The sequence below is a fragment of the Carassius gibelio genome, chromosome A4 (genome assembly GCF_023724105.1).
Source record: "Carassius gibelio isolate Cgi1373 ecotype wild population from Czech Republic chromosome A4, carGib1.2-hapl.c, whole genome shotgun sequence".
Classification (NCBI taxonomy): Eukaryota; Metazoa; Chordata; class Actinopteri; order Cypriniformes; family Cyprinidae; genus Carassius; species Carassius gibelio.
In genome coordinates, this window is record NC_068374.1 from 1,833,093 (window position 1) to 1,905,181 (window position 72,089).

At 38.5% G+C, this 72,089-nt stretch overlaps 2 protein-coding genes across 2 annotated transcripts in view; one reads left to right on the forward strand and one right to left on the reverse strand.

Moving 5' to 3' along the window:
- Positions 1–14,228: 14,228 nt before the first annotated feature.
- Positions 14,229–38,644, forward strand: LOC127967866 (uncharacterized). The gene is made up of 2 exons (XM_052568628.1): positions 14,229–14,318; positions 37,057–38,644. The coding sequence occupies exon 2, from the start codon at positions 37,059–37,061 to the stop codon at positions 38,640–38,642; it is 1,584 nt and encodes a 527-aa protein (XP_052424588.1). The 5' UTR covers positions 14,229–14,318; positions 37,057–37,058; the 3' UTR covers positions 38,643–38,644.
- Positions 38,645–63,252: 24,608 nt separating this feature from the next.
- Positions 63,253–72,089, reverse strand: part of LOC127967856 (gastrula zinc finger protein XlCGF57.1) — a 14,284-nt gene continuing 5,447 nt past the window's right edge. Inside the window, exons 2-3 of the mRNA XM_052568604.1 lie at positions 71,763–72,089; positions 63,253–64,435 (exon numbers count right to left, since the gene is read on the reverse strand). The exon at positions 71,763–72,089 is cut by the window's right edge and continues 327 nt beyond it. Of these exons, the coding sequence (XP_052424564.1) occupies positions 63,435–64,435; positions 71,763–72,089 (1,328 nt within the window). The 3' untranslated portion in view covers positions 63,253–63,434. The remainder of the gene's footprint in view (positions 64,436–71,762) is intronic.

Here is a 72,089-nt window from a genome sequence, read left to right on the forward strand (position 1 = left end):
GAAGGTGGAGTATGTTTCTGGTATCATTGAGTGTGGAGCTGATGCTCCGAGCGTGGAGAAGTTGTTGCTGCTCACAGACTCTGCTGCTGAGTGAGAGAGATGTTTCACCAGATGAAATGAAGACGACGGCGGCAGCACAAACATTGCATATCCGCCAAAAAACAACCTGCAGCAATGCTCAACAAAAATACAAAATACAGCAGAACACAGTGATGTTCAATACTCTGGACATGATCCCCATCAGTGAACTGATGCTCGTTCTGTTTATGATGACACTGTGTTCAGATGATTTGACACTAGTGTGATGTCATCAAGTTTAGACACACTTTTAGCGCAGCGGGGCACGCAGACAACCCTTGGGTTCGGTGTAGACACAGAAAGTGACTGCTCTATTTACAAATAAATTATACAGGGGAAAAAAACCTAATCCAGCGGCATAACGAGATGGAAATATAGAGTAGAAAATATATTTCCACTTGCTCTGTCCTCCGTCCATGACACTGACTCACTACTGAGCTGCCAGTTTTAATCTGAACAGCTCTTAACGCCGAGTGGATGGTTAGATGCAAAAAAATTGTACAAATAATAATAAAATAAAGGTCTTTCCAGCATTATAAGGTAATAACATTACTTTTTTTTATCATCTTGTCTCAGTTATACATTTGACTGGTAAATAATTGGTAAAGAACTATATTAAAACTTGATTTGAAAAATTTATTTGTCATTTGAATATTGATTTTAAAATAAATTTTTCAGAAAAAAATCGGGGATTATTTGTTTAGGCCATATGCTATCGCCCAGCACTAAAAGCAAGTAAAGAAGGCTCCCTTTAAAATTACTTTAGTTGTCAGTTAATAAAGCTCTTTTTTTTTTTTTTACATTGTGTGCATTTTGTTAATTATAATGAGAGAACTTGAGTTTAATCATGAGGAAGGTTTATTAATGCATCCATTCTTTAGAGTTTCAAAGATTTAGCTTAATAGTGCAGATTTAATTTATTCGTTTCTTGTTTTGGGCTAATTAGGCATAAATAATGGGAACGAAATTATACAGTGCCTCACATTTTATTAACATGCAACAATTTCAGTGTACAGACAAATGTCTTTTTATCTGTTATCTGTCAAAAAAAAGAAGACAAAAATGCATGTTGTTTTATTAAAGGAATTTTAAATTCTAAATTAAAATATACCATCACCTTCAGCTCAACCTTACAAAGACTGAACTACTGGTGATTCCAGCTAACCCATTGATTCATCACAACTTCTCTATACAGCTGGGCTCGTCAACCATAACTCCTTCCAGGACAGCCAGAAACCTAGGAGTTGTGATGGATCATCAGTTAAGCTTCACTGACCACATTGCTACAACGACCCGGTCCTGCAGGTTTGCCTTATACAACATTAGGAAGATTAGACCCTTCCTGTCAGAGCAAGCCACACAACTTCTTGTCCAAGCTCTTGTTCTCTCCAGACTGGACTATTGTAATGCTCTCCTGGCTCTTCCTACATGTACTGTCAAGCCTCTGCAAATGATCCAGAATGCAGCAGCGAGGGTTGTCTTCAATGAGCCAAAAAAAGCTCACGTTACTCCTCTCCTCATCAGGTTACACTGGCTACCAGTAGCTGCTCGCATCAAATTCAAGGTACTGATGCTTGCCTACAAGACGACCACTGGCACGGCACCAACTTACCTAAACTCACTGGTTAAATCTTATGTGCCCTCCAGAAGTTTGCGCTCTGCAAGTGAACAACGCCTTGTGGTGCCATCCCAAAGAAATTCAAAATCACTCTCACGGACCTTTTCCTGGACTGTGCCCAGCTGGTGGAATGACCTCCCAATCTCTTTACTCATTTTCAAGAAACATCTAAAGACTCATCTTTTTCGCCTGCACTTAACCAACTAATACTAGCACTATTCCTTTTCTTGTTTTTTCAAAAAAAAAAAAAAAACCTGGCTATGCGTTCTGTACTAGACTAACTGAGACTTGTCATGGCACTTGTATACTGTTGTTGTTCTCTTGTTGACCTGACTGCTTCTGTTGTTCTCAATTGTGAGTCGCTTTGGATAAAAGCATCTGCTAAATGATTAAATGTAAATGTAAAATATAGGCCTAATATATGAAAATATTGACATTGCATATTAATCCATGTAGCCTACCCTCGTAAAATAGGCTACCAATTTTAATACCCCGATGAAAAGTAAACCACAATTTCTTTTGAATAATATAGCACATAATTCATATAATATAAATAATACTGCACAAATATTAAATGTGTCAAATCTAAAATATGGTTTAATACCATCTAGCTTAGAAAATATAAGCACAGGCTCAGGGACAGCTTGACATTTATCCTGCTTGAATTCGTTCTAAGAAATGCACATAAAGTACCAAACTTTCATCTGTGAATATAAAATATTGAATATTTTAACTATAGTTTTTTTCTTTAATTTTCCCTGATGGAAGCGGTCAAATTAACACATCGGGAGGCAAAACTGACATCTAGTTGCGAAAATGTGCTTTGATGCGCTTGTTTGATAACTTGTTGTTAAAGCGCCACTCAGCGGTCAGAAGCTGCAAATGCACTTTACAGATGCCGCGGCGGTAGAAAGGGAGATTTGGATGTCTACTTACTGTACAATACTATACCAAAAGCTTGATGTAAATAATATAAATGTAACAAATAAATGTAACTGTAACAAATGTAAAACAATACTGTTCTTTCAATTTACCCCCCCCCCCCAAATAAAAATATATTAAGTTACATTGTGGGATAATTAAATTATATAGATTTATTTTGTTCTCACATTCTTTCTTTTAACTCCTCCCTCTCAGTGACACAGCTGACTGAAAGGCTCATTATGCAGCTCATTATGCAGCTCATTATGCAGGCTTTTGTCTTCTCAGGTGTAAATCACAGTGATATTCATGATAGTTGAAGCCTACTTGCGAATGACTTTTACCAACAAAAAGTGTCTTAGAAAATTTAAATCAATATATTCTTTTCTGTGAGTGAGTAAACAAGATGATTTTCATTTAATTTAGAAAGAAAGATTCTAGGCTACAAGCTCCAGTTCTCAAAAATCCTAGGAACCAATGTTCTGTATTTGTTTTATTGCCTTATTCAAGTGATTTAACATCTTTTGTTTTTCACTAACCACGCATAACATTTTTTCCCCTCAAAAACACAATCATGTACTGTACATGCTACTCACATATTATTATAGCCCAGTTTGTGCTGATAACAGTGATACTAGACTTTAGCCATTTAGATGTGTATTAGAAACTGAAAAAACCATAAATGTCAATGCATGACAATAGGGGTAAGAAGTAGCAGGAGGAAAGTCTGAGATGTGAGGGTCTGTGTTGCAAGCAGCTTCGCACGTGCTTCACATGCTGTAGGCCACAGGAAGGGAATCCTGAAGACCCTGTGTGCAGCCTGCACTGCTAGTGGAGGCAGCCTCACGCTAGCATTTACTACAGGAGCTGGAGGCCGCTGAAAAATGGTTATTAGTAGCATGAGGGAACGCAAGAGTTGTGGGCAAGTTTACAAATGTTTACTTCAGCTGCTGTAGCTGTAGTCAGTGGGAAGGGGCTGAGGTGTGTGATGTCTTGAAGAACCAGTGTAGCTTGCACTGCTAGCAGAGGCAGCCTTATGCTAATTTCTGCCATGTGAGTTGGAGGACACTGAAAGAAAAAAGGGGGTTAGAAGTAAAAGGATGGAAATACTGGGATATGCGGGCCGGTGTTGCAAGTAGAACCAGCTTAAAAGGGTTAGTAACCTTAAAAGGGTTAGTAACATTTGACAGGACAAGCTAAATTCTTGGGTAACCTACTGTGTTTCCGGCTTAGCAATTGGTTGCCTGATTTGGCAATTCCTCAAGCCTTGTCCACATTAATACGTTCCTGTTGAAAATCATATTTTCCCCCTTTTTTGGCCTTACAGACTTTTTAAACGCTTTCCAGAGTAGATAAATTTGAAAATGCTTTTTTCACATTGTAGTAAGGACTGTGGAAACAAAGGCTTTTGAAAATTATGTGCTATTCACTTTCACGTGGTTTCTAAAGATAATCACTTTGCATGCTTTTCATATTACAATCCTAAAAAGACAACAGAAAATGTACTCACATGCTGTAGTTCAGCCTCTTCTCATAAAGCCAAATTTAGATCACAAGGTTTTGTCTAATTTCCATCCACTTTCTAAGTTGCCATTCTTAGCCAAGGTTCTTGAAAAGTCTGTTTTTAACCCAATACAGAGTTTTTTTGGGCCAAAATGTAACTCTTGAAGTGTTTCAGTCAGGTTTGAAAGCCAATCATAGTACAGAATCTGCACTTTTGAGAGTTTCAAATGATATTTTTTTTTATTTAGTGATACTGGTCATTCTGTTGTCATTTTGTTATTATATCTCACTGCAGCCTTTGACACTATAGATCATGAAGTTTTAATTACACGCCTTGGGAATGTGGTAGGCATCCATGGGAATGCTCCAAACTGTTTTAGATAATTTTTGGCAAAAAAAGTTTTTCTGTTAACCTAGGCCAGACCTTCTCTTCATCTGCTCCATTGACTTGTGGAGTTCCACAGGGATCTATACTCGTTCCAATGTTATTTGCCCTATAAATACTAATATTAGGGTCTATCTTTCGCAAGTATGGGATTTATTTTCATTTCTTTGCAGATGACATGGATATTTATCTGCCTGTGAAAATTATTATTATTTTTTTTTATATGAATTCCCTTAGAGTCTGCTTATGGGAGGTTAAAGCCTGGTTATCAAATAACTTTTAAAACTTAAATTAAAACAAAACTGAATTTGTGTGGTTTGGAGAACCTGATACAAGTGATCTCTCTAGTCTAGGAGAGTTGTCCTCCTTCTATAAAACGGTGATTAGAGATCTTGGGGTAATGTTGGATTCCTCCTTAAAGTTTGATAAACAGACAAACTCTGTGGTGAGATGTGCATTTTTTTATTTAAGACTTCTGGCTAAGGTGAAATCATTTGTATCTTGTAATAGGGCTGGACGATTATGGTCTAAAATCAAAACCTTGATTAATTGAACATTTGACCTCGATTACAATGAATGAACTATTATTTTGTGTCTGTTTTTCTTTTCTTTTTTTTGCCCTCATAGTTCACTGACAAGGTTTGTACTGTAAATATGATTGACTATTAAAGGTGAGACATTTATTCCTTTGAAAGCGCGATCTGACATCATAGCTTTCTATCAACAGTTATCTTATCTATGTTCGTAACATTTCTTACAGATTATTGCTCGGCGTAAGAGATTAATAAAGATCAGATAAAGATAAATTAGCACAGTACCAGTATGAGTGATGTGTGTGTGTATTACTCATACCCTCTATATAATTGTGAAGCTGTGGGTTGTAAATAGCCTAGTTTCTTCAAAAGTAGAAAAATATGCTAAAATAAGTTTTGAGATTCTAAGCTACTTTAGTGATAAATCACAGGACAGCGCTGACAACTAGTTTCTGCGTTCTGTGCCCGCGATCTTCACAGCTACTGTTTATATGAGTGTTCGTGCCACAATGCAGCTGTGCGAACTAGGGCTGTCAAAATGGGTTGAAAACTAAATTCGAATTTGCAATTACTTATTATCCAAATTCAAATTATATTCGAATTTAAAATGCATAATAATTTTAAATTTAGTTAGAATGAAGAAAAGCTTTTGGCTTCTCTTCTGATGCCACAAAAGGGTACATTGCAAAATATTACTAATGCACGTTTATTCAAAGCATAAGAAAATATGACTGTGGAAAAAAAGTGCATTATATTTAAAATAATGTTTATAAACCAAATGTAATTAAGTAGCTTAAAGAACCATAAACAAAACAGCACCATGTGTGCATGCATAGTTTAAATCAAAGGGGTGAAAGCCAATAACACAGAGTACATTTTTCATTTAAACATGAGATGCAGTAGGATGGGGAAAACCCACCGTAAAGTCTCAAGAAATGTTTTTGAAAAACAACGGACGGGGTGTGTGGCTGTCAACAGCGCATGCACGAGGTGAATGATGACAGAAGTGGTACTGCTCATCGAGCCTGTCCGCCTTCTGAAAGCTGTGCGGATTAAGCTGTGTGAGATGGAACAGAACCAAGTATAGGTCTCTGCAGGAAAGTAATGGGAGTTACAAGATCAAGGTGTTTTTACACCATGATACCTGATTAGTTGATGTAATAGTGACGTTAGGTTTAGGGGTGGGGTTGGGTAAGGGGGATCATTTAGATTGCATGATTCAGAAACACCCAGCAGTTTGAAAACACCCACATGGTGATAAACACCCACTTTTGCTCTGCAGAGACCTAAGTCTCAACAGAACGCGGAGTGTGAAATATACCAGAGGCGGGCCTTAAAGCTGCCTTCTTAAAGGACACCTACAATTCGAATGTAACATTTTTGCATTCGAATGTGGATTTTTTTTAATTCTAGAAATATTCTTAATTCTATTCTTTTTTTTGACAGCCCTAGCGTGACCATGGTAACCCGATATAATAATACACATCCGATCATCTAATCGCTTGAATCTCCAAACCATAAAACAAATACAACTGACAAAGTTTAGTCAAGACGCAAGGCCATCATTATGTGTTGAACCGGCGTTCACCTCCTGTTTTGCTTTTATGCCACTGACTGGACGGGGCAGAGTCATGTGGCTACACACTCGGTAGTATGCTTTTAAGGGGGAAGTATTAACAGAATTTAAAAAACGAAATAACCGATATGGGAAAATTACGTCGGTTAGAGGTTCTGAATTTTGGTTTCGATTACTTTTTGATTAATCGTCCAGCCCTATCTTGTAAATATCTGGAGATGTTAATCCATGCTTTTGTGTTCTCAAGACTCAACTAATGTAACTCGCTCTATATTGGCGTCTCCCAAACATTTAGGTTTGAGGCCCCATTTTGACCTCTTTGGGTTGGTTACCCATTCAAGCCAGAGTTGATTTTAATAAGTTTTAATTTAAATTTTTGCTTAAAAGAGCCTAAATGGACTAGTTCCATCATATTTATCTGAGCTCCTTCAGGTCTATAAACCACTTAGTCAGGTCTGCATACAAAGGTGCTTTTCTTGTTCTGAGGACGAAATTAAAGAGAAGGGGTGAAAGGGCCTTTGCTGTAGCTGCCCCTAAATTGCTGTAGCTACCCATGGAACAACCAAACACTTCATATCTGCATTTTAGAAGGTTGAGTTTTATGATTTTATGGTTTTGTGTTGTTGTTTTATCATGTGATTTTTCCCTTACTTAAATGCTTTACTAATGTCTGAATAGCACTTTGGTGCAACTCATGTTTTTTGCATAGTGGTTTAGAAATAAATGAACTGAACTGACTGAACTGAACTTGTTTTAGTAGAAATATATAAAATTCAACTGATTAAACTTAAATTATTAATTGCACTTGTATTATCAAGTCCGGTCAACTTTATTCTTAAGACAATTTCACAATTTAAATTAACATAACTTAAAAAAGTAAGTGTTCATGCAGCCTTAAACTTTTAAATTGAAACAACAATTAAAAAAAAAAAAATGACAGTGTAAACCAGCTGCACTGTGCATTATGGGATGAGGAAGTGTTTGTTGATAGTTTGCACTTTAGCATGGCAGTTCGCGGAAAAACTTGGAGTAGTGAGGAGGTGGAGAGCCTCATAGAAACTTGGTCTGATGCCAACATATGATGACCAGCTGGATGTACACCTGGTCGTGAGACTAGGCTGGACGTAAAATCCACTTAGATTATGCACATCCTGGAATTTGCATTCTCTGAACATTCAGTTATCACTTCTCAAACACTCTTTTTGAATTAGGAGTTGACTGAAATACACTAAGTGTTGCTATCTGAGAACTTGGACTCATGTATTGGTGATATGAAAATTAAAGTGATAATGATGTGACACATAGCCAAGTACATTGTGTTACAAGTCTGACTCTCCATCCATTAGGCCACGGCTGGCCCTATGACTGCTTTAATGATTGCTCTGACCTTGACATATGAAAGTAAATGTATGAAATTAACAGCTGAATCACCAATGTCATTTGTGTCATTTTTAGGATTTATGTTGGTTAGTTCATTATTACTGCAGATGTGAACTGTAATGTTTATGGTCTTTTTTGGCAGGATAAGCGATATCAATCACGAAGCTCGGTTTAAAATATAGCCTACCACATTTTCAACATTGAATACAAAATATATTTTTGTCAAGCATGTAGTAGTTAAGGAAAAAAAAATTTACATATGAATTGGGATTATGAAAATAAACTGTCCTTCCAAGCAATATGTCAATCAATCAATCAATCACCTTTATTTATATAGTGCTTTAAACAAAATACATTGCGTCAAAGCACTGAACAACATTCATTAGGAAAACAGTGTGTCAATAATGCAAAATGATAGTTAAAGGCAGTTCATCATTGAATTCAGTTATATCATCTCTGTTCAGTTGAAATAGTGTCTGTTTTTACTTGCAATCAAGTCAATGATATCGCTGTAGATGAAGTGACCCAAATGGTTCAGTATAAATACTTGCCAATATTTAATGTCTTTAATTCCATTCATTATTTGTAGCATGCCTGCCACCCAATATAGCAATACATTTGGTGCTTTGTTACTTTCAGAAATAATTTGTTACTTTGTGTCAGAAATAAATGATCAGCTTTCAAATTCTGTGAATTTGATCACAAAATACAAACTATAAACACACACACACACACATATTTTTTTTGGCACAGAAAGAGAGCAAAACACAGAATGTGTTTGCTAAAGAAATACATCAACTTTGCATTGTGGATCGCTGGATCCAGCCCAAGGTTGTCAGATGTGGTTGCCGCAAGCATTGAATCCACCAGCCGCGCTTTTCTCAAGCCACTCACTCACCCTTTTATTTTCTGTTTATACAAGTGGTATAAGAGTGCAGCATGAGAATTACAAACTATATAAATATGCAGATGATATGGCACTTGTGGCACTTTTATGGAAAGACTGTGTACATCTTGAGAACGAGGAGCAGGTTTTGAAACTAGAAAAATGGTGTAAAGAAAGTACATTATTGATAAATGTAAGCAAAACCAAAGAGTTGATTTTAAATCATCCAGAGCCTCTAACAGAAATAATGTTATGTGATCAAACTGTTGAAATTGTGAAGACTTTTAAGTATTTAGTAATCATGATAGACTGTAAATTGAACTTCTCTGATAATGTGGCTCTTATTTGTAAGAAAGCAAATCAAAGGCTATTCTTGCTTAGGAAACTGAAAGAATTTTGTGTGAGCAAAGCTGTGTTGCAAAGAGTTTAAACAGAGGCTTAAAAAACAATAAATTATTTATATTTGAATATATTTCAAAATGTAATTCATTGAGATTTCAAAGTTGAATTTTTAGCACCATTACTCCATTCACACGATCCTTCAGAAATAATTCCGATATTCTGGTTTGCTGCTAAAAAAAAAAAAACTTATGATAATGTTGAAACCAGTAGAGTAGATAACTTTGATGAATAGAAAGGTCTGAAGAACAGCATTTATATGAAATATAAATCTTTAGTAAAATTACATCTTTATCATTACTTTTTGTTCAATTTTGTGCAAAAAAAAAAAATTTAGCGATCACCTTTTCCTTTGTTTCTTTTATTTTTCGACAGTTTTATATATGTGAGAGTGTGTTTTATGTTGAATGTGAATGTATCTGCGTGATTACCATCTGTTTGAGTGCAAATCAGCCCAAATCAGCTATTACTGTATGATCATGGCTATAAAAGTGAACGCATCTACATGAATAGAGAGAGTGGATTATTTACTTTATGGCACATTTGTGTTATTACCATCTGTATAAGTGGCCATCAGCACATCAGCAGTTATTTCCATTGTAATTCATTGTAAATCCTGCATTTCTAGCAATCTCAGGATTTTCTTTAATTGGCAAAAAAGGTAGATCTTTTTTTATTTTTCTTATTCAAATTATTCTTATTGTATTTTTCTAGTGCTCAAATAAATCCCTTATATGATGTCTAAGTTTCTGTCTAGTGTTTTATAATTGAAAAAAAACTATGCAGTGGTATGTTTACTGACTAAATAGTTTGTAGAAGCCTTCAATACTATTGGGAAATATATTTTCTTATTTTTCATGATATCTTATTCAGATCTGAAATAGAAACTCATGAGACATGTGGCTTTCAACCCATTACTTTTCTAGATTGCTCCAGGACTCATTTCATGTGTTTTCATATCAAATAAAAAATATTTAAGAGTGGTAAAAAAAAAAAATTCAAGGCACTTCAGTGTCTATAACTTTTAATATTTTTGAGCATTATCAAATCTGGTTGATAAAAAGTAAAGCCCAAAGGGTTTTCTTTCTAAAGACACCAAAATGATGTTTGTAACACACTGAAGTAGGAAACAATAACAATTCTAAGTTAGGTAGAGCACTTTCAGCTGTGAGTCCTGGTGCTAAAGAGCTGGCTGTCTGGTGCAGTCTTAACAACCTGGAGCTGAACACGCTCAAAACAGTGGAGATGATGGTGGACTTCAGGAGAAGCTGAAGCTGCGCTGCTCACATCCGATGTAGACACGGTGTAACATTGGTTTTGCTTTGTTTCACAGAACCAATTGTTGTCTGGGTTGCCTATGTATGTGTGGGGCGGTGCTATCAAAATAGGGGCAAGACCCTTTTGGGGTAGGGGTGTGTTTGTTTTGTTGATTTCAATTATCAACATTGGCTACTGCTTATCCTGCTTTTAAACTTGATGAAATCTGTCACGGGAGTTTGCAGGGAGACTTCAGATATAAAAATGAAAACTTGTTAGTGTGGCAGTATACATTTAATACACAAGGGGTTAAACGGTAGTTAATTAGTAAATTGGAGAAAGCCTTTTTAGGAACGGGATAAAAGTGGTGAACGTGTGCCATCCAGATGTGTGCTTCATCTAAGCGTTTCCGTTGCCTGTGTATTGTGGACGGAGGAAATGCAGCGCGATTAGACAGGTGCTTTCTTCCTTAACGGTGAAAATCTGTGCGGCGGTCGCCGTTCCTGGAGGTATATTCTATTAATTGTCACATTGTGTATGGTGTAAGTGCGCTTCCGTTAGTTACCGTTTGTTTCTCGTATGTGTCTGTAGGTTTCTCTATTTTTTTTCCTTGACAACTTGGAGCGCGTTGTGGTGGGCTGACGGATCAAGCTGCTGTGCGTGCTGAGACTTAAAGACAATCATGCAGTGATTTGCGCCTTGCTGGCTTCTTCAGCTGCCTGTGGTTTTGTACTGCGCGTTTAATCCGATGTTTCTGGACCAAAGCGCGACTGTGTTACGTATTGCGTCATTTGAATATTGTTCTACGCCGGGTTGAACTGTATTCCCTTTTCACCATGATTGATGGCCAGACATCTACTTTTCAGTGAACACTGTTTTTTACTTGTATTGTGTAGTTTATAAATTGTTTTATTATTTAACTGTATGCATGTATTTTCATTTACTTAATTGAGGCCTGTTGCCAGCTTGTAAGAGGTGCTGAGGTTCTTTTGGGACTTGATGTGGCATGCTTTTCTATATTGATGCCGCCTGTTAAGGGTGATGTCCAAATGTCTGTGTCATACTGAAGTACAGACCCGTTTGTGAGTTGGTATATTACCCAGCTTGTAAGTGGTACATAGTTTCCTTTATAGCCTTGACTGTTTTTATAACTTTACAGCCTGACCGTGTCCAAGTGTATGGAGTATGTGTTTATTGATTTAGTTTGTGTATTCGTCCAGGATTGGGGCAGCAGAAGGATTAGGAGTGGTTTCCTATCACTCTCAGTGGTGGTCTTCACTGATTGCCGTGCTCCATATTGGCTCCATTTTTGAAGAGGAACTGGATGCTGACCCCAATCTGTGTTTTTTGGTAATGTGTATTGTAATTTGTGAATCATTCTTTTGTTTGTGATGTATTGTTTGGTTCCTCTGCTTTTGTATTAAATAAATCTTTTGTATAATTTGTCTCATACCTGACCTCACCGATCTGAACCTGTGAGATTAATCTCATTTAGAGTAATTCCCCTATAATCAAACTTGGGGTGGCGTAGTCGGTCTTATTTGGGCTTTTAAGTTCGTTGCTTAATGAAATCATGATGCGTTGGCTTCACTTATTTTCTGTCTTGAACAATTCAGTTCTGTATTAGTAGTTGTAGCTATTGCGGCGTGAACATTGTCTCAGCTATATCTATCACTGCAGGAGAATGTGTCGGGCATAGCTACGCCTGTTCCTAATTTCAGTTTGAGCAACAGATGCAAATATTTATTTAGAAAGTGGGATGTAGCAAAGTCCAGCATTTTTTTTACGTGTAGCTGGTGCAACTGGCCCCAGAAGAATATATTTTAACATAAATGGCTACTTTTACAGAAATATGCTACCTCATTTTCATTGTTTTTAAATGCTAAATTAACATTGTAGCCTGTTCATTATCAAAATAAAATCAAGTTAAATATATATATTTTTTTAATTTTTAAAGATACACTGCTTAATTTAAACATCTTGGCTGCCACCCCTGATAGCAGGCGTCCATCACGGAGACTCTATTTGATGTCTGCATTTACATCTGCATTTGCTCATCTGCAATACGTCTATAGGATGTTTCCTATCAGATGTCAAATAGATGTTTGGAAGATGTGTTTAAGATGTTTATTATTAAGATGTTTATGGTTTAGAATGTATGTGAAACTGATGCCTGCAAGATGTCTATCAGATGTTTGTACACAGCAGATGCTTTCCAGATGAAGCGATCTTTAACAGACATCTTGCAGTGATCTGGGACTCAATAAGTGCTGTTATGTGAAGGATGATGTTTTACAATGAGAACACAAATGCAGTACATGGCCTATAGTTTACATAATAAATAATATATTAGCATGCAGATATCTTGCAAATATGGAAACATTTGGATTTGTGCCGAATTATAGTTTTAAATTAATTAGTTTAAGATTGACGTTTATATAGTCTAAATACGGTTAACTTTAGAGGATGTGTTGTGGAGAGAACTAAAATAGCTTATAGCTGTGTTTGTAAACAGATTGCTTTATTTTCCAGTATATTAGTCTCATTATTTCTGAATAATAATAATTAAATGTGACGTACAGCCTACATGACTTATATTTTTTGTCTTAAAATGCAGTTTATACAAGTAGCCTTACATATTTTTTTAACCATGCATTACACATTTTTAAATATTCTGAAGAAATACTATTTCTTATGGCATTGTTTTTCTTCTATTACATTTGGCCAAAGCTAGCTATAAAAGATGATGCTGTGTTGGCTATGACTAGATGCAAGATACCAGAACAAGACTCTCTTTGTGTAGCTGTTCATGCAAGAGACATTTCAGGTCTAGAATAGGATAACCAATTTTTAGTTTTTGCAGCAGCTGCTGCTGCAAAAAAATCTTGTTCTCTATCTTTGGCCGTAGGGAATAAGGTTGTAGGATTAAGTACTGTAATTTTTTTGACATTCAGCATTTTAAGTGAAATGGGGTTGTATCTTAAGCTACATCTGGCAGTGGATGTGAGAGTGTAAGAGAATGTGTTCATTTGTTTGAGGCTGCCCATGGTCGTATACTTAGACTACACACATCCTGCAATTTGCATTCTCTGAACATTCAGTTATCATTTCTCAAACACTCTTTTAAATTTTCTTGACCAAGGAAGCTCTTACAGCTGAAAAGTAAAAATTGAGCAGTTGGTGGTGCTTCAGTATTATACAACTTACAATACAGAGTGTTCTCTTTTTTGAAAGCAGTTATTTAAGGACAGTTTGCCAACAGGCAGAACATCTTTAGATTATTATTAACATCATTATTCACTCACATTAGGTGCTATTTATACTACACATGGATTCTTTTTAAACTAAATGAAAACGGCAGTATTTCCCATGCCAGATACTATTTACACTAAGTGCAATTAGTGATAGATCCTATTTATTCTGTGTAAAAACAGTGGTGGCCCAAATCCGCACAGACGTGTTAATCTGACCAACAAACGCAAGCAGACCAGAACAATGCCATCTGTTAGCTAGAAACGAAGCAAATAACCCATAACTGTAGCTGTTTTCCATATTTTATTTCTGATAGTGAAGCTCATTTTCTCCACCAACCCAATAATGAAGAGTGAGCCAGTTGTTGAGAGGTGTGGCCATCGAGTTTCCTATAAAATCACTGATCCTGTGCTGCGAAGATCAGAGATCAGAACCTTCTTCTGAGACTCATCAACCAACATCACAACCAGCTGCTGACCGACCTGACATCAAGCAGACTTTCCCTCGAGTCTCCAGTTCTCCAGCTTCAGGTCTGTCCAGGTTTTACTAGTTTACAGTATTCTGAAAGACACTGTTTACTAAGGTGCAATCATTTTTTTTTATACCAGAACAGATAACTGATTTAACTAGATGCCAGTCTAACTATCTTAAACAGTAGTGCACCTAGGTAACAAAACTGACAATTAGAGAAGTAAGAAGTCAAAGTAATCATTTATTTCGCTGAACCATGAACTAAAAAAAAAGACCCAACCAAATATTGTCAAATAGTATTTGTTGGGTAGTTTTTACTGGGTAAGTCTCAGTTATATCCTTTTTTTTTTCAGTAAAATAAAGTTTTGTATAAGTTCTATTTTAACTATAAAGTCATTATTGATCTATATATCAATTTATTTTATGCAACCCAACATACAGGGATATGATATAAGTCATCTAAAAGAGTGTTGCATAGGTTATTTATTTTATTTGTAAAGCTACTGAATATAAATACCGTATTTTTCTGTCTATAAGTAACTTCCAAAAATATGTCATGATGAGGAAAAAAACATATAAGTCACACTGGGCTATTAGTCACATTTATTTAGAACCAAGAGAAAACATTACCATCTACAGCCACGAGAGGGCACTCTATGTCTTCAGTGTAGACTACAGGAGAACTGAGCAGCATAGAGCGCCCTCTCGTGGCTGGAGACGGTAATGTTTTCTATTGGTTAATTTAATTTAATTTCTCTTAGTTAATTTCTGACGGTTCATGTCAAATTAATTTTGATAAATAAGTCGCACCTGACTATAAGTCGCAGGACCAGCCAAACTATGAAAAAAAGTGTGACTTATAGTCCGGAAAATACGGTACTCTGGATGCTCAAATGTGTTCTCAGAGATTGAATAAGTTTTAAATGTTTGTTTTTACATTACATTTTTCAATGTGGAAAATATTGTATACATGAAAGATGATGTTTTAGTAACTGCACTCAAAATAAAGGAGGTAGCATGTAGACACAGTTGTGTGGTGTATTTTACAGAATTTCAGTTGATTTAAGTTAATCTGGAAATATTCTCGGTCTTTGAGGGACTGGTTAAAAACTACATTTGCTTTTCCATTCTGGATACTTTGGACCCTCTTCAGTTTGCCTATCACCCCAATAGATCCACAGATGAAGCCATCTCTCACATCCTGCACTCTTCTCTCACACACATTGACAGCAATAACAGGAACTATGTAAGGCTGCTATTTATTGACTATAGCTCAGCTTTTAATACTATAGTCCCCATAAAGCTAGCTTCCAAACTCATTGACCTCGGACTGAATTCTTCACTCTGCGACTGGATCCTTGATTTCCTGACCGGCAGACCTCAAGTGGTGAAACTAGGCCAGTACACCTCCAGCTCCATCACCCTGAACGTAGGAGTCCCACAGGGCTGTGTCCTGAGTCCCCTGCTCTTCTCTCTCTACACACATGACTGCGTGTCTTCGCACAGCTCCACATCCATTATCAAATTTGCTGATGACACTGTGGTTCTGGGCCTCATTCACAACAATAATGAGACCGCATACTTGGATGAGTTAGAGAGATGTACATCATGATACCAGGACAATTGTCTCTCTATGAATGTGAGTAAATCTAAATAGCTGATCGTGGACTTTAAAAAGAAAGCATCCATTATGGAATAACTTGTGCTCAGAAAACTGTGTCTTGGTAGTAAAAACAGCATGGTTTTGTAGCATACAGTGTCACAAACAGAATGAGATAATCCACTAAAAAAAGTGAAAGATAGGTGTAAAGATTGTTTATTTGAATTCTGGTGCTCTCTCGTGATGGCTCGTGACGCGCACTGTAACACCTGTCATCTGATGGAGGCGTAACTTAGCGATATCCTTTTTCTTTTCATTTTTTTCTTGTTCTTTTATTTTTCATACATGTGTGAGTGCGTTTTATGTTGAATGTGCAGTAGTGGGTGTGCATCGGTGTGCAGCAGTGGGTCAGCAGAGTGAAGAGGAGGGGACTCAGCACACATCCTTGGGGGGCTCCAGTGTTCAGTGTGATGGTGCTGGATGTGTTGTTGCCGACCCGTACTGCCTGAGGTCTTCCAGTCAGAAAGTCCAACAGCCAGTTGCATAGCGAAGTGTTGAGCCCCAGCTGGACCAGTTTGTGAAAGAGCTGTTGAGGGATGATTGTATTGAATGCTGAACTGAAATCTATGAACAGCATTCTGACGTATGAGTCTTTTTTCTCTAAATGTGTGAGTGCTGAGTGGATGGCAGTGGCGATGGGATCATCGGTCAAACGGTTGGACCGGTGTGCAAACTGGAAGGGGTCCAGGTATGGGGGGGAGGATGACTTGATGACAAGTTTTATTTATATAGAGCTTTAAAAAAAAAGATTGTGTCAGAGCAACTGAACAACATTATTTAGGAAAACAGTGCATCAATAATGCAAAATGACAGTTAAAGGGAGTTCATCATTGGATTCATTGATGTCATCATCTCAGTTCAGTTTAAATAGTATCTGAGCAATCATTTGCAATCAAGTCAACAATATCCCTGTAAATGAAGTGACCCCAACTAAACAAGCCAGAGGCGACAGCGGACCAAAGGAACCAAAACTCCATCTGTGACAGAATGTAGGGCTGTCACGATAACTGCAATATAGTTATACGGCACTATTGACAAGCAAACCGCAGAGGAAAGATAGCAACCGCAGAAACCGCGGCAACCGCAGTGTTCATTTTTTTTTTTTTTTTTTTTATGAGGGTGTGGCCTTCTTGTTTTTTCAATTTGTCACTGTGCATTCAATGTTAAATAAATTAATGATACAATATGGTTATGACTGTAATTTTCATAACTGTAATTAATAGCTTTATGGTGCTTCGTTTGTTTTGAATAGGCCGGCTGAAACGATGGGAGGCACTCAATCTCGTCCCAAAACCTAATGTCACGTCGCCAACTTGGGAACATTTTGGCTTTCAACCCAATGAAAAGGGTGAGCCAGCCAATATAGATGAGCCGATATACAAAATTTGCTGCAAAAAGGTTCCTGTGATGCGGCAATACATCTAATTTGAGGTCTTTGGGACATTCTAAAACGCTTAACGTGAAAAACGCTTAACGTGGTTTAATGTACTAATACAGTGATATTAACAGTCAATTAATCATATTAATAAAGTATACTATCTACAAAAAATCAGATGATCCCTGAATATGAATTCAACGTGTTTAATAACACGTTAAGCCTTTTCCTCCCATAGAAAATCATCATAAGCCTTAACGTATTAATAAACAACTTGCATTCATATTCAGGGCTCATCTGTTTTTTTTTTGTTTTTTTGTTTTTTTTTACATCGTATACTTTATTAGTATAATGTTTAGTGAGTTTGGTTTTTAAAAATCACTGTCTTAGTACATTAAGCCACATTAAGCGTTTTCTTATAATGTTTTTTTATGGGAGGGAAAGGCTTAACGTGTTATTAAACAAGTTGCATTCATATTCAGGGCTCATCTTATTTTTTGTTTTTATAGATAGTATACTTTATTAGTATGATTTTTAGTGAGTTTGGTCTGTTAATATCACTGTCTTAGTACATTAAGCCATGTTAAGTGTTTTCACGGTAAGTGTTTAAATTGTCCCCGTCATCCAGCGCAGCTGCCCCCTCAAGCAAGCATCAGGTCGCGGAGCGACATCAAAAAGAACAGCTGAGACTGGTACCGGCCGACGATTAGGAGTAGCTGAAGCCTTTGTGAAATCTGTCAAATACAACCGTGAAAGTAACAGGCATACCTGCTGAAGTCACGGACAAGCCTCGGCGTCAGTGCCCATACCCAAGGGAGCGTGAGCAGATAACGAGCTCACACACGCTATCTGCTTGAGGAGTCCGGTAAATCTATAAACAGCAGCGTACTTGATAACTTCAGTCTGCTCGTCATGGCTACTGCAATTTTCCCTACTGTATATTTACAATAAAACGAAATAGTATATCAAATACCACTGCCGCCTTTGGTTTTCATTTAAGCATAATAACAGCTACAGAAATGTACTTAGTTCAGGGATATGTGTATATGCAGCCATTACAATGAAATGAAATATTATACAAATTTGCCTTTTTTATTTTCATTTGAAAGTATAGATAAATTGAATACAGACCAAAGAAAACCTGTTAGATTTACCCCGCAGCTGAATTATATGTTATGTTTAGCCACTAAAGAGACATCAGAGCCAGCGGCACACATCAGAAGGTCTATCCGAGGTGAAGCTGCTTCTCAGCGGATACATGAGGACTGAGCTTCCGCTGATCGAGTGGAGCTCACCGTCTCAGAGATCGGCGAAACTGATTTTTAAATAGGTGCTGTCTTTATAAATAAACCACAGATTTGAGTTTTAAACAACTACATTCTCGCCTGAAATACTTTTAAAGTTACATTTCATGACACAATAACAGTAATATTTTGAAAACGTTGATCTGAATAAATGGTGGTTGAACTCAACCAATGCTGCATGAACTCAACCAATCAGGATGTTTAGTGCTCCAAGCCCCGCCCCCGAAAGTTCCAGAACTTTGAAAAAGTACTACATCTCCAGCAGGGACTTTCTGAGGGGCATTTTTTTACCCAGAACTTTATTTAGTTCCTGGTTCCTGCGGTGGAAACACACCAAGTACCAGCCCAAAGTCCCTAGTTCCTGGGTAAAGTTCCTGCGGTGGAAACGCGGCTTTAGGCTACAGTGTACTCATCAAAAATTAAAAGAAGACCTTTACACAAAGGATCATATGCATGCTATTTTTATTAAACAGTAAATAAATCTAAGACCTATATATATATATATATATATATATATATATAAATATATACACGGATAAAAAGCTATGTTCTTGGTTCCACCATTTAGCAATAATTATTATTAACTCAGTTATTATTCTTGATTTTTCAAACTGCTAACACTTTGCATTTTTTAATAATGCCTCATGTGTTACCAAAAATGTAGTATTTTCTGTTTCAGCTGTTAGATCGCGCTGGTGCCTCATGCACATATTCACTGGAAACAGCAGCTGTTCACTTTGGCATATTGCTAATTATGATTTTTTTCATCAATAATGAAACACGCATGAACTACAAAGCCTATGTTACCTCATGAATAATAGTTAAGCATCAAATGGGCAACATCAAGAATATGGAAACGTTTGGATTTCTCCTGGGTGAGAGAATGAGAAAGCCCAACCTTACCTTATGTTTCGCTTTAAATTATTATTATTATTATTTGTTTATAGCTAAGCCTATATTATAACATACTGCAATTATATTTATCCATTATTATTATATATTTTTAATTATTGTTTTGTTTTGATAAATTAATTTATATACATGGCTTATATATATTTTCCTCTCCCAAACTTTATTTATTTTTTAGAGTTTAAAAAAAAACATGCAGCAAATGAAAATTGGTTTTCATCCGTTAAAATTTGGGTTAACATTAATTATAATTCTTATATACTTAGGAACAGAGCCTGGGCATAATCTAGGCTATCCAGGTTATTATTATTTTTTATTTTTTATTTTCATTGCATCACATTCACTTCACGTGCTCTGGCGCAGATCCGCCTCCCACATTGCTCAGCTGTGGACAATGTAAAAATTTTTGATATAAATGTTGCTGCCCCATTTTATACGGGAATTGTTCATAAAAAAAAAAATTTATATTGTTAACACAAGTTCATTTAGGACATGCACTGTGAAATTTTACCCTTTTTAACTTATAAACTCCTTGAGACTTTAAAGTTAGTTTAATAGTATTTCAATTCAAGTTAAAAAAAGGTTTTAATTGCTTAAATTATTTCTATGAATTTTTTATATGTTATCATAAGTGTTTATTCTTTAAGAAAATAAGGGGAAAAATAAGGTTTGATCCAAATATTTGTTTTGCTTCACCTGTTTATGTAGGGTCATAATAATAATAAAATAATGTCATTAAAATATGCCATCGGCCTGAGTAAATTTGACCATTATAGAATTATGACTTTAAAGGTTAGTGATTTAGGAGGTGAAAATACTGTGAAATTACAAATGACATTGGATTTTAGAGCATAACAACTGAAGGTCTATGAAACGTTAGCTAATAAAGCATTTTTTTAAACAATGGAACAAAGTTGTGAAATAAAATGAAATGTAATTTCAACCATACAGCATGTGAATAAATAAAATGCATACTTTTCATAATGTTTCTATATTTTCAAAATGCATAACGTTTCTGGTGTTTGGATTTGTACTTCAATATAATGAGCTCCAAGTTTAAGAATAGCCCTAGACTAGTTCTCTCTCTCTGTCTCTCTCTCTCTATCTATTTAACAGCATTAGCTCAATGAAATACGTCTTCCTTCAGACAGACTTAATGTTTTCCTGCCTTGCTACATGTTGGCCTCATGATCAATAAGTTGTATTCGCCTCAATCTGATTTAGTAAAGTCAAACCGCAGACGGTAAAGCTGCGTTAGTTAGCGGAGACCCGCGCGCTGTGAGGCGGAGCAGCTGCAGAGGATTCTGCTTGGTCTTAAAGCCTTCCGCAAACACCCACGATCACAAATAACAATGGATTTCATAAAATTATGATTAATTATCAATTGATAATTTGTTATTATCTTTATGGTCTTGTGAAAATAATAATATGGGCTGCAAGAAACTAATGAATAACAAGAATAAGGCTGCTGTGAGTGCAGGAATGTTGCAACTCAGTAACATGAAAACACATTGTTCCTTCAGCCAAAAAAACAGGCCGAGTTCAGTTCAGCTGGAGGGGGTTGGGTTTTTGGGGGGAGGTTATGTATGGATTGTGGGGGTAGAGATAAATGTGTGAATCTCTTGCTCATTCATATGGACAGTGCCTTATGAGGGTTTCAAACTTGCTGAGCAGGTTTAGGAATCGTTGTGGTCTGCCCCCACGTAAATTTTTTCTATTTCTGGTCGTTTATTTGTCATTATTCAACTAATCAGACATTTTTATTAAATTAACATAATCAAGTCTTAGTATATTACGCGCTCAAGCACATGCATTAAGTTCCCCGCAAAGCACATGCAGAAGTATCCTAATAATTGTGAAAAATTAGACATTTTAATTATTTATTAATAAACAAATGTTTTCTTGTCGGCTGCAAGATGAAATTCACAGTGCTGTCTCTCTCCGACGAGAGAAATGCAACATTCACAGATTACACAATGTATTCGTTTTTCAAGTTTTCTGTATTTATATTTTTAATGTATGTGGGACACCACAATTTCATGTAAAATAACTGCATATAACTGCATTACCAGGAAAAAATTAAAAGTCATCAAAGTGATGAGACTGCGCCTCCCTATCATTATTGCGCATTAATATTTTTTGCCCAAACACTTGAATATGAATATTAATTCACATTTTGCATATGCATTACAACACAAGTTATTTTTTACATGCAATTACCCAAAAAAACAAATCATATTTTTAATGAAGATAAAACAATTAAGAATAAATGCTGCACATCCAGCATCACATGCGCCGCGCAAACCTTGCGCATATTTTACACACCTGCATTTAAATGCAGCTGCAATTTTTTTTATATTATATTATATGAAAGCAAGTAGGGCTTGGAGAAAAATCAATTTTATCGATTAACTCAAATTTGTAATTTACATCAGTTTGTTTGAAGGAAAATTGGTTTTCTATTTAGCATCCACCAATGCTCCACTCCGGCTCACGCACTTCTGAGTGGCTCAACCCTCCCCGCGCGTCTGACACAGAGATGTGCTGCCGAGCAGAGTATAAGCGGAGCGGGGTAATTCTGACTGGAGCAAGGAGCTGATCTTTTTAAGAGTCTGAGCACCGTGGTTTCACCAAGAGCACTCCATCACGAGTACAATTCATGCCAACAGCCCTAATATAACTGCATATTCAGCAAGAATTCACGTTAAACATATTTAGCTATGGCTTGATCAGAAGGTTATATTAGTCGAGCTGGATGTTACAGGCTAGTTCTCAAGGAGTTTGTCTGTTTCTTTTACTGATTATTTTCAGGTTAAAGCATGATTTAAACAGATAAAGCACATTCACACACAATCACTTTTGCAATAATGCATTCAAACAAATGTAATCTTACAGTCAGGGGCAGACTGACCATCGGGAGCACCGGGACATTTCCCGGTGGCCTGACGGTCATTCTGGCCTGCCGGCTGCCACTGTGCAGTCGATCAGGCTGACGTGCAATTGGCTGTTATGTAACTGCGAATTAATTGACGGTCTTATGAATCTATGAATCAGGCAATCGCGGAGTGATATTATGAACCCACCACATGACCAAAAATCAGCGAAGCACTGCATAATTGGCTATATCCAGAGGCAGGCTTTATCTTAGAAAATTCCCCAGAGAGGGAAAGGAGGAAAGCCCTGGCCACAGACGCAGCAAGTTGCTTCAAAATCCCAGCCATTTTCGCCAGTAAGGGAGCAGGTCGGTCAGAATTACATTTATATTTACTATGGTTCACTGAAAAACCCGAACTGTTCATCTTAGCACACACGGTTCGACACGCGCTGGGACCGCTGTTCAACTTAAATCTGACAAAGCATCTGTAATATGTTTTCAATAAATGACACGTAAAACAAACAGGTTTCAGATAATATATGTTTCTGTTGATGCATGCGCATTCTGGATTCCCAGACATTACAACAACAGCGATGACAAAACCCCTCTACAAATCATTCACTCTTCAATACTAATACGAACACTGGATCAGTGCATTCTCTTAAAGTGACAGTCTTTATATTAATCGAACAGCAACAACCGAGAAATCACTCCCTGCTCTTGATTAAAAAGCTTTTTTTTTTACTTAAATAAAGAATAATCTTTAATTTATAATTCCAAAATGCAATGCTGTTTTACATTTGATTACTTTAATTTCTGTACCTAAAAACTAATGCAAGACCTACCAAAAAAACCTTAAAGCCAGTTTATTTTATTTGTATCTTTACTCCTTACTGGTATTTAGAATATTCTTAATAATATGATAATATATATTTTTTTTAAAGTACAGTTTTTCCATAAACATAGCATATACAACTATACCGAAACCGTGCCAAAATTGACCAGAAACTGATTTTCTATTTCTAGACTACCATATGGATAGTGTACAATGCGTGTTTATTTTGAAGGTGATGAAGGAAGCAACAGTAGCACTAGTGCTGTTAGTGCTCCTGCTTTGAACAAGAGAGGGAGGACAGTTCAGCTTTTGAGTCCGAGCAGGAACCTTCAGCTAAAGTTTAAGTTATAAGCAAAACTAAACATGCTTGCTATACTCTTAGAAAAATATGTGCTTTTATGATTTATAAGGTCATCAGTAGTAGGACTGTGATCATTGAGACATACAACTGATGGCTGCATAATTAATATAGATTATTGAAAGTGCTTATTTGATATTGCAGAGAAACTCAATGTGCAGAGTGAGAGGGGGATTCAGGGAAAGATGATAGAGACAGTGAATGCCTTGATACTTCTTGATACTTGATTTGATTATTTTGCCTGTCCACAGTCTAAGGATTAAAGATTTAATGCTTACAACGTTTACACACAATAGCCTAAGCCACTTTGAAACTTTGAACATATTTCAAACATACTGAATTACTTAATCCACAGAGTGAAGGCGAAGCGTGTTTCTGGTATCAGTGCGCACGGATTGGAGTGATTATTAAATGCTCTGAGCATGGAGGGGAAGTTGTTACAGCTCACAGACTCTGCTGAGAGTGAGAGAGATGTTTCACCCGACAACAGTGGCAACAGTGTCCGGTGTAGACACAGACAGTGACTGCTCTATTTACAAATAAGTTACATAAGAACAAAAAACCAAAAAACTAAACCATAGGCATAATGAGATGGAATATAGACTTTGCTCTGTCCTCCGTCCATGACACTGACTGACTGCGGAGCTGCCAGTTTTAATCTGAACAGCTCTTAACACAGAGTGGATGGTTAGATACATGATGGGCTAGTATTAACAAATAAAATAAAGGTAATAACATACTGTTTTTTATATTTTTTATCATCTTGTCTCAGGTATAATTTTGACTGGTAAATGAATGATAAAAAACTATATTAAAACTTGTTTTGAAAAATGTCTTTGTCACTTTGAATATTCATTTTATAATCTGGGATTTTTAGCCATATGCTATCGCCCAGCCCTAAAAGTGAGTAAAAGAGGACTCCCTTTAAAATCACTTAAGTTATCAATTAATAAAGCTATTTTTTTACATCGTGTGCATTTTGTTGATTATAATGAGTGAACTTGAGTTTAATCGTGAGGACGTTTTATTAATGGTAAATGGACTGCATTTATATAGCGCTTTCAACAGACCACATGGCCATCCAAAGTGCTTTACAATTTGCCTCACATTCACCCATTCACTCACTCATTCACACACCGACCGCGGTGTCTGCCATTCAAGGCGCCATCCAGCTCATCGGGAGCAGCTGGGGTTAGGTGTCTTGCTCAAGGACACCTCCACACTTGGTCAGGTGGAGCCGGGGATTGAACCACCAACCTTCCGGTTTGTAGACAACCTACATGAACCACTGCCGCCCCATTAATGCAGCCATTCTTTAGAGTTTCAAAGATTTAGCTAAATTTTGCAGGTTACAGACAAATGTCTTTTTCCCAGGAAGTTATCTGTCAAACTAAAGGACATGTAATGAATAACAAAAATGCATGTTGTTTTATAAAAGGAATTTTAAAATATAAATGAAAATATAGGCATAACATATGAAAATATTGACATTTTGCATATTAATCCATGTAGCCTACCCCCTAAAATAGGCTACTACTTTTAATGCTCCGATGCAAAGTAAACCACAATTTCTTTTGAATAATATAGCACATTATTCATATAATATAAATAATACTGCACACCTTTTAAAATGTGTCAAATCTAAAATATGGTATAATACCATGTATTTTAGAGAAAATATAAGCACAGGCTCAGGGACAGCTTGACATTTATCCTGCTTGAATTCATTCTAAGAAATGCACATTACTTCCTAATTACCAAACTTTCATTTCTGAATATTAAATATTAAATATATGAAATATTGAAACTATAGTGTTTTTCTTTCATTTTCCCTGACTGAAGCCATCAAATGTAACACATCAGGAGGCAAAACTGATGTCTATTTGCGAAAATGTGCTTTCATGCGCTTGTTTGATAACTTGTAGTTAAAGCTACACTCAGCGGTCAAAAACTGCCAATGCACTTTACAGACGCCGCAGCGGCGGTAAAAGGGGCGTTTTTGATGTCTGCCTACTGTTTGAAGTCCTACAGTCAGTTACAAGAATATTTAATTCAAGTTTATTTATATAGCGCTTTTTAGTTTGCCCTGGGACCAGAGAAGGATCTGGTGTGTCAGCTTGTACAAGGGGCGTGAACGCAGACCCCCCTGGTGATTGATATAAGAGACCACTGATGTGTTGTCGGTGCGCACCAACACATGGTGACCTCTCAGGTCTGGGAGGAAATATTTCAATGCTCGATAGACTGCTAGCATCTCTAGCCAATTGATGTGCAATGTCAGATGGCGACTACTCAACAGACCGCGGGCAGGTTGGCCACTCACGACCGCACCCCAACCGGTGAGAGACGCATCTGTCGCTAGCGTTAGACGGCGACAAAGAGCTCCCAGCAGCGGGCCCTGATTCAAAAACCAAGGTTTCTTCCACATGTCTAAGGCACGAAGGCATCGCCGCGTGACCTTGATAACTGGAAGTGGATTTCCCCTCGGGGAATAACCCTTGGACTTGAGCCACCACTGTAGGGGTCTCATGTTCAGCAGGCCAAAAGGTATCGCGTTGCACGCAGCTGCCATCAGCACTAACAATCTCTGGAATTGTTTAACAGTGAGTGACTGGCCTTCTTTGACTCTCTCGACCGATGTGAGGATCAACTTGATCTGAGTAGGAGACAAACGTGCCTGCATCGTGGTCGAATCCCACACCATGCCTAGATAGGTGGTTCTCTGAACTGGAGAAAGTACACTTTTCTTGGTGTTTAGTCTCAAGCCACGCTCCCCCATGTGTGCGAGAACGACATCTCGATGTCGAACCGCCATCTGCTCTGATTGAGCTAGAATCAACCAATCGTCGATATAATTTAGAATGCGGATGCCCTGCATACGGAGGGATACAAGAGCCGCATCTACACATTTCGTGAACGTGCGGGGTGAGAGTGCGAGGCCGAAGGGAAGTACTCGATATTGATAAGCTTTGCCCCCGAAAGCGAACCTCAGAAAATTCCTGTGTTGTGGAAGGATGCGTCTTTGAGATCTATTGTGACAAAACCAGTTCTCGGATCTGATTTGAGCTACAACCTGCTTGACAGTGAGCATTTTGAACTTCAGTGGCATAACTGCGATTCAGGTGACATAAGTCTAAGATCGGACGCAACCCCCCATCCTTCTTTGGAACTATGAAATACCGGCTGTAAAGCCCAGATTCCTTGTCTAGAGGAGGGACCACCTCAATTGCCTCCATCCTTAATAGGGTATTCACTTCTTGTTCCATAACCAGAGCCTGCCGGGGGCCGACTACTGTCGGTGTAACCCCGTTGAACTTTGGCGGTGGATGACCGAACTGAATGCAGTAGCCTTTTTCTATTGTACGCAGGACCCAATGAGATACATTTGGCATTAGTTTCCATGCTGAAATAACTGAGAGCAGTGCTCGCTTGAGGCCGCTGCGCCCTGAAACTCTGGCAGGGTTGGCAGACCGACCTCCTGAGGGCACTGAGGTGAGGTGGGCAGCGTTTAATGAGGTGGACCGCGCTCTACCCCAGTAGGGGCTACCCTCTGGAACCTGGCATCAGGATCTTTACGTCGAGGACTTCCGGGCTTCGATAACTGTTCTTAAATTGGGCTAAGCCCTGGAAGTCCCTGACTCAGAGCGTCGCTGAGGCCCTCGGTCCCGTCGTGGGGGAGCACGAGCGGCGACACTCTGTCTCTGTGCTTCCCGGTATGAGGAGCCGGTATGTGGCGTGGTCATCTCCCGCCCAGATGCTCCCTGAGAGCGACGAGGGAGGAAATTCTGGAACGCCGCCGCCTGTTTACGGGCCTCCTGGAACCTGTCGACAAAAGTATTGACTGTGTCACCAAACAGGCCAGAAGGCTGAAGTGGGGCATCCAGGAGGCAGACCCTGTCTCGTTCTTTTATCTCTGACAGGGTCAGCCACAAAATGCCTCTCCGCGGCCACTAAAGCTGCCATAGACCGCCCAATTGCGCGAGTTGTCTCTTTAGTGGCGCAGAGGGAAAGATCAGCAGTCTTTCTAAGCTCTTCGAAATCTTCAGACATAATCCCCTCTCCCTCATCGATATCTCCGAGTAGGTCAGCTTGATAAGCTTGTAGGACTGCCATAGTATGAAGGCAAGCCCCAGCCTGACCTGCTGCCACATAACCTTTGCCCACCAGCGATGATGTAACCCGAAGAGGCTTAGTGGGAAATGTCGGAGCCTTTAGAGACGATGCCGAGCCCGGCGACAGATAGCCCGCAAGCGCCTGTTCGACCCGTGGTATCGCTCTATATACCCGCTCTCCCAGCCCCATCACGTTGCCATAATATAGTCAATCGGGGCCAAAGAGGCGGGTTGACTATGGGTGGTTCCAAGATCTCGAAATTTCATCGTGGAGATCAGGAGAATATGGAAGGCTCCGACGTGGAGGTGGTTGCCTCGGCCGCAGAAAGCGTTTATCTAGTTTGCTTCTCTGCGGCTCAGATTGTTTTTCAGCAGGCCATTCTATTTTTTATTTATCTACTGCGCGCGAAACTACCTCCAAAAGCTCCTCATACTGGGGCGACAGGGGTGGCGAATCCCCAGCAACAGTCTCCACATCGAACTCCTCGGAGGAAGAGAGGTGAAGAGCTGATCCCTCACACTGGGGGGAAGAAACTGACTAGCATGCTTCCGAACCCAGGGTTTGGGCGCCGGATCTGGCAGATGAGGAAGGAGATAAGGACTGACCCGTCTCCATTCCCTCTGACAGATCCACCTACGAACCCCACGAGTGAAGTAGCCGTTCTGCCTCGGCAGAAGCAGGGCAAGCACCGCGGGGAATGCTGGTGAAGGCTCCCTCCTCGAAGAGAGCCCTCCGGGATCGAAGCGTCCACATTGGCATGCACACACAGATCACTTGCTGACAGACGCAAAGCTGAAGCCAGCTGCACGACACATGCTTTTATAGCTTCCTGGTCGCTAAGTCACCCACCCGTAACGTCACGCCCTTCCGTTGGAAAGATTGCATATGATATTCAGAGTCGGTCTCGTCAGGGACTTTCCCCAAAGCACTCAACACAGCTCGGGTTCCTGAAAAAGAACAGTCATTTCTAGGTTAAGATTGGGACATTGTTTATTAAACAAAACACTCAAGTTAATAGGGAAACATGATCCTGTATTGTGTGAGGTGTGCCAGGAAGAGGAGTCAGTGGAGCATGTGGTCTTGAGGTGCAGCAGGTATGATTTTCAGAGAAAGCTGATGAAGAATAAGTTGAGAGAGATAGAGGTTCAGGACATGACATTGAAAGGGCTATTGAGCACTCAACATAGGGCACAGACCAGAATTCTAATGGGTTTCTTAAGGGACACAGGGGTTTATAATAGTGTGTGAAGTGTCATAGGAGTATTGAGGAAGGTTATAATTATTATTGTTGTTATTGTCATTGTTATTATTGTTATTTTTAGTATTATTATAGAGTAGAATAATGGTGAAGTCTGTGGATTTACATGCTTGGGGAGTAGGAGGGAATGGGGTGAATTAGTTTGTCAGGTCAAGTCACCTTTATTTATATAGCGCTATAAACAAAATGCATTGCATCAAAGCAACTGAACAACATTCATTAGGAAAACAGTGTCTCAATAATGCAAAATGATAGTTAAAGGCAGTTCATCATTGAATTCAGTGATGTCATCTCTGTTCAGTTAAATAGTGTCTGTGCATTTATTTGCAATCAAGTCAATGATATCACTGTAGATGAAGTGACCCCAACTAAGCAAGCCAGAGGCGACAGCGGCAAGGAACCGAAACTCCATCGGTGACAGAATGGAGAAAAAAACCTTGGGAGAAACCAGGCTCAGTTGGGGTCAGTTCTCCTCTGACCAGACGAAACCAGTAGTTCAATTCCAGACTGCAGCAAAGTCAGATTGTGCAGAAGAATCATCTGTTTCCTGTGGTCTTGTCCTGGTGCTCCTCTGAGACAAGGTCTTTACAGGGGATCTGTATCTGGGCTCTAGTTGTCCTGGTCTCCGCTGTCTTTCAGGGATGTAGAGGTCCTTTCTAGATGCTGATCCACCATCTGGTCTGGATACGTACTGGATCCGGGTGACTGCAGTGACCCTCTGATCTGGATACAGACTGGATCTGGTGGCTACGGTGACCTCGGAATAAGAAAGAAACAGACAAATATTAGCATAGATGCCATTCTTCTAATGATGTAGCAAGTACATCGTGTGTTATGGGAAGTGTTTCCGGTTCTGGTTTACCTAATTAATGCAGCCTAAAAATACTTTAACGGATTTGGATATTAAAAGCATATTAGTATGTTATGTGTAAGCCAGGTTAAAGAGATGGGTCTTTAATCTAGATTTAAACTGCAAGAGTGTGTCTGCCTCTCAAACAATGTTAGGTAGGTTATTCCAGAGTTTAGGCGCCAAATAGGAAAAGGATCTGCCGCCCGCAGTTGATTTTGATATTCTAGGTATTATCAAATTGCCTGAGTTTTGAAAACGTAGTGTACGTAGAGGATTATAATGTAAAAGGAGCTCATTCAAATATTGAGGTGCAAAACCATTCAGGGCTTTATAAGTAATAAGCAATATTTTAAAATCTAAACAATGTTTAATAGTGCAGCAACTAAAATCATCAACCTGTTGTCTTGACACACTTCCCACATCTTTTTTCAAAAGTGTGCTTGACTGCTTAAAAGCAGATCTCTTAGAAGTGGTGAATGCCTCACTTCTTTCTGGGACATTTCCAAACTCCCTAAAAACTGCAGTTGTTAAGCCCCTCCTGAAAAAGACAAATCTTGATAACACAATTTTGAGCAATTTTAGACCAATATCTAATCTTCCTTTTATAGGCAAACTTATAGAAAAGGTAGTTTTTAATCAGCTGAACAAATACTTAAACTCAAATGGATACCTGGACAATTTCCAATCTGGTTTCCGACCGCATCACACCACAGAGACAGCACTCATTAAGATAATAAATGATATTCGCTTAAAATGTGACTCTGGCAAAATATCGGTGCTGGTATTGCTAGATCTCAGTGCTGCGTTTGACACTGTCGATCATAACATACTACTAGAGAGACTGGAAAACTGGGTCGGGCTTTCTGGGATGGTACTCAAATGGTTCAGATCACACTTAGAAGGGAGAGGCTATTATGTGAGTATAGGAGAGCATAAGTCTAAGTGGATGTCCATGACATGCGGAGTCCCACAATGCTCAATTCTTGCACCGCTCTTGTTTAGCCTGTATATGCTTCCACTAAGTCAAATAATGAGAAAGAACCAAATTGCCTACCACAGCTATGCTGATGATACCCAGATTTACCTAGCCTTATCTCCAAATGACTACAGCCCCATTGACTCCCTCTGCCAATGTATTGATGAAATAATAGTTGGATGTGCCAGAACTATCTTCAGTTAAATAAGGAAAAACTGAAGTAATTGCATTTGGAAACAAAGATGAAGTTTTCAAGGTGAATGCATACCTTAACTCTAGGGGTCAAACAACTAAAAATCAAGTCAGGAATCTTGGTGTTATTCTGGAGACAGACCTTGGTTTCATTAGTCATGTCAAAGCAGTAACTAAATCAGCATACTATCATTTAAAAAACATTGCAAGAATTAGATGTTTTGTTTCCAGCCAAGACTTGGAGAAACTAGTTCATGCCTTTATCACCAGCAGGATGGACTATTGTAATGGGCTCCTCACTGGCCTTCCCAAAAAGACCATTAGACAGCTGCAGCTCATTTGACTAGAACCAGAAAATCTGAGCACATCACACCAGTCCTCAGGTCCTTACACTGGCTTCCAGTTACATTTAGGATTGATTTTAAAGTACTTTTACTCGTATATAAGTCATTAAATGACCTAGGACCGAAATATATTGCAGATATGTTCACTGAATACAAACAGACCACTCAGATCACTAGGATCAAGTCAGTTAGAAATACCAAGGGTTCACACAAAACAAGGGGAGTCCTCCTTTAGTTACTATGCTGCCCTCAGTTGGAATCAGCTTCCAGAAGAGATCAGATGTGCTAAAACACTAGTCACATTTAAATCTAGACTCAAAACCCATCTGTTTAGCTGTGCATTCATTGAATGAGCACTGTGCAATGTCCGAACAGATTGCACTATATTTTCACTTTTATCTTTTTTTTTTTAAATCATTTTCTAACTGTTTTTAAATGTTTTAATCATTTAAAAAGTTTTAAAATTGCTTGTTTTATTTTTGTTATTTTTTTTTCTTTATGATTATTTTACTTTCTTTTATGTAAAGCACTTTGAATTAACATTGTGTACGAAATGTGCTATATAAATAAACTTGCCTTGCCTCGCCTTGCCTTGATAGGAAGCCAGTGCAGTGTTGACAGGACCGGGCTAATATGGTCATACTTCCTGGTTCTAGTAAGAACTCTTGCTGCTGCATTATGGACTAGCTGTAGTTTGTTTACTAAGCGTGCAGAACAACCACCCATTAAAGCATTACAATAATCTAACCTTGAGGTCATAAATGCATGGATTAACATTTGTGCATTTGACATTGAGAGCATAGGCCGTAATTTATATTTATTTTTGAGATGGAAAAATGCAGTTTTACAAATGCTAGAAACGTGTCTTTCTAAGGAAAGATTGCGATCAAATAGCACACCTAGGTTCCTAACTGATGACGAAGAATTGACAGAGCAACCATCAAGTCTTAGACAGTGTTCTAGGTTATTACAAGCAGAGTTTTTAGGTCCTATAATTAACACCTCTGTATTTTCAGAATTTAGCAGTAAGAAATTACTCGTCATCCAGTTTTTTATATTGACTATGCTTTCCATTAGTTTTTCTAATTGGTGCGTTTCACCGGGCTGCAATGATATATAGAGCTGAGTATCATCAGCATAACAGTGAAGGCTAACACCATGTTTCCTAATGATATCTCTCATGGGTAACATATAAAGCGTGAAGAGTAGCGGCCCTAGTACTGAGCCTTGAGGTACTCCATACTGCACTTGTGATCAATATGACACATCTTAATTCACTGCTACGAACTGATGGCGGTCATATAAGTACGATTTAAACCATGCTAATGCACTTCTATTGATGCCAACAAAGTTTTCAAGTCGATGCAAAAGAATGTTGTGGTCAAATTTGTCAAACGCAGCACTAAGATCCAATAAAACTAATAGAGAGATACACCCACGATCAGATGATAAGAGCAGATCATTTGTAACTCTAAGGAGAGTAGTCTCAGTACTATGATACGGTCTAAATCCTGACTGGAAATCCTCACATATACCATTTTCTCTAAGAATGAATGTAATTGTGAGGATACCACCTTTATTGTATCTTGGACAGAAATTCGAGATTGGTCTATAATTAACTAGTTCTTTGGGGTGAAGTTGTGGTTTTTTGATGAGAGGCTTAATAACAGCCAGTTTGAAGGTTTTGGGTACATATCCTAATGACAATGAGGAATTAGTAATAGTCAGAAGAGGATCTATGACTTCTGGAAGCACCTCTTTTAGGAGCTTAGATGGTATAGGGTCTAACATACATGTTGTTGATTTAGATGATTTAAGAAGTTTATACAATTTTTCCTCTCCTACAGTAGAGAATGAGTGGAACTGTTCCTCAGGGGGTCTATAGTGCACTGTCTGATGTGATACTGTAGTTGACGGCTGAATGTTTGCTATTTTATCTCTAATAGTATTGATTTTAGAAGTAAAGTAGTTCATAAAGTCATTACTGCTGTGTAGTTGGGAAATGTCAACATTTGTTCAGGCTTTATTTTTCGTTAATTTAGCCACTGTATTAAATAAATACCTGGGGTTATGTTTGTTTTCTTCTAAAAGAGAAGAAAAGTAATCAGATCTAGCAGTTTTTAATTCCTTTCTGTAGGGTAGGTTACTTTCCTGCCAAGCAATACGAAATACCTCTAGTTTTGTTTTCCTCCAGCTGCGCTCCATTTTTCGGGCTGCTCTCTTTAGGGTGCGAGTATGCTCATTATACCATGGTGTCAAACTGTTTTCCTTAACCTTCCTTAAGCGTAAAGGAGCAACTTTATTTAAAGTGCTAAAAAAGAGAGAGTTCATAGTTTCTGTTACATCATCACAAGTTGCTCTGAGGCTTCAACATCAATTGCATGTGACAGTATTAAATCTAGAGTATTATTTCGACAATGAGTAGGTCCTGAAACATGTTGTCTAACACCTCAAGAGTTCAGAATGTCTATAAATGCTGATCCCAATGCATCTTTTTCATTATCAACATGGATATTAAAATCACCAACTATTAAAACTTTATCTGCAGCCAGAACTAACTTGGATGTAAAATCACCAAACTCTTTAATAAAGTCTGTATGGTGGCCTGGTGGCCTGTATACAGTAGCCAGTACAAACATAACAGGGGATTTATCATTAACATTTGTTTCTCTGGATAATGTTATATGAAGCACCATTACTTCAAATGAGTTATACTTGAAGCCTGCCCTCTGAGAAATCCTGAAAACGTTGTTATATATTGAAGAAACTCCTCCCCCTTTGTCTTTTAGACGTGGCTCATGTTTATAACGGTAATCTTGGGGGGTGGACTCATTTAAAATAATGTAATAATCAGGTTTTAGCCAGGTTTCTGTCAAACAGAGTACATCTATATTATGATCAGTTACCATATTATTCACAAAAAGTGTTTTCGTAGAAAGGGATCTGATATTCAATAAGCCAAGCTTTAGCATTTGTTTATCCATATTACATCTGTTTTTTATTTGTTGAACCTCAATTAAATTGTAAATCTTTGTACAGAAATCCCTGAGCTAGACGCATCCAAAGCCATATCTAGAGCCCTAACATTCTTACTGTCCTCAATTAAAGTTTGGATGCGTGTCTCCAATTCTGAAATCTTCTCTGTCAGCCTAACTATTTCCCCGCATTTATCACATGTGAATCCCTCATCAGCGACAGAGATAGATAAACTGTACATTTAACAATAGCTTGTTGCAATATTCTTACTGCGGTTGTTTGATGAACTTGTGAAAAACTGGAGCGAGAGAGAGGAGAGGAAAAAAAGAAAACAGCGATAGGTTCGAATGAAAATGCTAATGATAAGCTAATGAGTGCTAACGCTTTGCAGGTGTACTGCACTCACGGGTATATAAAATAAAAGTGAACGATCATCAAAGTTAATCTAATAAGATTGATCGATAATATCGTCATAGAAACTGTTGTCTGATCCACACTCCGAAAAACAGGTTGGCGGGTAATGCACCAATTATGCTGGATGCCAATTGCCATTAAACATTAAAAAGAAGAATAGGAAGTTAACAGAATAACAGTAGCAGAAAGCATGGCTCGACTGCATTTGTGCTAAGTCGTGGTTGTGAAATGTTCCATTTCAAGCTCAATTTAAAGTAAGGATGTATTTTCTTTCCTGTTATCTAAAAAGTTCTTTGTTGATGATGTTTGTCCAAGACATTATTGATCATGTGTGTTAATATATGTAAAAAAAAAAAAAGAATGAGGTTTTTAAATTTTTATAAAAAAAAAGTGAAACATGTCACGATGTGGGGTTAGTCTAGAGCGCAGCCTGTGGACATCCCGCAGCAGAAAACACCATCTCCAATAGATGTTATGAAATAACGAACTTGACTGCCCAAAACTAGACATGATATGTGAACTGGCCGTTCACATAAAGACACAACATTCAGTCAAACTGAGACCCCTCTGGCTATTATGGCTACAGGTCATTATAGGTCCCGCACTTTTCATAAAAGTGAAACTAGCCTACTCTTCAAATACAGTTTCTCCAAACGTGTTTATTATTTTAGGTAGGTATTATCATGCTGATCCATGTCCAAGAGTCAATTTCCTCGGATGAGATGGTTTTTATTCATTACTTATTTGACACGATGCTATAACGCACACTGACCACCTCGAGCTTTTATTTTGGCACTTCTGTTACATTTAGATTTAGATTTAACACTTTTAGATTTAACATTTAGATTAAGATTTAGCATTTAGATTTAACATTTAGATTTAGCATTTAGATTTAGCATTTAGATTTAACATTTAGATTTTCCATTTAGATTTAACATTTAGAATGTAGATTTAACATTTAACATTTAGGTGTAACATTTAATATTTAGATTTAACTATTTTAAATATCTCTAAGTTGACAAATATTGTTGTAAATGTGCTAAAAGGTGACCATCAAAAATTCATACTAGTTTTTTAAACATTGTTTGAAGTTAAATGTGACAAAATGTTGCTGTTATTTTCAGCGTGAGCTGCTTTACAAATGGCGCCCCATAATTTTTTTCTAAGTGTTATAGCTATATGAAAGATATGTTTAGATCTTAATTATGGTTTTTGGTGAGTTTAGACTCTTTTTAATCTGGAGAATTTTCTGCAATTAGTGACAAGTTGTTTTCTATCATATATGCATGTTTCATGAAGTTATAAGTGGAAAGGCTACATTACAGCTATCATCGATTTTTTTGGCTAAACTACATGCTCTCCGCGCAGTTTTATGTGCGTTATATAGTCATGAGGAAAATCTTTCTTACAGATAATGACAGATTTGACAGATGGTTTTTGGCTCTATTTAATCAAGAGAATCTGCTCTAAATAATTGTGCATAATTTTCCACTGATCATGTTGTATGAAGTTACAAGTAAAACAGTGACATCAATATATTATTTTATGGGTCTAGGATTGATTTCTTGTACAAAACTCTCTCCAGTTTATTCAAAGCCCCAAACAAAAGACCTTTTAGATGACATATGACACGTGAGTATCTGAGCTGTATGATATTTTTGACATACAAGAGTACATGGCACAATTTTTTTTTATATTATTTATCAGCAGATACCTCAGCACTGTCTTGGAGTTGATCAAAATGCTACATGCGCAGTAAAGCTCAGACTCTAAGCTTTCAAATGATATCCTTCTTTTTTTCTTAAGTCAGTGGTTTGAAAAATAGGCTGAATAAGCTGATCTTTAGCATGTTAAATGTTGGTTGCCTAGTCTATGAATGGTACACCCCACTAAGCTCACAGAAGTGGTTTGATCCAAGTCCTCAGAAGCCAATGACATTGACCCATTCAAGCTTCACGTGCATTTAACATGTATTTCACATGTATTTGATGCATATTTAACACATCGAATACACGTATTGAAGGTGCTGATTTTTGACACATAAACGAGACATATTTAATGCATTAAATATGTGTTGATTTTCGTGTGAAATACGTGTTTAACATGTTGTTGACAAATAAAAAAATTATGTTTTTGGCCCCTTTGGCTTTACAAAGCTGCTCTCCTCTAACCACCAATGCATCGAAGGCTTGCATATTCTTGCTATAATAATCTCTGCAACTCAAACATTGTGTTAATTTAACCCATCGCAAGGCTGGAGTAATATTAAAACACCGCTGGGGTGAATTGTTTCTTTTAGAGTATATTACTAATAATAATATTAAACCTGCTTGTGTTTGTCATGTTGTGTGTTTTCAGTGATGGCGTCTCCTGTTGGCCTCACATTCCTGCTGTTGGTGTCGCCTGCCGTCCTCATCTCCACAGCGATCAGCCCTGCGTCTGCCGGACAGAACCAGCTGCAGAAAAGGTCTCCAGAGGACTTAAAGAAAATCAAAGAAGGGTTTACTGCACTGGGCAAGTTTGCTCTTAGCAGAATCGACACTATTACTTCAGTAGTCTGCCCTTTTCTGGAAATCATTGAAGTTTATGGGCCACTGATAAGTGGCCTTGTCAAATTTACAGCAGCAGAAATAAAAGGATACAGTGATATGGACCTTCTCATGGGTGAATTTGAAAAACTTAATGCTAAGCTTGACCAATATCATGCAGAGCAGAAGTGGAACAGCTGGGCAAGTGGTGTCTACCACAAGCCAGAGCTGGATATTGACGTAGCGTGGAAAACTTACACAACTCTGTTGAAGAGTCTTAGGGAGGCCAAAGATGATGAAGAAATGGAGAGACTTAAGAAGGAATTTGAGAAAGCCTATAAAAAGTATGAGTCTGCCACTAAGACATTACACAGTTTGCTGATTAAGAAAGGAGTGAGCTTCACACATCCTCTCGGAGATTTACTGGCTGAACATGTTAACTGTCATGAAAAGAATATCAGAGAATACACCGTGTTGATTTATAAACTCATCTACAAAGCCAATACGATGAATGAATTCTACTACAAACTCAAGAACACAGAGTCTGATGCTAAGGCTGAGGAGATGGCTAAAATTGCATATGACGCAGCGTCAGTGATGTTCCAAGTCCACATGCAGTGCATTAAAAAAAGCATGGACTACGTTAAAAAGGATATTACAAAACTCATTGACCAAAAGAAAGCTCGTTCAGAACTAGCAAAAGAAGTCTGGTCATTCCTGGTGAAGGCGTATGACAGGTACGACTGGATGGTTGTTGCCTTCATAAGCAAGAAATCTCAACATCAAAAAGTTAAGTTTCTGAACAGTCACGTCTTGTCAGGATTTACTCCGGTGGAAGAAGGCATCGTTACTGTGGCTGTAGCCAGACAGGTGAAAGGGACTCATGATAAGGCAGCTTTAGTCAAACAAGCCATTGGTAGATGTATTAACGAGGATGTCCTGTGTTACAAAGTAGCAAAGAAACTCACTGAATGTAATGAACTTGTGGAAGGTAAGCCAGTATCTCAGACTTACACAGCAGTGCACGCCTATTTAAGAGACGCTCACGACAGCCAGGATGCACAGAAAGAACAAGAGGAAGACTATGATGCCAACGCTGCTCCCGAAGAAAGTCCAGATAAGTACATTTATAGAGGGAAGTGTAAGAAGTTTCCACTTCTGAAAGGAAAGTTTGTAGTTTTGATTAAAAGTGATGAAGAAATCATGACAAAAGATCCCTGCTCCAAGCTGGACTGTGGTGAGAAAGAAAAGAGAGGCAGCTGTGTTGGTATGAAAGACATGTTCCTGGCTGTGTGCGAGTGTAATAAGCCATACTATGGCCAGAATTGTGAGGAGAGCTTAGATGACTACAAGAAGAACTTAATGGCAAAGACAGCAGTGTTAGACAGAAAGCATCGTTTGGTTGGTTCTGGCTAAAGATGCATCAGCAAATTTCATGAAATTACACAATTTGGAAAGGTCGCATTTATCTAAATATAATATTAGTTTTAGAGTTCAGATCCATTACATGAGACTTTTTGTGTGATGATGGAGTTAAGCTGTAATGCAAGCTGCTAAGTAAAGCGAGCCTCTGCCCACATACAGGAGGGACTTATTTATTTTATTACGGTCAAATGAAAAAAAAACTTGATCCCATTCTGTGCAGCATTTTAACTAAAGAAAAAAAGTGTAGGAAATAAATTTCTGTAATGGCGATTCAAACATAACTGGGCGAAAATTCATGGTTAAAGTGTTTGACAAAGTAAAATTACAGTGATATATTTTATAGAATTTCCCCCCTTTCTCTATTTCTAATCAGACCCAACATGGGGAAAAACAAAGAAAATGCACATATACATATTTCAGACACATTTGATGATTATTTTTATTACTGTTTGATTTTACAAATGTAAAAATGTTGCGATCACTTCCTGCCTGTCAATGTGATCAGAGTTTAAACCACATGCTTTTCCTGCTTCAAGCTTCTGTCCTGATTCTGTAAGCTGCTAAAATGAATTAAAAAATTGTTTTCTTGCCATTGGGGATGTGTTTTTATTTGCAAAGTTTTTTTCTTAAATGCAATAATATTCAGTATATAAAGTTATGTAGTATATAAAAATGACTGCCTTATTCGGTACTTTGACAGTGTAGAGTAAAAACACAATTTGTGAGAACATGTATCTTTCAATACTTGTTTTTTTTTAAATGTCCTTGATTAAATCATGAAGTCATTAGTTTTAAGGCTTGGTTTAAAAAAATAAATAAAAATAAACAAAAGAAGAATAAACAAAGAACTGGACAGAGGTCATAGGCTGTGTTTGATATCTCAAGTAACATGGGTTATGTAATCAGATTACTTTCCCAAGTAACTAGTAAACTAACGCATTACTTCGATATTATGAGGTCAATTGAAGAGTTACTTTTTTATTATTATTATTAAAAGTAAATCAGTAACCCCAGTCCAGGTGACAAAAAGTAACGCAAAATTAATGCATTACTTTACAGATATAGTAACTAACGCAAATACTATTTTATGGAGTAACACACAATACAAACTCTAACCCAACCATCTTGATGACATTTAGAGCTAACGATTGCTCGGGCAGATCAAGTCACACACTGCAAATTGTTATTTGTTATTATCTTCTATTTACAAATCATTTTGTAACTGTAGTTGAATAAAGTGAGCAAGTGGCCTAATTGTTACAAAGTGAGAGTCAGAGGCGTTCCATGTGCAGCATTTATTAAACAGAATGGTCAGACAGGCAGAGATCAGGAATGGCGTCAGGGATAACCAGAATCGTAACCAGAAACAAGCAGATATCGGGACAGGCAGAATCAGAGTCGGAATACACATTCCAAAGGTCAAACACAGGAATAACAAACACAGGGAAAATCCGCTCTGAAATGTCAGACTGGCTAAAGAAGACTTCGCAGTGAGTGAGGGTGCTTATATGTGTGTGTAAATGAGGTGCAGGTGTGGCAAGGAAATTGGCTGCTGAATGAGGTGCAGGTGTGGCAAGGTAATTGTGATGCAGTGACTCATGGGAGATGTAGTTCGGGTGTGGTGCAACAGTATGAGAGCTGCTAGTGTCCAAGTGATGATATGGTGACATCCGGTGGTTGATGGGTGGAATGGTACTGAGTGGAGTGCCCTCTACTGATGTACGTGGGCATTCCAGCTAATGATCATGACACTAATGTTAGTAGGCAAGTGACTGAGCAACTGAAATGCACAGAGCCCTGCACGTGATATGCAGAAATATATATTTATCATGACACAAATTACAAATTTCTTCCCTCTACTTATATAGTTCACTCATTTTAGTAAATCACTGCAACACTGAATTAGTGAACTAAAATTAGTGAACTTATTCTTAATCAGTTTTATCTTGATCATCTGTAATCATAAGATTGATGCTTTAGTATTAGTGATTTGTTTGGAAGATGATGACAACAACTGTTTTGCTTCACGGGGTTCTCTGGAGATCTTAAATTATGAATGGCACTATGATTTGCCACACCATAGCCCAAGCTAATCATTAATCATAGTTTTTCTTCATAGATGAAATGATTTAACATTAGTTTCATACCATCTAAAATATCATGCATATTGTCAACATAGACATTATCGGTAATATGAAAGTACTTTGGAAAGTTCAGTCTGCTTTTATGCCTGTTAAATTAAAGGATTGTCGCATGGCATGTTCATTGTAATTTACTGCATAGAGTAACTCCAAACACTGCATGTTGTGTGTGTCAATCGGACAGAAAATGACAGTATTTGTTGGCTGCAAAGCTCTCCAAAAATCCTCCAAGTGAATGGCAGGCTAGATTACCAGCAGTGAATAAGCATACTGTGCCAAACAACTGCTAAATATTTGATAATTGTTGTAGGGGACATCAACTCCCTGAAACATATTTTCTCCTCTTTCAAAATCTTCCATCATAGTCTGCAATTCATCATTGAGTGTTGAGCTTCAATTAAGCAGAGATGTGGGTTTCTCTTGCAAACAGTTTTGTAAGTTGTTTTGCGGTGTACAGTAGGTCTTTGTTGCATGTGATGCGTCTTTGCACATCAGTTAGAGTACAGTTTGAAGAGGAGTACAGTATTGCAAAAAAAAAAAAAAACAATGAGCACGTGAAAGAACACAGACACAGCCAGATCATTTCTATAATGACCAACAACAATCTACTAAGAGCAGCAAAAATTATCATCTGCTTAAAGACATCCTTTTTTGGAGCATTTAATAATGGTGTGCAATCAAGCGAGTGCAAACATTAATAAATTGTGTTGTGTGATGTATTTTATTCATCTTAATAAATGAGTTTTTACTGGCTATGTACCATGCTGATGAAAAAAGAGTGTAGATAATAATGTATCATCACTATCATTTGTGATCATATCAATCCCACACTATGCTCAGTGTACGAGTTCGTAGGATATCCCATCTGTCTTTTTTCACACTGAAGTGTGCTCATCTGTGCCACCTTTGCACCCTTGATAAAGTCTTCAGCGAATCCCACACTGCTGCAAGCTCCACACAACTTACAACCCAGAAGTCCTTGCGAAATAACAATCAGACAGTGGATGGAAGGAGTTCACATTGATGGGCAAACATGTTGGAAAATAAAGTATTTAAGGTCAAGAATACTATACAGCTTGTAACATCATAAATTACCTAGTGATACATTTGACTATTTGTACAGTCATGTCGTAAACATGTGGTTAAACTCTCTTGAGCAAATTAATAGTGCACAAAAAATAATTATAGCATTACAGTTTATTAAACAAATAGAAGCATAAGATAAATACGATAAACATTTCAACTTGCAAATAAATCAGAAACAAACATACACACAAATTGTCAGTTTGTCTAATTTGTAGTATTTTATGTTAAAATGTAACAAATTGTCATTGTTGGAGAGCAGCTCATGGTATCCTAGCAAAAGCAGATGCCACTGGAGCGCGAGCATAGAGCACAGGCTACAGAGTGCTTTGGAAAAAATAAGAAAGTGGTGTGCCTAGCGTTTTCCACACGTTTTCAGTCTGTCTCGGGTTGTTTACACTTTGTGGTGAATTCTGTGTGTTCTGCGTCTGCACTGATTAGTTGTGGGCGTCTCCGTTAATTGTATCAGCAACAGCTGCCACTCATTACTCATCCACTATATAATGGCTTGTCTCACGTCTTGTGTTTGTGAGATCGTTATTTCATGTCGTTGTGTTTACCACCGTCTGGCTTTAGTGTTAGTTTGCGTTTGAATGTCTGTGTTTTTCCCTAGAACCTCATCCACTCTTCGCACGATCACTCAGCCACGGACACTTACCTTCGGCTCTGTTCCCCGCAGTTCCTGTGCCACTCTCTCCTGCTGCCTCACGCCGTCAAGACCCGGACTCCTCACCTACACTCCACTTCCGCCTGGATTTCTCACCAACCACCGTCTCCCTGGAGTGTTATCGCCTCATCGTCTTTGTGTGTCTATGTACTATAGCTCATCATCTCATTAAATCCTGTTAACTCGCATTTGTTTCCGGACTGTCTTTCACCAGCCGTCACACAGTCGCAACATCATGCAAATGTGTTTTTGTTTTGAAGGAGAATTATTTATATATATATATATATATATATATATATATATATATATATACAGTATTGTTCAAAATAATAGCAGTACAATGTGACTAACCAGAATAATCAAGGTTTTTAGTATATTTTTTATTGCTACGTGGCAAACAAGTTACCAGTAGGTTCAGTAGATTGTCAGAAAACAAACAAGACCCAGCATTCATGATATGCACGCTCTTAAGGCTGTGCAATTGGGCAATTAGTTGAAAGGGGTGTGTTCAAAAAAATAGCAGTGTCTACCTTTGACTGTACAAACTCAAAACTATTTTGTACAAACATTTTTTTTTTTCTGGGATTTAGCAATCCTGTGAATCACTAAACTAATATTTAGTTGTATGACCACAGTTTTTTAAAACTGCTTGACATCTGTGTGGCATGGAGTCAACCAACTTGTGGCACCTCTCAGCTGTTATTCCACTCCATGATTCTTTAACAACATTCCACAATTCATTCACATTTCTTGGTTTTGCTTCAGAAACAGCATTTTTGATATCACCCCACAAGTTCTCAATTGGATTAAGGTCTGGAGATTGGGCTGGCCACTCCATAACATTAATTTTGTTGGTTTGGAACCAAGACTTTGCCCGTTTACTAGTGTGTTTTGGATCATTGTCTTGTTGAAACAACCATTTCAAGGGCATGTCCTCTTCAGCATAGGGCAACATGACTTCTTCAAGTATTTTAACATATGCAAACTGATCCATGATCCCTGGTATGCGATAAATAGGCCCAACACCATAGTAGGAGAAACATGCCCATATCATGATGCTTGCACCTCCATGCTTCACTGTCTTCACTGTGTACTGTGGCTTGAATTCAGAGTTTGGGGGTCGTCTCACAAACTGCCTGTGGCCCTTGGACCCAAAAAGAACAATTTTACTCTCATCAGTCCACAAAATGTTCCTCCATTTCTCTTTAGGCCAGTTGATGTGTTCTTTGGCAAATTGTAACCTCTTCTGCACATGCCTTTTTTTTAACAGAGGGACTTTGCGGGGGATTCTTGAAAATAGATTAGCTTCACACAGACGTCTTCTAACTGTCACAGTACTTACAGGTAACTCCAGACTGTCTTTGATCATCCTGGAGGTGATCATTGGCTGAGCCTTTGCCATTCTGGTTATTCTTCTATCCATTTTGATGGTTGTCTTCCGTTTTCTTCCACGTCTCTCTGGTTTTGCTCTCCATTTTAAGGCATTGGAGATCATTTTAGCTGAACAGCCTATCATTTTTAGCACTTCTTTATAGGTTTTCCCCTCTCTAATCAACTTTTTAATCAAAGTACGCTGTTCTTCTGAACAATGTCTTGAACGACCCATTTTCCTCAGCTTTCAAATGCATGTTCAACAAGTGTTGGCTTCATCCTTAAATAGGGGCCACCTGATTCACACCTGTTTCTTCACAAAATTGATGACCTCAGTGATTGAATGCCACACTGCTATTTTTTTGAACACACCCCTTTCAACTAATTCAACTAATTGCCCAATTGCACAGCCTTAAGAGCGTGCATATCATGAATGCTGGGTCTCATTTGTTTTCTGAGAATCTACTGAACCTACTGGTAACTTGTTTGCCACGTAGCAATAAAAAATATACTAAAAACCTTGATTATTCTGGTTAGTCACATTGTACTGCTATTATTTTGAACAATACTGTATATATATATATATATATATATATATATATATATATATATATATATATATATATATATATATATATATTTTTTTTTTTTTTTTTTGCTGGACTCGATCGAGACCAACGAGAACATTTGGTGAGTCCAATGGCCAAGTCCGATACAAGTCCAAGTGCAAACACCAACGAGTCCGAAATGATACAGACTCGAGTACTACAGCCCTATGCATATACAGGTGCATCTCAATAAATTAGAATGTTTTGAAAAGATTCATTGCATAAGGTTGCATAATTTGTATCATCAATGTGAAAATATCAGACAATTAGCGCATTATCAATGGTAACCAAAAGGTCTGAGAGGAAATCTGCAAATTCTTTTAGGAATTCTGTATATGGCCCTGGTGGTCTATACACAGTGGCCAGAGCAAGAGATACAATAGATTTATTTTGCATATCTGACAGTGTAACATTAAGTAAAAGTATTTAATTTATTTAACCCTTTAGGCACCAGTTTTTTTAAAAAAAAAAGTAAATATTAGATATTTAATTGATGTTTTAACTTATTTGCAAGGTTTTTTGTTTTTCTGTTCTTGTGTGTGTTTTTTTGTGTTTTTATTCTCATTCCAAATAATCAGAAAAAAAAAAAGAAAAATAAATTCAGAAAGTGGTAAATTACTACTATATTACTGTGCCATAATAAATTTTTTTGATCAGTTGACCAGCTATCTGTCCAATCAGATATCTAGGTGATGTATTCATATTTTTATTGTAAATGCAAATGCATGATGGGAAATTGAGGGACAGTCCTGTAATATTATTGTAACTACACCGTAGAAGCATTATTTTACAGCCACCGCATATCATTGTCGAACAGCATTAAAATTGGTTTCCTAGCTAACAGAATTTTTGTTATTTTCTGTGTTGGTTCTGAAAATATAAAAAAACGTCAATTTTGATTCAAAATTCAACATTTTAGGAACATTGATTTGTAGCATTCCAAGAATATAAAAATATCCAATTAGTAGAATGTTATTTAAAGGTTAGTAAAATGTTTTTGAAACATCCTTTCAATCATTCAAACACCTCTTGTGAACAAGTGCTGAAGCCTTAGATGAACTAAAGATAAAATACATTAAATCTCTCAATATCTGATTAAACAACACCACAAACAGAATTCAATCCAGCTTCAATTACTTCTAACCAGATTTACACAGTTTATATCATTGTAAGCAATTGATGGAATTTTTACAATACATTTTACAACAACACATTAGTCTACAGATGTTCCTTTTTTTAAGATTTACAGTTTTTTAGATCACTATCATGGAGATCAGGGTTTGCTTGAGTTGGGCTCTTGACCCTCGACTTTTGGTTGTGTTGGTTCTTCTGCATCAATTGCAGTCATTTTCAGAAAACATTTCTGCGTTGATAAAGCAGGTATTGTATTTTTACCATCTCTATAACTGGCCATCAGCAAAACAGCATGTATTTTCATTGTAATTCATTGTAAATGCTGAATTTCTAGCAATCTCAGGATGTTCTTTATTTGGCATACAAAGTTAAATCTTTTTTATTTTTCGTATTTTTCTAGTGCTCAAATAAATCACTAATATGATGTCACTAAGTTTCTGTCCAGTGTTTTATAATTAAAAAAATGTGCAGTGGTATGTTTAATGACTAAAATAGTTTGTAGAACCCTTCAATACAGTTGGTAAAAAATTTTTTATTGTTGTGTGTGTGTGTGGGGGGGGGGTAGACATAGTCTCCAAAAATGGTTGCAGGAATCTCATTTTTCATGGTGTCTACTTCAGAATTGAAATAGAAACTCATGGGACATGTGTCCATGTGACCAACGCTGGTCTAACCCCTCTCTCTTCACTTTACAGAAAGCAGCGAGTCCCCGGCAAATGAGGGAACGGATCGACCAACGGTCCCCAGCTCCGCCTGCAAATTTGTGATGGTCCCAAAGCCGGATGGCACCCTCCGCTTTTGTAATGACTTCCGCCGCCTGAACGAAGTCTCCGAATTCGACGGGTACCCCATGCCTCGGGTGGACGAACTGCTGGACCGGCTAGGAAGGGCCCGGTATATCAGCACCCTAGACTTCACTAAGGGCTATTGGCAGGTACCGCTCTCCGAGGCCGCCAAGCCAAAAACCGCCTTCTCCACCCCCAGTGGCCACTGGCAGTACCGGACCCTTCCCTTCGGTCTACATGGGGCCTCCGCGACGTTCCAGCGGATGATGGACATCACCAAGCTTACGCGGCCACCTACCTGGATGACGTCGTGGTCCACTCCAAGGGGTGGGACGAACATCTGGATCGTCTGCGGAGGGTGCTCTCGGAGCTCCAGCGGGTTGGACTTACCGCCAACCCCCGCAAATGCCACCTAGCCCTCTCTGAGGCCAAGTACCAAGTCGGCCGAGGACTCATCCGGCCGCAAGACAAGAAAGTGGAGGCCATCCACGCCGCACCAAGACCCAAGACAAAGACCCAGGTACAAGCCTTCTTGGGGTTGGCGGGTTATTACCGTTGTTTTATCTCCAACTTCTCCTCTTTAGCCGCCCCCCTGACAGACCTGACCAGGAAGGGGCAGCCGGAGAAGGTATGCTGGACCCCGTCGGCGGAAGAAGCCTTCTCCCAGGTGAAAGCAGCACTCACGTCCTCACCGGTACTCCGCGCCCCGGACTTTAGCTGCCCCTTCCTGCTGCAGACGGATGCTTCCGACACAGGACTAGGAGCGGTCCTCTCCCAAATTCAGGAGGGTGAGGAGCATCCGATCATCTACATCAGCAGGAAGCTGTCTCCCGCCGAGAGGAAGTACGCCGCCATGGAGAAGGAAGCCCTGGCCATCAGGTGGGCAGTCCTGGAGCTCGGTACTACCTCCTGTGCTGCAAGTTCACCCTGGTAACCGTCCACGCGCCCCTACAGTGGATGGCCCGCGCCAAGGACACCAACGCCAGGGTGACTCGCTGGTTCCTAGCGCTCCAGAACTTCCACTTCGAAGTCCGCCATCGAGCTGGGGCCGCCAACGTGAACGCCGATGGCCTCTCCCGGATCTGAACAGCTTATGCAGGTCTGTCAGGGGTCATTCCCCACCCTCCCCTAATTTCACCCCTACTTTCTACATGTCTTCGCAGGACCAGAACGACGCTTGGGGGGGAATCAGCGTTGCCCTGGAAACCAAAGCAAAACCCCTGCACGTCCTCGTCACCGGCTGATCTGTCACAGCTGCTCCCCATCAGCCAGCACATTTAAAAGGAGCACATGTTACACTCAGAAGAGGTTCTTGAACCGAATGCAACGCTGGTCTAACCCCTCTCTCTTCACTTTTCAGAAAGCAGCGAGTGACCGACAGCCCAGCCACTTTGGAGCACATTTGGACACCCACTTTCCCCTTAACTGGCACAGAAAAGCACGAAGAGCACACGGGAAGCACCGGCCACCAGAAAGCGGAGCAGCACCCTTCACCAGGCATCACTGTGTTTAATAAATCCACCCTCCGGGGCTTTTGATTTGACGTACCTCTTGTCGAGTGTTTCTTCACCCCATGAAACAATTTATAAGAAACTGAAAAAAGCACAAATGTCAGGGCATGACCAAACTTCTCCAGGCCCCCAAAATACCCTTAGACTCCAGAGGGTTAAATAGCACTCCTTGCTTCAACAATAGGCTTTTTTCCCTGTATAGACGGTTTCAACGGCATCAACTTAAACAAACGTTAATGCGCGTGAACGCTTTTGTGGACCTAACTTAACTTCCGGTAGACTTCCAAATAGAATCAATAACAACAGCCAAGTCCCTCTAGAGTAGATATTTTTTGATAAACAAAATATGTTTGCTGCGTGGATCAGGCGGACTTAATGAAAATGCTAATTCATTCTTTGCCAGCAGGAGATGTTTTAAAGCATAGACATAAAGCGCCAGGTTTCCTCAGTATTAACAGCTGTAAACAAAGCAGAGCTGGTACGCTCACACGCTGCTATCAGGCATATAACATGCAAGTCTTTCTTTCAGAGATACAGCGATATAAAAACACCCGTGCCTCGTTTTGATATTTAAACATAAATGTAAGGAATTATTATTATTAAACGTGCAGTACATTACGTAATGTTACGTTACTCGTGTTTATTTAACGAAGCCTTTTTGAAAATCAATCAGTTTTAAAATTGTGGCGAGTCTCCAAAAATAAATAAATGTATGGGAAACACATCCCGCAGCACAACCACCTGAGCCACACTTCAGTCTACTCATCACCTTGGCTTTAACTGCGTTTGTAGAAGGCACTGCAGCCAGACCGATATAACACAGACCGGAAGTTAACTTAGGTCCAGGCGCGTGCGCCCGATGAAACCGTCTATAGCTTTCTTACTGATAGGATATTGCTTGGTAACAGGAGGTGGAGTTCCTGTCAATTTGACTGGTTCTACACCTGTCAAAAACTGACAAGGAATAGAGGAAGAAATACAGCATACCATTACAAAAAAAACAACACCCATACTATGCTCCTTTTTGGAATACAGTATGGGAACATGAAAAAACACATGCACCATAAACACGACTATGTTTAAAGCCACACACTCAGCATATAATACACTTCTAACAATCTCTACTAATATGGTACAGGAATTCAAGGAATGTTCTTCGCCACAACATAATTAAAAGGTGTCAGGTTCTGAGAGACTTAAAATTCCAAAAAATGATTAATTAGAATAGCATGAAGTATTGTGAAATACTATATATATTTTCTTAAGCGCTCCTCTTCCACAGTGTGCTTCTGTTGCAGTATTTGCTGACTAGCTAATAAAGCCGCCATTTCAGCTTCATCTTGAAGAGGAGCAGATGATGTAGATGATCTACAAGAGCGTGAACCAGAAGAAGAGCTCCTTTTACCTGATTTTTTACTGTATACATTTGAGATACTATCAGTTGGCTTGATGTCATCCGCAAAGTCATCACAAGGCAATGCATTACATTCCTTACTTTGATTCAGAATCCTTTGTGGATTTGCACAATCAGAGGATGTAACAGTGTCAGGATATGCACAGGAGACAAAGGTAGGTGAATTCAGTACACAGTGTTTATTAGTGATTCAAGTGCTCGGTGAATACATCGTGTTTTCAAGTGCGGGCAGTACGATGAACACGGGACTGGATCATAGGCAGGGGAGTACGTTTGATTCAGGAGTGTCACAGCCACAGTCACAGTCCAGGATGCCGAGGTCACACCTCTACTATATAACACACTCCAAACTCTGCATGTCCGATAGACCTCAATTGATCCGAACATTAGCAGCGCTATTTATATATATACCTCTGGGGGGGCGGCCGGCGCAGCGGACGATGATGGCTGCTTAATATTGACGCTCTACCTCAGTCGTCCTTTTTTTCGGTATTATCTATCCCTACTAAGTTTTCGGCCGAATCCTAAGTAAAGTCCTTGTTTTAGTGGCACTTTAGATGGCATCTAAACGAGATTTAATACACTCCCCGGCGAAGAAAAAGCATAAAGATGACGAGCACCTTCACGACGCCATTGCTGAAATGCTCGATAAGCAACTGAGCGCCATAAAACTAAGCATGTCGACGATCGTTCGCGAGGAAATCTCCACGATTACAGCACGATTGGACTCATTGGAAAAGGATGTTAAATCGTTCGGCAATAGATGTGATGACATCCAGGCTACGGTGCGGGATGTTAAAAGGGACTCGATCGCTAACAAGTCTTGCCTAGAGGAGCTTCAGGAGAAACTATCTCTTTATGAAGATAAATCCAGACAAAATAACCTAAGGTTGGTGGGCCTACGGGAAGGAGCTGAAGGAGGGAACGCAATTCAGTTCTTGCAGACCCATATTCCCAAGTGGATTCCTGCTCTGCAAGGGAAAACGATCGAGATTGAACGGGCGCACCGTCTCTACGCAAATGAGGATTCCTCCAGGAATAGAGCGCGCACTCTGATTTTCAAACTCCTTCGTTACAATGATCGACAGGCGATTTTACAAGGAGCCAGAAGCGCATCACCGCTAAGTTATGAAGGGGGTATTTTACGGTTCTTCCCTGACTTCAGCCAGGGAACGTCCAAAAAAAGGAAAGCTATGGCCGAAGGGAGGAAACGCCTACAACTACTAGGCATCGAGTCATTCCTGCTTTACCCGGCATCGGTCAAAGTACGTAATGGTCAGGAGCATTTGCTTTTCAAAACCCCCGAAGACCTGGAGCGGTTCATCGCGTCTCTGAACGTCACTACGGAAACGGTCAGCACTGCGCCCATAGAGATGTCTGATGAGTAAATTCGGCCTTCTCTGTTTCGTATTATAACACTTTGAGTAGGGATATAGGTTTAATCTTAGCTGTGATGGACACTCAGGTGAGAGATGCTGATGTTTTGAGTATCTGCTGCCACTTATAGTCCGAGTGCATGGCCTCGAATATATTTTCTTTCCAGGCAGGTAAGAGAGTGTGTTCTTCCTCTCTGCAAGCTGCCGATCGTGTTTTGTTTTTTGGATTTCTTTTATTGTTTTTAACCATTACAATGTTAGAACTTCCAGGGTTTGCTGTTTTTGTTGTATTATTTATGTTTCATGGGGTGAAATACTCATTGATGTATGTGGTTGCTACGGTTACTTTTGTCTCATGTATAATTATATTGTGATTGAATGAGGGATGTTAATGTGATTTCGTGGAATGTTAACGGTCTAAACTCTCCCATTAAAAGATCCAAATGCCTAGATTATCTGCATCGCAAACGAGCTGACATTGCCCTAATACAAGAATCCCATCTCAAGGCTTCTGATGTTACCCGCTTTCAGAATAGACATTTCAAAGTGATAGCTTTCTCGTCGTATAATAGTGCCTCAAGGGGAGTTATTATTCTTCAGAACAGAAAATTCCCGTTTCTAATTGAGACAGCGGGAGGGGATGATAACGGGTGGGTTACATATGCGTCAGGTTCATGGAATAATTTGAAAATGGTACTTTTCTCAGTATATTCCCCTAATAATTATGATGTAGATTTTTTTCCATCTCTTACCAAATCCCTCCTTAATTTTGCTGACTACAACTTGGTCGTAGGAATAGATGCTAATGCAGTTTGTAACCCCTTAATCGATAGATCCCTTGTCTCTGTTCATGGCGATCAGGCCTCGCAGTCGCTAAACGAACTCATTGCTGATAACGACTTATGCGATATCTGGAGAGTGAAGAATGAGAGCTGTAGAGATTATACTTTTTATTCAGCACGCCACAAATCATTTTCGAGGTTAGATTATATTCTGATTTCCAAATCTCTTATTCAAAGTGTAAACCATATTGATATTTTACCCATACTGATTTCAGATCACTCTGCTGTGATTTGTAATCTGTCTCCTCTGATTATTCCTTTAAACTCCAAAAGGTGGCGTATGAATACAACTCTTTTGCTAAATGAAGATTTTGTAAAACAGCTGCGTTCTAAACTAGCTTTGTTTCTTAAGGAAAATTCGAGCTCAGATACTAATCCACAAATCCTGTGGGAAACAACCAAGTGTTTTTTGAGAGGAAACTGTATTTCTTTTGCCTCTTATGTAAATAAATCCAGAGTAAAACAATTAACCAGTTTGGAGGCTCAGATTGAATGTGTAGAGAAGGATCTTAAAAAAACCTTTACGGAACGGAAAAGCAGAATCCTGGGGAATTTAAAAACTGACTACAAGGCGATCTTACTAAAAAGGGTAGAATTTTTGATGCACCGTACCAAACAAAACTACTATTTTAATGGAGAGCGGCCAAGCAAACTAATGGCATTAAGGTTGAAACGCAACGAGGCCTTGGCTTCAATAACTGCCATTAAGGACAATGCAGATGTTCTTCACACAGCTCCGGGTGATGTAAATAGGATATTTAAGGAATTTTATGAGCATCTATACAGATCTGAGGTGGGAGTGAATGAACAACCTATCACTGACTTTTTGTCAAATCTAGATCTACCTCAATTAAGTGAGCAGCAATGTGCTTTTCTTGATTCTCCAATAGAATTAAAAGAATTGAAGGAGGCTTTAGAGGTTATGAACAAGGGTAGGGCCCCTGGTCTAGATGGTTTACCCCCGGAGCTGTACCTGGCGATATGGGATTTGATTGGACAACATCTCCTTGACTCCATAAATTTTGCTATAGGTTCGGGTTGCTTCCATAGAGATCAGAACACCGCTCTTATTTCTCTGCTACTGAAAAAAGGGAAGGAACCCTTATGCTGCTCTAGCTACAGGCCGATTTCACTAATTGGTACGGATGTTAAGTTATATGCTAAGGTTCTAGCCCATCGTCTGGGATCAGTCGCCAGCTTCCTAATTGCCCACGACCAGACAGGATTTCTTAAGGAACGTTTTGCTTCGGATAATGTGCGACGCCTTTTGAACATCATCGACTCATCCGACCCGGTTATCGAACAACGTGCTATTCTCTCGCTAGACGCCGAGAAAGCCTTTGACCGGGTCGAGTGGACATATTTATGGTCCGCTTTAACCCGTTTTGGATTTGGCCCTCGTTTTATTCATATGATTCAGACCCTATATGCTAACTCTTCTGCACGGGTTTCAACGGGGTTGTGTTGTTCGGATGCAATCCCGTTGAATAGAGGCACTAGACAGGGTTGCCCTTTATCGCCCTTGTTATTTGCAATTTCTTTAGAGCCCTTAGCGCAGGCAATTCGGCAGGACCATATTATTTCCCTGATTACTGTTGGTGACTCCAAGCATTCTATCTCTCTTTTCGCAGATGATATCCTTCTCTACATGTCCAATGTTTCCTCTTCTCTACCTCAGTGTCTTAAAATATTTAATGACTTTAGCGTCATAAGTGGTTACAAAATTAATTGGGGAAAATCTGTGTTAATGCCCTTGTCTACATCAACAAATACAGCATTAGCATCCTCCTCGATCCCAATTAGTAAGACATTTAAATATCTGGGAATTCAGATCTTTCCATCACTGCAGACTATCCTTAAAGAAAATTATAGTTCTTTATTTACTACTATCAGACAAGATTTACAGAGATGGGACGTTATTCTAGTCTCATTACAAGGCAGAATCGCAATCATTAAAATGAATATCCTCCCTCGACTTTTATTTCTGTTCTCCATGATTCCTTTATCTCCCCGTATAAACTTTTTTAAAGAAATGAATTCTTTGATTACAAAATTCATTTGGAATAAGAAACGACCAAGAATTAAACTCTCAACATTACAGAGAAGATCTGACAAAGGAGGCTTGTCTCTTCCGAATTTTCAATTGTACTTTTGGGCATGTCAGCTGCGCTCGCTCAAGATTTGGTTACAGGTTGACTCACAGATCGCCTGGCGGGACGTGGAAGCATCAGCTGTGCTTCCACATCGGCTTCAGGACATTTTATTCACGGGTTTATCAAAAAAAGAACTAAGGTTTGGGAATACAACTGTGTCCAATTCTCTTAAAATCTGGCATGAGGTGTGCAAATTTATGGGAAGTTCATCTAAGTTTACATCTGAATCGCCGATCTGGCATAATCATAATTTGCAATCTGACAACAGACCTTTTGTTTTTAAGCCATGGTCCGATCAAGGTATACATACCCTTGGTGTTATATTCAATAATCAGGGGCTAAGGTCTTTTCAAGATCTGAAAGAGTGTTATAATCTTCCTGGACATTCCTATTTTCTGTATTTAAGGTTGAGAAGCGCTATGCGTGCTTATGGAGTACCATGGAACTGCAACTTGGACTCTCACCCTCTGATGGACTGTGTAAACTTTTCACAGACACGAGGAGCAGTGTCATTCATTTACAACAGACTGCTCAAGCACAGCTGTAGAAAGCTCCCCATCACCACGATATGGGAAAAGGAACTGGCTCCTTGCAATCTAAATTGGGACTGGATATGGGACACTATTCCAACAATGTCAAAAAATCTTGCCCATCAGTTAATACACTACAAACTGCTTCATAGGGCATACGCTACTCCAAATATCTTGCACAAAATGAAGCGCTTGCCTACCCCCTTTTGTTCACTCTGTAATTTAAATATTGTGGGTACTTATATGCACATGTTTTATGAATGCCAACTTATTGGTAACTTTTGGGATGAGGCATTTCAAGTTGTGACAGAATTATGTGATAAGGTAATCCTTAAGCACCCCAGTCTTTGTTTGTTAAATGATGATGCGGATCTCGATCTTACTGTTAGCCAGCGTAGGATTCTTCACACTGCTCTAACTGCAGCCAAAAAAATAATCTTTAAGATTTGGCATGAGCCTACAATTCCAGCAGGTAAATTGTGGCTCATAGAAATTAAATACATTGCACTTTTAGAACTTACTACAGCAAGAATTAATAAAGCCAAACCAAAAACACTTAGGGCCTGGAGTGAATTGGTTACAAAGCTATCACTGATAATAACTCAATAGGTCTTCCGTATGGATTACTTCTGAGCGCTATCAAGGAGGAGCAGTGGAAATCCTGGAGCTGTGTTGTTGTTGTTTTTCCACCCCTTAACTTAATTTGTTTTTGTTTTGTTTTTTTAACAAGCAAACCCTGGTTTTGTACATAGTTATATGTGGCCACAATTGTGGACCTTGTTCAACTTTGGAAAATAAATAAATAATCATATATATATACCTCTGACATTTGGCAAAGGACCATCTACATTGGACAAAGGATTCACCATTTGTGCTTGGTGTATAATGCCAATAACCGCTGACGTTAACAACATTGGTCTGATAAAATGGCTCACTCTCACACTAGCTCCGCTTTTGTTCGCACTGATTCAATGCGCTCTAGCTTGAAGATTTTGTATAGAAGCATGACGTTTTTTGATGAAATTTGACACCCTATTTGACAAAATTGGCCGTTTTATTCAGTTCAGCATCATGTCGAGTAAACTCGACCGTGGCACCAAGAGGGTTAAGCGAGAATTGCCTGCATGGTACACTAATTCTTGTGAGATTTGGACGTGCGTATACTTAAGTTGCGTTCCAATATGCCTACTCATCTACTATTTAGTAGGAGTACCTGAAGAGAGAAGTACGCTACAAATATTCATGAAAGAGTAGGTGAGAAATCGCTGGATGTCCTACTGCTTCAGTCCAGATTCTCAAGTGCTCATTGATAAGACTCTTTTCTATCCCAGAAGCCCACACGAGACGATACGTCATCATCAAATGTGATGGAGAATAGTGACGAGGGTGTTTCCAAATGTGAGTATAAGAAACAAAAAACACTGTTCCTGGGTCAAATCACATTTGTCCAGCTACTGTAAAGTAAACTGTTTAAGACACTAATAGTGTATAATATTTGTGGTTTTGCTGTAAAAACTTGTTTTATTATATAGTATAGCTAACAGCAGATCTCCTGTAAGCACACGTATGTCTCCAAAATGGACTTACAGAAACCATATACATTTTAAAGACAATTAGTAAATGTCTACCGTATTTAACATGTGACAGAAAAATTAATGACAACTATAACAGATGAGCACATTACAGCAAGAAGCAGAAATCTGAAAGAGTTGAATGGTTTAAAAAGTCTTAAAAAGATGTGTAAATTATTCTGATTTGTGATGGTGCAACCGGAACGACAGTCTCTCTTGCACCGTGCAGCGGCTCTATTGTAGTGCAGGCGAGAAACACTCATGTGAACCTGTTTTGACAGAGTGAAAAGAGAGAAGACGAGATACAGCTAAATCATATGCTGTTTTCACAGGACTGTGTGGATTCATTTATATATATTTATATTTTTAGGGCTGGTTAATCATACATCAAATTTAGAGACATTAGTCTGAAAACATGATTTAAAGTCATTATTATGCAAAGATTAACACAGATCAAACAGAGATTACAAAAACTAGGTTTAGCAAGAAATATTTTGCTTGATCAAAATTATTACTACTCTTTTGCACCATGATACTATCCAACTATAACTCCATAATCTCGGATATCTTAGATAAGCATGCTCCTGTCAAGACCAGAAGTGTCCCTTCCACACATTCATCTCTTTGGTACACTCCTGAGCTCCGTATCTTAAAGGCCACTGGTAGATGGCTTGAGCGGTACTATAGGAAAACTGGCCTGACTGTTCACCATTTGGCATTCATCGAACATATCAAGATTTATAAATCGGCCCTGTATTTGGCTCGTTCCAGTTTTGTATCTGCTATAATCAATAAATCAAGCAACAGGCCAAAAGCATTATTCAACACAATAAATAAACTCACCAAACCTCCATCTCATGTTGCTCTAGCTTCTGATGAACTTTGCACTTCATTCTTGGCTCACATGCTAGAAAAGACTGATGCCGTAAACCAGTGCCTCTTTAATGATGCCACTAACATTAGTCATCTGCCGAATCAACCTGGTCAATCCCTGCCTTTTTTCTCTCTGTCTACTCCTTCTTCTGTCTCTGAGTTAATCTTGAAATCCAACCCTTCATCTTGTCATCTTGACCCTGCTCCTACTACTCTACTGAAACTTTGCCATTCAGTTATTTCTGCACCTATCTCTCACTTCATCAATGCTTCTCTTACCTCTGCTTCATTTCCTCTGTCACTCAAAACTGCAGCTGTTACCCCTGTTCTCAAGAAACCCAACCTTGATCCCTCAGTTTTATCTAATTATCGTCCCATTTCAAATCTCCCCTTCATAGCTAAATTATTGGAAAGTACTGTTGCCTCCCAGCTTCAGTCTTTTCTAGTTGAAAATAATCTTTTTGATCCTTTTCAATCTGGTTTTCGCCCTATGCATAGTACTGAAACTGCACTAGTTAAGGTACTGAATGATCTACTTCTCTCTGGTGATTCTAGTTCTCTGTCTATGCTTTTGCTGCTCGACCTCAGCTCTGCCTTCGATACCGTCTCCCATCAACTACTCATTTCACGCCTTTCGGATGTGGGTATTTCTGGTGCTGCTCTTTCCTGGTTCTCCTCTTATGTCTCTGATAGACTGTTTTACATTTCACTTCAGAATTTTCGCTCACCCACTGTCCCCCTGAAGCAAGGTGTCCCTCAGGGATCCGTTCTTGGGCCATTATTATTTATAATCTATATAATCCCTCTTGGTCAGATCCTCCGCCGTCATGGTTTTAATTATAATTTCTACGCTGACGACATTCAATTATATACTACCTGTACATCAACTTTATCTTTCACAACTGACAAAATCTCTGCCTGTGTACATGAAATAAAAGATTAGCTTCATTCAAATTTTCTAAAACTTAACATGGACAAAACTGAGATTATTTTCACTGGACCTACATCACTCACTAATAAAATTCCTACTAACTTCACCTGTGAGATCGCTGGCTCTCTTATCAAACCATCTAGTACTGTTAAAAATCTTGGTGTAATTTTTGATTCCTCTCTATCTTTTCACTCTCACATTAATTCCATCACTAAATTGGCATTCTTTCATCTACGTCGTATCGCTCAGCTCTGTCCCTTTATCAGTATCTCTGATGCTGAAACTGTCATCCATGAATTTGTCACCTCACGTCTTGATTACTGTAATGCACTTTTCATCGGCCTACCAGCTAGCTCCATTTCCAAATTACAATACATTCAAAACTCTGCTGCCAGACTACTCACCCACACCAAGCGTTCTGCACATATTTCCCCAATTCTGCATGATCTTCACTGGCTTCCTGTGGCTTACCGTATTAAATTCAAAATTCTCCTTCTCGCTTTTAAGTCTCTGCACGGTCTTGCTCCCCCTACCTCTGTAACCTGCTTCTCCCCTACACCCCAACTCGCTCTTTACGATCCGCTGATTCCAGCCTTCTCGTTGTCCCTCGGCATCGCCTTGCTTCAATGGGGGGCAGATCATTCAGTGTTGTTGCGCCCAAAATGTGGAACTCTCTCCCCCCATCACTCCGTTTTGTTAACACTATCTCTGAATTCAAATCCATGCTCAAAACACACCTATTTTCTGAATGTTATAGGTCTTAGTGTGTTTTTTTATTTTTTTCCTCTCTCTCTGCTGGTTGCTGCCCCATCTACCCAATTCTCACTTACTGTACTTGCACTCTCATTTGCCTATTGTTGTTCTGTCTGCTCTCTTTGTCAATTGCCTTTATTGTTGTTTGTTTATTGTAACGTGTCCTTGAGCTCTGGAAAGGCGCTATATAAATAAAACTTATTATTATTATTATTATTATTATGTGAGTAAAGGATGACAAGAGTTGTCAGTTTTGGTTGGATGAACTATAACTTAAAAAAATGTATGTTCTTAATTTTTATTATTATTACTATAAAAATATGAAATTATTTCTTTAATGAAATTATACTCTAAGTAATAAACTAAAACTGCCAGTAGGTGGTGGAATAGGATGTCTTAATGATTAAGTAATCGAGTCATTTATTCATTCATTTGGTTGATTCATTCAGGAGTGAAGTAAATGGTTCTTTATGAATGGTTCGTTGAATCATCAGGCTTATTCGACTTGAAGTGGGTCATCACCATAAGACCGATCGGTGTGTGTGACATCTAAGTACCGCAAGAAAATTCTCATCAAAACCAACTGCCTTTAACTCGTACAGTTGTGTGGTCTACTCTGTAGGTCCAACATAACCATTCCACAGAATTTACCATTGTCAACCGCTTTCCTTATTTTATCAGTCATATATAATATACAAGTCTCAGTTGAATGTAACTTCCTAAAACCAGACTGTAAATCATATAAAATATTATTTTTACTAATATATATTCTTATTTGGTCATAGACAACTCTTTCCAATATCTTAGACATTGCACCCAAAACAGAGACAGGCTTGTAATTAGCCATATTTAACGTATAAGACTTCTTATATAGTGGTATAACTCTAGCACTCTTAAACTCCTTTGGGATTATTCCTTGTTCAACTGATAAATTTAAGATATATGATACATACGGAGCAATTACTCTAGCGGAGTCCCTGAACATTTTGCAGGAATATTAACAATCCCGGAAACTTTATTTGTTTTTATTTCATTTAAACATTTAAAAATCTCACTTTATTTGTTCATAATGTATTTCAATCTATGTAACTTATGTATGGGATAGCAACAGCATCTCGTAAGCAATGCAGGTGCTTTGTAGTTAGATGAGAAAGTCTTCATTGTCTACCGACATCAGAGCCACTGTGGACTTACAGAAAATAAGCATAAATACCATACAAATATGGGTAACACTTTATAATAACTGCATGCTATTAATCATTAGTTAAGCATTAGGAAACAGTTAATTCATTATTTATAAAGCATTAATAGACATTTATAAGCAGTTTATAAATACAGATATAAATGCTTTATACCTAATTTAAAAGCATATCTATAATGCATTTAATAATTGTTTTTTCCTACTTTATTAATGATCAATTTATCATTTCTAAATTAAGTATAGCATTATTTACACACCAGTTATTAAGGAGTTGTCAGTGGTTCATAAGATCACTTAGAAATTGTAAGTAAATGATTAATAAACTATTTAAATGTGCATTCATACATCTTTTTATTCAGACATATAGTAATAGTTACTTATAGTGTTAATAAATGGTTTATTAACATGTATTTGTACTGTAATTCAGGGTTAATTCAGGTAGTTATAAAACATATGTAGTTGTTAGTTAACTATTTTTGTGAGCTCATCTAAACTGAGGACAATTTATGCCTTGTAAAGCTTTTACAAATGAGATTTAAAGGCTGTTAATATTTCTATGTTCTGTATCACTGTGTTGTGTTTGTTTCTGTTTTTTGTTTAGAAGATAACTGAGCCTTTAAATATCCTTTATAAATGCTTTACAAGACATAACTAGTCCTCACTTTAGATGAGCTCACATAAATAGTTAACTGACCACTACTAAATGCTTTATAACTACCTGAATTTACTACATTTCTTGTGATCTTATGAATCTCTGGCAACTCCTAAATAACTGGTTTGTAAATAATGCTATACTTCATTGAGAAATGATAAATTGATAATGAATAAAGTATGAAATTACACATTATAGATATGCTTTTAAATCAAGAATAAAGCATTTATATCTGTATTTATAAACTGATTATTACTGTCTATTAATGCTTTATACATTAAGAATTATCTGTTTACTAATGCTTAATTAATGATTTATAGTGTGCAGTTATTATAAAGTGTTACCCAAATGGGCAACGGTGCCACAGGGTCATTATAAAATTAAATAAAATTACAATACTTTATTCATCACAGGCTATGTGAACTGTTGGACCTTATCTTTGATAAAGTTGTTCTGGAGCTGATCCCACATGTGGAAGAGGTGCTGAAGATTTCCATACCGGAGGATCTCTCAGCCCAGGTGGAGAACCAGACTTTAGAAGTGAACTAATCTACACCTAATCAGGAATGAGGCGGCAAGATTAGTCTTTAACAAGCCGAAAAGAGTGCACATCACACCTCTGTTCATCAATCCACACTGGAACAGTTGCTTGCATTAAATTCAAGGCATTGATGTCTGCCTACAAAACCACCACTGGCTCTGCACCCATTTACCTAAATTCATAACTTCAGACTGCCCTCTCAGTGTCAGTTTTCCTGGAGGTGCAGGAGGAGGTCATGAAAGTGGTGGAGGGCAGCCCTGAGCTCCAGGACAGGACCTTGATTACAGTGGCACATCAACTGCCTTGAGTTACTGTTAGTCCTGCGCCCTTTCATCCGTTGCTTCAGGCCTGGATACATTTACAATGGCTGATACAGGACCGAAATTATACCATCATATATGTCATCTGGCGGTTCCTGTGAGTGACACTCAAGACCTTTCACAGAGTTACACATGATGTAGAAGGAGCACCCCATGGAAGTAGCAGCAATGTGATGTGGGACTTTGCTTGCAGTCAGACAGGAACTGCTTCAGAGAGCACCACATTTAAATGACTGGATTGAAGGATCCAAAATTGCCTGGAGAATTTCAAGGTTTTTTTTGTTTTGTTTGTCTAATTAAATTATATTTACTATAACACCAGACACAATAATGTACAAAAATTGTAATTCCCTGCAAACCAATAATTTTTCTGAATCAAAATGACCCCCTGCACTTGAAGATACCACATTGTGTTAAACAAAACATAAAGAACTAATTGAGTGAAAACTTTCATATTCGTGTAATTTCACAATTATGCCATGATTAATAACACACTATTCATCAGCATTCCATTGGAACAAGTCACCACTTTAGTTGAGGGACCACAAACATAATGAAGTCATGAGAAACTAATGCTTAGTTGATGATGGCTACAATCTTAAGGTCTGTCTCTTTACCTACTATGAAGAAGAAATGAACATGCTTGATAACTCGTATCATTTTTAATGAAAAACATTAGTTCTCACATCAATTGATAAGACTGTTCTAGCCATGAGGTAATGTGGATTTTTTAAATATTCATATTTATATATTAATTAGAAAAAAAAGTCTTGCATGCATGAAATAATGCTTTTTTTAAATCTTGTACCATAAACATAGCTTTATCCACCATTTATAGAAAATACCTTGTTTTTTTGCTAACAAAGAAAACATGATCATGTGTAATTGATCATAAATCATGATGTACTCACCTTACTTATTGTCTCAATTAAGGTGTTGTTCATCCATGTCATGAATGAAAGACTATGAGCTCATGTTAGTTCCTAATAATTAATGAGATATTAATGCATAATTCACACATTAATTTATGCATTAATTCATGGTCATTTGTGTACCCTTACCGTAAAGTGTTACCCTTTTGAACAAAAAAAAAAAAATCAGTTTTAATCTAGCTTTAAGCATTCCTTTTTTTTTTAAATCAACACTTGAATGTTATTAAAGAGCAGGTCATATGGATATTTTAAAGTGTCTTAATATTGTATTGGAGTCCCCTACAGCAGGTTTAAATGCATCTAAGGTCAGAAAACATTGTACTTTTCTCAGAAAAATACATTTAATAATATTTGCTAAGTTCGGAGCAAACCCCTCCCCCTTCCATAAGCGTGCTCTGCTCTGATTGGTCAGCTGGACAAGGCCGTTGTGATTGGCACAGAGAGGAGTCCTTGAGCCAGTTGGTCAGCTTTACCATTGACAAAGCACCTTTACATAAAACAATAATAGAGAGCTCCAATCCGTTCGTATAATGAGATAAAAAGATGCTGTGTATTAACTTTTAATCAGAACGCAGTACAGTTTTATCAGGCACAGCAGCCTGACCTAACCTCTCCCGTATTAGCCCTATAACTCGCCCTGCAGCAAAATAAACAGCAGTTTCACAATGATTATAAAGTCTGTGTGCTACACTACATTCTTTATGATTAAATGAATTAGACGCACTCAGTTGCTTCAGGTCTAATCCACTGAACGCACTTGACTTGACAGTGCGTGTGCTACATCCTTTTACAATCGCGAGATCATAAAACACTGCATTCTGCCAGCAACTTAATGATGCACTAACCTATAGAGACCTCGGTTTGTAACTACACTCTGATTACTATTTAAAAAATTATTATGCTTTAGATCATTCAGTAACAAAAAAAGTTATCAAATTACTGTAACAGAGTACTGCCCAACACTACACATAACTTATCAATCGCGCTTACAGGTTGTGGTTCGGAGAGCTTGTTAGTCCAAATTAAGAAGATTAAAAGCCAACGAAGATAACAGCCGAGATTAGACATTCAGTCCTTGGTAATATGACACACACACAACAAAAGGTTTGAATAGTATTTCTGTGGAGAGACACAGCGTCTTCTTAAACATTATGCTAACACACTAACTAGCAGGAGTGTTTGTGGGCAGGTGAGAATGTTGGCATTTCGCAGGCAGGTTTATGCAATATCTTTATTTATCATGCATGTTTCTGATTAACAATTTTGCAGATTATTGCAGGATTTCAATTGTGAACATTTTAGTCGCACATGGTTTTCATGTATATGACCGTACTAGCACACACATATGAATGCCTTCTCTCTCGTGTGAATCCTCATGTGGTTTCCTTTACATGTTAGTCATTTTCCACACATTTGAATGGTTTCTGTCTTTTGTGAATTCTCAGGTGAATCTTAAGAGTTCCTTTTTGTGTGAAGCTCTTGCCGCACAGTTTGCAGGTATACGGCCTCTCTCCAGTGTGAAGCCTCATGTGATTGCTGATGCTATTTTTATAACGAAACCTCTTTCCACACTGTTCACATGCGAACAACTTCTCTCCATTGTGATTTTTCATGTGGTGATTAAGGGTTTTTTTGTGTCTGAAACTCTTTCCACACAGAGAGCAAATATAAGGTTTCTCTCCCGTGTGAACTTTCATGTGGACTTCAAGGCTTTGTTTATCAGTGAAACTTTTTCCACACTTTCGGCAGGTGAAAGATTTCTCTTGAATGTGAATTTTCATGTGGTAATTAAAGGTGTTTTTATGTGCAAAACACTTTACACATTGGGTGCAAATGTAAGGTTTCTCTCCAGTGTGAGTTCTCATGTGGACTTTAAGGTTTCCATTTTGAGTGAAACTCTTTCCACACTCTTGGCAGGTGAAAGATCTCTCTCTAGTGTGAACTTTCATGTGATTCCTGAGGTTTAGTTCGGCTGTGAAGCTCTTTCCACACTCATGGCAGGTGAACGGCTTCTCTCCAGTGTGAACCATCATGTGGACTTTAAGATTTCCTTTTTGAGAGAAACTTTTTCCACACTGTTGGCAGGTGAACGGCTTCTCTCCAGTGTGAACTCTCATGTGATTCCTAAAGTTAAGTTTGGTTGTGAAGCTCTTTCCACACTGTTGGCAGGAGAACCGCTTCTCTCCAGTGTGAACTCTCATGTGGAGTACAAGTTTTTTTTTCTTACTAAAACACTTTCCACACTGAGAGCAAGTGAATGAATCATTTGATTTGGTCATCTGAACTCTTTTTTCTGAGATCTTCTTAGTGGATTTTCCCTTAGTCGTGAAATCATGATGATTATTGTCTTCCTTCTCATTCGGTTTCTGACTGTCCTCTTTCAGCACTTTGAGGTCTAAAATGAAAAAAAGACAAAATACAAGTTTGACTTCACAAAGCTTCATAAATCAATAAAAACAACAACATGTTAGATACTACACACACTAATCTACTAAAATAAGAGTTTTCTCAGAATCCATCATTATTCTGAACATTTCACCTTTAAAACAAGTCCACAAAAAAATAAAAAAATAAAACCGTAGTCTAAGAAAGCTGACAGTTATCAAACCCATTATCACATGACCCAGGAGAAAAGACAAATCCCAAATTTAATAATAAAAAAAAGGTGTCCTCCTCTCAACTATGTTCAGTGTTGAAGAGAAAGTGAAGTGACATTCAGCCAAGTATGGTGACCCATACTCAGAATTTGTGCTCTGCATTTAACCCATCCGAAACGCACACACACAGAGCAATGAACACACACACACACACACACACTGTGAGCACGCAGCCATTTATGCTGCGGCGCCCGGGGAGCAGTTGGGGGTTCGATGCCTTGCTCAAGGGCACCTAAGTCCCCCCCACCCACAATTCCGTCCAGCCCGAGACTAGAACCCACGACCCTTCGATTGGGAGTCCAACCCTCTAACCATTAGGCCACGACTTCCCCTAAGAGTAAACAGTATTGCAGTCAGGAATTATGCCAATTCATAGTACAGAAACCTTCCTTACCATGTTCCTCACTATAGTTATCTTTCTTTTAGTGCTATTAGATCAATCAACAACATAGACCACAACATTCTCTTGCATAGCATTAACAATATATGATTAAACATGGATAAGATCCTATCTGCCAGACTGCCATTACATGTATGTGAATAGACGTCTCAAACACAAGTATGGTGTACCACAGGGCTCTGTATTAAGTCCTCTGATTTTTTCTGCTTCACTTGTTTATGTTGGACATTATCATTAGATTTTGCAGTTATGACAATGATTATTCAGTTTCATATTTTCTCACAACCTGACAAAACATCAGAGGGTTTGATGATGAATGACGGAATAGCTAGTAATATTTTCTATAAAATTGTAAAAACAAAAGATATTAAAGGGATAATATAATTTGTAGGTGAACTATCCCTTAAATAAAAAATAAAAAAAATAAAAAAATACATAAGGTGCTAGAACTCAATTTGGATACTGTTATGACATTTTCTACATATAAGAACCCAGGTGTTGTGTTGACAGCTGCAATTTGACGGTTTGCCATTTGTAAAAAGCAAAGTGAAATGCTTCCCGGAACCAGGAAGTAACAGGCCACTAGAGGACTCCATGAGAACCACATGGTTAAAACTGTTAAGTTATCTACGAGAAACACAGTGGCGTTTCGTTACTGAATGATTCAGCTTATAAATAATTTGAAACCACTGCTCACTCATTAAGACTTGCATTTTTTTTCATTCAATTGCATTTATGGTTTTAGTTTTTAGTAATTCATTTAAAAATACTCAAGATATTACTTACACAATTGTACCTGCTGTGTAAATGCCACTCATGACCAGCAACATACAATGGGCCTAATTTATAAAACACAGATTGTTGTTCATAATGCTGTTCTAATGTACATTTTTGGAATCCTTTAATGTTTTCATATTTTCAAAATGTTGGTACACAAAAAATTACAACTGCCATTAATCATGTGTAAATGGTATGTAAAACACCTGAAAATTTATTTTACTGTTTTTTGGCAAACTGGTAACTTCTTTTTGATAACACTATATGTACCATAATATTTCATGAGTTTGTTTGCCCATATGCTATGCAATATTTAGGCTACTGATGTGAAAATTAATTTGCTTGCTGTTAGGGACTTCAACTCTAGCTCTGATTAACTACTGCTTGGAAAATGGCAAGATATTTAAATTGTGTTGATGGAGGAATGCTAAAACCATGGATGCCAGAGCAAGATGAGCACTGCTTATGTGCTCCGGCAGTTAAAGGGGTCATATGGTGCTGCTAAAAAGAACATTATTTAATGTATTTGGTGTAATGCAATGCGATTATGGTTTAAGGTTCAAAAACATTATTTTCCACATAAAGTACATTATTGTTTCTCTTCTTTGTCCCACTTTTCTGAAACGCATAATTTTGCATAAAAAGCAAGGTATGCTCTAAGGGAACAAGTGTTATGTGTACGGGAAAATCTCCTTTTTTCATTCTGCTGCAGCCTGATTTTTTCATGTTTGTGTAGCTGCACAAACCAATAGCGCTTCGACCTGCCAGAAGGGCCCGTAGCACCATTCATCAGATCATTCGACTGAAGCTGGTCAAATATTTGCGCAGCTTGTTGTGCGGCAAGTGACATAACTAATTGACATAACATAAGTGACATAACATTATCTCAGGGAACGGAGGCTACGTTAAGTAAACGAATGTGTTTCCATTCGAACATTCACTCTGATTCTGTGTGTGGGGATGATTCCAATCACATCACACAAATAGCAACAATCACATGCTGCTCTGCAAGCCCAGTGTTAGAGCACTAAAGAGGTCCCTAACGGACTTGAACATTATCTTGCCCTGAGCTTAGCTGAGGGCTTGAGAAACTACTTCCCACAAGGGAGGTTAGACAGATAGACTTCGCTCCTGCACAGATCTCACTGATAGATATGCCGCTTGACCAAACCCATGAAGAGGCCATTCCCCTTGTGGAGTGGGCTCTTACACCAATAAGGCATTCCAATCCTTCAGATGCATAAGCCAAACCTATTGCATCAATAATCCATCAAGACAGTCTCTGCTTTGTATGTTGCAGACCCTTCTGGCAGCCTCCAAAGAAAATAAACAGACTGCCTGAACACTCAAAACTCAAGACATGAAGCGCTGACTGACAGCACTTGCAAGTCACCCACTCGCTTTACCGATGCCAAAGCAAAGAAAAGGGCCATTTTAAGTGAGAAGGGCTGCACGTATAAATAGACATGTAAAAAGACAGTATATATAATTTCTAATCAGTAATTATGTCCCCACTGGATGCAACAAATGCCTCATTTGTAATCCTTTTGAATCTTCTCCGTTTTCCATTTTCCTGAAACCTGATTTGTTCATGTTTGTGTAGCTGCACAAACCAATGGCACTTTGACCAGCCAGAAAGGGTGAGGCCAACTGCTATACAAGATCAATTCTCCTTCAGCGATGAAGATCTCTCTTCACTTACTCTACTGCAAAGAAGCTGTGGAAAAGCTCCAGCTCTTCTCAGCACCATGAAAGAAGCCGAGGAAGATCTCTGCAGGCATCCGGAGAATAAAGAGAAAATTTTGTAAAGCAAATTTCAGTATGTAATTTCAAATGTTGCGCTGCGAGTGTGGCTCATTCAAGAAGCTGTTCAACAATGAATACGGACACAGTGAGTGCGCCGTTTGTCTAGGCTGTGCCCATGCAGAGGCTGCAATGGCTGATGGCTTGTGCTCTTTATGTGAGAGTATTTTTTAATAGTCAGGACCAGCCAGACTATTAAAAAAAGTGCAACTTATAGTCTGGAAAATACGGTATTTGCCCCAAGGATTGGTTTTTGACTTTCAGATCCACATAGCCCACGGTCATAGAGATTTGCCCATGGTCCATGAGATTTGAGTTCCAGAGAGTGGCCTATCAGTATGCAGTCCTTCCGTTTGGACTGTCCCTGGCCATCTCTCACCTACACTCGCAGGTTGTCTTGTTTCATTAATTCGCCTTGCTTGGCCCTGTTTCATTAATTCATAAAGCCTCTCACCTCACATTACATGGCCTCGGCAGCCATTCTGGGAATACTGAGATGAGTTTTAGAAACAATTCAACTAGGCTACTTGCTGCTGTTCGCTCACAGACCACCAAATCTCTGTTCCAGACAACAAAGCTATTGTTCTCTGGCAAGAGGTGCTGTGGAAATAGTGCCTCCAGCGAACAGTGAGTCAGGCTTTTTCAGCCTCTGTTTCCTCGTTCAAAAGTGAGAGGGTGGGCTTAGACCCATTCTAGATCTCAAATATCTGAATAGCTCCCTTATACGCTGGTTGTTCAAGATGATGATGGTCCAAAAAATGATTGCGCATACCGTATTTTTCGGACCCAAGTATAAGTCGCATCAGTCCAAAAATGTCATGACAAGAAAAAAAAAAATATATATATATATAAGTCGCACTGGACTATAAGTCCCATTTATTTAGAAACCAAAAACCAAGAGAAAACATTTCCATCTACAGCCACGAGAGGGTGCTCTATGTTTTCAGGGAGAGGCTACAGGAGCACTGAGCAGCATAGAGGGCCCTCTCGCCACTGAAGACAGTGTTTTCTCTTGGTTCATGTCAAATTAATTTTGATAAATAAGTCCCACCTGACTATAAGTCACAGGACCAGCCAGACTATTAAAAAAAGTGCAACTTATAGTCTGGAAAATACGGTATTTGCCCCAAGGATTGGTTTCTCTTCATGCTTTATATGTTACCCTTGGGAAATATCATCAGGAAACATGATGTTAGCTTTCACTGTTATGCTGATGACACTCAGCTCTATATTTCTTCACAGCCCGGTGAAACACACCAATTTGAAAAAGTATTGGAATGCATAGTCATTATAAAAAACTGGATGACGAGTAATTTCTAAATTTCTGCTAAATTTAGGAAAAACAGAGGTGTTAATTATAGGACCTAAAAACTCTGCATGTATTAACATAACACTAAGACTTTATGGGTGCTCTGTTAATTGTTCGTCATCAGCTAGGTGTGCTATTTGATAGCAATCTTTCCTTAGAAAGTCACATTTCTAGCATTTGTAAAACTGCATTTTTCCATCTCAAAAATAGATCTAAATTACGGCCTATGCTCTCAATGTCAAATGCAGGAATGTTAATCAATGCATTTATGACCTCAAGGTTAGATTATTGTAATGCTTTACTGGGTGGTTGTTCTGCACGCTTAGTAAACAAACTACAGCTAGTCCAAAATGAAGCAGCAAGAGTTCTTACTAGAACCAGGAAGTATGACCATATTAGCCCGGTCCTGTCCACACTGCACTGGCTCCCTATCAAACATCGTATAGATTTTAAAATATTGCTTATTACTTATAAAGCCCTGAATGGATTAGCACCTCAGTATTTGAATGAGCTCCTTTTACATTATAATCCTCTACGTCCGCTGCGTTCTCAAAACTCAGGCAATTTGATAATACCTAGAATATCAAAATCAACTGCAGGCTATTTCCTATTTGGAGCCTAAACTCTGGAATAACCTACCAAACATTGTTCGGGAGGCAGACACACTCTTGCAGTTTAAATCTAGATTAAAGACCCATCTCTTTAACCTGGCATACACATAACATACTAATATGCTTTTAATATCCAAATCTGTTAAAAGGATTTTTAGGCTGCATTAATTAAACTGGATAAAGTAAACCGGAACCAGGAACAATTCCCATAACACCCGATGTACTTGCTACATCATCAGAGGAATGGCATCTACGCTAATATTTGTCTGTTTCTCTCTTGTTCCGAGGTCACCGTAGCCACCAGATCCAGTCTGTATCCAGATCAGAGGGTCACTGCAGTCGCCCGGATCCAGTACGTATCCAGACCAGATGGTGGATCAGCACCTAGAAAGGACCTCTACATCCCTGAAAGACAGCGGAGACCAGGACAACTAGAGCCCAGATACAGATCCCCTGTAAAGACCTTGTCTCAGAGGAGCACCAGGACAAGACCACAGGAAACAGATGATTCTTCTGCACAATCTGACTTTGCTGCAGTCTGGAAATGAACTACTGGTTTCGTCTGGTCAGAGGAGAACTAACCCCCAACTGAGCCTGGTTTCTCCCAAGGTTTTTTCTCCATTCTGTCACCGATGGAGTTTCGGTTCCTTGCCGCTGTCGCCTCTGGCTTGCTTAGTTGGGGTCACTTCATCTACAGCGATATCATTGACTTGATTGCAAATAAATGCACAGACACTATTTAAACTGAACAGAGATGACATCACTGAATTCAATGATGAACCGCCTTTAACTATCATTTTGCATTATTGACACACTGTTTTCCTAATGAATGTTGTTCAGTTGCTTTGACGCAATGTATTTAGTTTAAAGTGCTATATAAATAAAGGTGACTTGACTCTACTTGATAGATGAGTCACAGGGAAGATCTCCGCTGAGTTCATAACGGTCTTAGATTTATACAGAATTAAATGCCACCTACCAGCCAATCAGAAATAAGAATATTTTTCTCAGGTTCCTATAGACCCCTTAAACACCTACGTCACTGTGACGTCACTGCTCTAGCTGGAGGCAAAACATAAATCAGAACTCATAGCAGATGCGCTAAAAGTTTTAAGTTTTGTCTTTAAAATGTCTTCTTGTTGTGTTTTTGGCTGCCAGAATAGAAGGAACAGCACTTTTGTTTCAAAATCCCGGCAGACATTCCTTCACAGAAATCAAGAATACAATTGTAGTTGAATGCAAAAGGGCGTACAGACTGGACTGAGATGATAATAAATAATGCTTGTATTTGCAGTGCACACTTCATATCAGGTAAAATAATCTATGGATATGAACTGGTGTGTTGTGGGTGGTGATGGCGCAGTGGATAAGACGTATGCCATTGGTCGGAGAGACTTGGGTTTGAATCCACTGTGAGACACCAATGTGTCCCTGAGCAAGACACTTAACCTCTAGTTGCTCCAGAGGCATGCGACCTCTGACATATACAGCAATTGTAAGTCGCTTTGAATAAAAGCGTCAGCTAAATGTAATGTAATGTGTGTTGGATTTATCTAGTTAATCAGCAAGTTTCTGTTTTATAGGTGAAAAGTTGACAACCCTCAGCGCACTATAGTTTAAATGTTAAACAAACACACAGTGATAGATGTGTGTGTCTTCCTTTGATTGGTCTCTTAAAATAATACACATTGCTAATCATAGTTAGCCCAGTGCTAGGTTACATTAGAAAATTAGCCAAACCACCCAAAAGTAATTCATATGGCCGTATGGCATATGGGTCAGGTAGCCTGCTTCCATCCGCAAGAGTTTATTTCAAAAATAGCTGTCACGGGACAGGGACTGTACATATTCAGAGAGGTGCTAACCTTCTTCTGCATCCATGTTTAATAAATCCCTCCAAAAAACGTGCTAGCATACACATGTCAACATTGCGTCCGTGCCTCTTTTTGCCTCCAGCTAAGCCCCGCGCACCCGGAGACGTTGCAATGTTTACAAACTTTTAAGGGGTCTATATTTATGTTCAGAAAGAACATATACATTACCATTAAAGTTAAATTACTGAAGTATTTCCCCTCTCTACGTTTAAGGCTCTGAATATTGTTAGCTTCCTTGTGCATCGTACAAAAATATTATAAAAATGTTTTGATGAAAACAAATGTTTTTACCTGTTTGTGTCTCAGTCTCTTCATATTTCAGACTGAATACTTCTTCAATCTTCACTTCTCTCTCTTCATTAACTGACTCCATCTTCGTTGGTTTCTCAGTATCTTCAAGTTTGACTGTGAATGTTTCTTCAATCTTCATGTCCTCAGTCTCCTCTTTAATAAACTCCATCTTTGTAATAGTGTCTGTCTCAGTCTCTTCCTGTTTGACTCTGAATGTGTCTTCAATCTTCACTTCTCTCTCCTCTTTAACTGACACCATCTCTGTTTGTTCCTCAGTATCTTCATGTTTGACTCTGAATGTGTCTTCAATCTTCACGTCTTCTCTCT

What these genes read in the sequence shown, in the direction of transcription:
- LOC127967866 (XM_052568628.1), top strand. Translation starts at nt 37,059, where the DNA reads ATGGCGTCTCCTGTTGGCCTCACATTCCTGCTGTTGGTGTCGCCTGCC.